General features: G+C 47.1%; 5 protein-coding genes across 5 annotated transcripts in view; all 5 read left to right on the top strand.

Annotated features, from left to right (window-relative positions):
- LOC136647577 (proto-oncogene Mas-like) overlaps positions 1–255 on the top strand; it is a 987-nt gene extending 732 nt beyond the window's left edge. The window contains exon 1 of the mRNA XM_066623199.1: positions 1–255. This exon is cut by the window's left edge and continues 732 nt beyond it. Within this exon, the coding sequence (XP_066479296.1) occupies positions 1–255 (255 nt within the window).
- Positions 256–11,309: 11,054 nt separating this feature from the next.
- On the top strand, positions 11,310–12,413 carry LOC136647578 (mas-related G-protein coupled receptor member D-like). The gene has a single exon (XM_066623200.1). The coding sequence runs from the start codon at positions 11,310–11,312 to the stop codon at positions 12,411–12,413; it is 1,104 nt and encodes a 367-aa protein (XP_066479297.1).
- Positions 12,414–27,012: 14,599 nt separating this feature from the next.
- Positions 27,013–28,005, top strand: LOC136647582 (mas-related G-protein coupled receptor member D-like). Its single transcript, XM_066623205.1, has one exon. It carries the CDS (start codon positions 27,013–27,015, stop codon positions 28,003–28,005), a length of 993 nt encoding a protein of 330 aa, XP_066479302.1.
- A 20,388-nt stretch (positions 28,006–48,393) lies between these two features.
- LOC136647583 (mas-related G-protein coupled receptor member H-like) lies at positions 48,394–49,296 on the top strand. The gene has a single exon (XM_066623206.1). It carries the CDS (start codon positions 48,394–48,396, stop codon positions 49,294–49,296), a length of 903 nt encoding a protein of 300 aa, XP_066479303.1.
- Positions 49,297–61,544: 12,248 nt separating this feature from the next.
- Positions 61,545–62,447, top strand: LOC136647584 (mas-related G-protein coupled receptor member H-like). The gene is given in 3 exon segments (XM_066623207.1): positions 61,545–61,715; positions 61,772–61,827; positions 61,829–62,447. Coding segments are annotated over 3 exon segments (846 nt in total).
- The last annotated feature ends 8,877 nt before the right edge of the window (positions 62,448–71,324 follow it).

Genomic DNA, 71,324 nt, shown 5'->3' on the forward strand with positions numbered 1-71,324 from the left:
AATGTGATGTACCTAATGAAACTTCATTCTCTTGATAGCCATTCTCCTATAAATGTTCATAGTATCAGTGTTGGATATTTATGTGCATCTCTAAATAGCTGTGTTAACCCAATCGTTTATTTCCTGGTGGGGAGAACAAAGAAGGGTCTGTGTGCAGAGAACCTGAGGCTCACCCTCCAGAGAGTTTTCAAACAGGAGGAGAATGTCCATGGAGAAGAACTGCAACTCTCAGTACAAACTCAGGTGCCTGCATAACTGCATATAATTGAATTAGTGCCTTCCCAAATTGTAACATGTGGGCAACTCAATTCTACGTAGGTCCCCAGGCAGCAGTGTGGCAGAGAAATTTATTGTATGCAACATTAAAAGGGAGCCATTACAAACCAAGCAAAGAGATGGACAGTCAGAGACTGAAGAATACAGGATATGTGAGAATAAATATCTGCACACACCCCATTGACACAGCTGCATCAGTGCTGGAAAGTTGGATTGGATTGGGTCTTAGTGTATCACTTTAAAATAATTAAGATATTCAAAACCATGTATCTCTTGAACTTTAGAAAAGAGTGTTTCAATAATTGAACTGAAAAGAAAGTTAAACCCAAAACAAAGAGTCTTCTCAGAGTCTCTTCCAGGAGAACATGTATATCTCCCGATATAGTGTTGGGTTAGAAGGAATGCACCATTTCTTCCTTGACTTCCTTGTCGGTCTAGGCCTGTGTAATATCCATACAGGGTGGGGGCCTGGTAGTTGTGGACTGCTTACCCAGGCTGATGACATGCGGATTTGATGGACAGAAGAGCAAAAACACAAGAAGGGCACTTTGCAGAGCCGGTTTAATTGGGTCGGTCTTTTCAAATTCTTGGGGACCCTGTTATGTCACAAAGGTCCCCTTAACAAGAACAGCACCAGCCCTGCCTCCCTGGCAAGGCTCTGGCATGATGCCACGCCCCAAAGACAATGTAGCGATGGCCCTGTCCACAGCTGGGCTGAGAGATACTGCTGAGGTGGGTGCCTTGCTGTGCTGGTCCGGTCCCTCTTGGGGGACTGCTGGTACTGCATGAGACTCCCAAAAGGGAGAACTGGCAGGGCCAGGGCACACCTGGGTTGCCTAAGGGATGGTCGTACGGGTCTGGGTCAGAATGGTTCCCTTTTCCTGGCTGGCCAGCCCAGGCCCAAAGGAAGCCCCAGTTAGGAGATCTCCCAAGCCCAGTTCCTGTAGCCCAGGGCTGGGGTCCCTGGGGCCCCTTTCAGGTCAGGGACAGGCTGGGGAGAGATGGGGCTGTTGCCCCAAATGGCCACTCCAGCAGTACTGCAGCCACCAGGAGAAAAGCCACCTCTCCCGATGGCTGCCTGGCGCATTATGAGACCGACAGTCATTGGCTGACCCTGCCCCTTCCGGGTCCTGTGCTGGCCTGAGATCTTGTGAGAACTTGTTAGCTCCTGAGCTGGCTTTTAGTCCAACTGGGCAGGGCAGTGCGGGGCTGCTCTTTCTTGCCACTCCTTCTGCTGGCCCAGGCAGCAAGGTTTTGCTCACTTGCTCAGGTGTCCCTGGGTGAGCTGGGTGCCTGGCTCCATGTGGCTTCCTGCAGCTGCCATCCGGGGACTGGGATGACTGTGGGTTGCGCCGTTCTCCTCTTTGCCCCTCCAGCCTCCCGCAGGCAGTGGGGGGGGCTCCAGTAAGTCCCCCGGTCTTGCCAGAGTGGGCTGCGCTCATCCCTGGGACAGTCATTAGCAGTCCCAGGGAACCTAAGGATCCAGGCAGAAGCCCCGTACCAGCCTTCAGCAACCAAAAGGCTAATCAGCAACCTCACTGTTTTAGTTACCTGATGCCAGAGTGCTTCACCCACCAGGCAGAAACAACATTACCCAGACATGGTTCTATGCAGCTCAGGTGCAGGTCAGTTGCCCAGAGGGGGCAAGTCCCTTGCATCCGAGGCATGTTTGAGGCACATCTGTCCCCTATCCTAGGCCCCGGCAATGATCTTGTCCTCCTGGATGTCAGAACTTCCACTCTTTCCCAGCACATGTGTGCCCATAATTCAGTTTTGATTTCTGGACTGGCATTTCTGAGAGCCAGAAAGGATTTTGCTCTGCAAAGGCTGATGTCGGGCTGAACTCTCAGGCGATGCTGTGTTAATTCAGGACCATTAAGGTCCATTAAGAGGAAGGAAGGAAGGCTGTGACACTGAGAGGCATCTGTAGGCCTCCTTTTCCTGAGCTCCTGCATTTCTGAGGGCTCCTGTCCAAATGGCCACAAGCACAAGTCCTGCTGAATTTTAAATGGCGTTTCAGTTGTCCAAGGGCCAGGCCACCTGCTCATTCTTCTCAGATTCCTCTGCCAAAATGTCTCCCATCAAGGATCGGTGCTTGGGTGCAACCTCTCAAATTGAGAAGCAATTAAGCCTTCAGTGTGCTCTGGGAAGGACAGGAAACTAATGCTACATATCTCAAGAGAAGCTAAAAACTCCTTTGGCTGCCTAGGAATGCTTTGTTTCTTTTATGCAAAGTTCTACCCTCCTCTAAAAGCAGAATATTGTCATCTTTTTCCCGAGTGGAGATGTTCATGCTGTGCATTGAGGTTTCTTTCCCACCGGAGCCCTCTCCATTTGGGGTCACTTCTAAACCCTCTGGGAGTGTCCATGCTGTGTTTTGAGACTTCTTTCTCCATTTGAGGTCATCTCTTTCTCCAGTTCAGGTGTCAACGCTGAGCCTTTTCCCTCACATTGCCACTTGCCAAGATGCCCATCCTATGGGACATTTTGCAGGTCTCTTTCCCCATTGAGACCCCCCCCCCCATTTTTCTCCCCTGGAGGAATTGAGCAGCCCTGTCATTGCTGCTTAGTAATGTATTCAAAACCTGCCCAACAGAGTAGGATAGGTCAGTATTTCTCAAACTGTGGGTTGGGACCCACTAGGTGGTCGCAAACCAATTTCAGGTGGGTCCCCATTCATTTCAGTACAGTAGAACCTCCAAAGTTGACCACCTCTCTATAATGACCACCTCCTTAAGTTGACCTAATTTTCACAGTATGGACAGACACTGCATATACACTATGGAGACTAACCTTTCTATATTGACCACCTCCATAAGTTGTATCTTGACCACTTCAACCACTGCACTTCGACCATTGCACAGAGTATTAATTCACCCTCCGTAAGTTGCCCACTGAACATGATACTGTGGGCCTGTGTTTTGTATGGTTTGTCCCATCTTGGAAAAGCAAGAAGCCACACGACAATCCCTCCCCTATGCCTGCTAGCGTGTGTGCGAAAGGGTTTATACAGGTGGGCACACTGCACATAGCCAACAGACCTGTGCCGGCTGTCGATTGTACCTGGCATAGTGAAGCCACTGTCCTTTCACTTTGGTTCCCATCACCAGTGCATTACTTTACACTTATATTGAAACACAACTGCTATTTTGCTGCCTCTTCTCCCAGTTTGGAGAGATCCTTCTGGAGCACTTCACAATCCCTTCTGGTCTTCACCACTCAGAAAAGTTTAGTGTCATCCACAAACTTGTCCACCTCCCTGCTCATCCCTATTTCCAGGTCATTTATGAAGATGTTGTAAAGCACCGGTCCCAGGACAGATCCTTGAGGCACTCCACTTTCCACCTCTCTCCACCTTTTTGGTCAATTGCCCATTGACACCCACTCTCTGTTTCCTGATCTTCAACCAGTTCCCAATCCATCGGAGGACCTGTCCTCTTATTCCCTGACTGTGGAGTTTTCTCAACAGCTTTTAGTGAGGGACCGTATCAAACAACTTCTGGCATTTAGTGAATCTGAGGAGACCCAGTGGAGGTCAGGCAGCCTAAGTAAAAAAGTGTGGGTTTTTTTTTTTGTTGTTTTTTTTTTAGCTGTTGGGGCTATGTAACATGCTACATGCTATGGGCTAGCAAGGGTCTGCCTGGCTGCTATGAAACCAAGTTTTTTTTTTTAACTTTCAATTTTTTTTAAGCTTATGAATTTTCAGGGTTTGTTTTTTTTAAACACTGATTGTGGGCTGTTTATTCTGTCTCTTGATATAGATATAGATGATATAAATATTTGCAATAAGACTTTTTAAAAATCCAGTCTAAATAATAACTTGGTCTTGCATTTGTTGTCCTGGGAGCTAAACATGATAATATTTAAATGCCTTTTTTCCCATATGTTGACCACCTCCCTATGTTGACCAATTTCCTCCAGTCCCTTGGGTGGTCAACTTAAAGAGGTTCTACTGTATTTTATTTTTAATATATTAGACTTGATGCCACCATGGCATGTGACTGCATTTGGGGAAATTACATACCTGTACTTTTAACAAGCTGCTATGTATATGCTTTTAACAATGACAGTAAATGGAACTTACTCCTTGGTAAGTGTGTGTAGGCTTGCAGCCTAGGATTGTGAAAAATTTTCCTGTTCAATGATGTCACTTCCGGTCATGACATCACTTCCAGTGGGTCCTGACAGATTCTCTTTCTAAAATGTGAGTCCTGGTGCTAAATGTGTGAGAACCACTGGGATAGGCTATCTCCCCCCCCCCACCCAATCCTCATAACAGCTCCCTCCCTCCCTCCCATGGAAGCATTTCTTCTACTTATAAACATTTAAATCACTGTAATTGATCTCCTAAGCAAAGTAATTGGAAATAAATGTGCTTTTTCGCCTTGTTTGCCTATAAATAAACCATCTTCTTTCTGTGAAGTTAGGTCTTGTGGTTACTGGTAGCCTAATTCTGAGGCACTTTGAGGTTCTTTTGTATCACTTACCCAGGTCAATGATACCCAAACTGTCAGACACTGCTGAATTTTGAAGATTGGTAATTCCCTCAATTCAGTTCAATTTATTGCGTGTATGCATAACATGTCAAGAACACACGTGTGTATGTCAATAAGCAGTGTTGGCAACACCAGGAAAAAATCACTATGGATACAGCCAGGGATGGGAACTTGAGTCAGGTGACTCGAGTCCGAATAGCAAAAATCAACATTTTTTGCTAACGTGTACACTCGAGTCAGCTGTGCCGATGACTCAGGAATTGACTCGAGTCTGAGGCCACTGACTCAGCACTCAGTCCCCGCACATGCAGACTTGAGTCTGTCTGTGTCTGTGCGTGCTTACTTACTTTTTTTTGCAGCATGAAAGACCCCGTGGGGCCATCATGCAGACATTTAAATTTATTTATTTATTTATTTATTTATTTATTTATTTATTTATTTAAAGCCTCAAGTACAGCATTTTGTAATTGGAACAAAAGGAATCTATATAAGGTGACCATATAAATAGGTTCTTCAGTTTCCACAATACTCTTTTTTCCAAGTTCAGAAGACATTGGCGGTCCAGCAAAAAACACTAACCACTGACTGAAGATCCATTTTTCCCATAAACCCATAAGACTTCCCAAAACAATAAGGAGAACAGGAGGTTTAGTATATATTAACAGATCTGATAACCCAAGTTCAAAGTGAAAGGAAATGCCTTGATCTCCCGTGGCAACAATTTTGTATACAATATCATTACCTAAAAAATTAAAGACCAACATTCCAGACCACTTTCCACATTGTTCTTCCTATCCAACTCAGCACTATATGTTAACAAATGCTGCCATATTTTCATAAATTGATCATTTATTTCTCCTCTATATATTCTGGTCTTATATATTGGTCAATTTTGCCATAGTAACTATTTGCCAGGTCCTATTCGGAAATCTCTTTAATATAAGATCTTGGGCATTTCTTCAGCGTTTTGCAGTATCACACCTTGTTAGTAAAATAAGATTTGCAATTAATTCTTTATTAGTCAGTTCTACACAGGTGCTGATTCAGGGTTTCTGCAATAATTTTCAAAGTATATTACAGATCTTTCAAAATATAAATGTGCAAAATTATGTTCAGGCTCAAATGTTATCAGGCAATTTCCTTTGCACTTAGGGGACTGCAGAGGCACCCAAGTTCAGGAACTCAACTTCTCCTGTGGCCAGTAGAAGATCAGATAATGCATTTGCAGGTGATGTCATCAGTAGATGAAGCCTGAGCCCCACCAATACAAAACTATATATATATAAAGCATTTCTAAGACATTCAGAGTTGTTCAGGGTTGTTCACTGAACTGGCTGTTCTGTGTGGGAGAAACAGATTCTTCTGAATCCAGAATCCTAACTGTGAATTAGACCTTCACATTCTGAGAAATCATCTCCAGTCTATTGGCTCCCAGTTGTGGGGACTGGAGGAAGATAGGGCATTCTCTGCATGGAATCTTTCATGGAGCTGATTTCTCCTTTATGGTACCAATTCCTCTCTTTCTTCAAACTCCTCAACAAAGGCAACACCTTTTAGCCCTCATCCTAACCCCAATGAAGCCTTTTTATCCCACTGTTGTGTTTTCAGCTCTGAAAACTTATGCCCCAATCCTAGTTGGGGACGTTTGGGAATCCTTTTGGGGACATTGCAAAAACACACCACTGGGACCACAGTGGTGCAAATGGCTGGAAGCCTGGAATATCATGCTGGAAGCCTCATGCACTTGCCAGTGGCTCCTGAACACCCTTTCTGGAGCAGGTAACGTGATGACAAGGTGGACTCACAAAGCTCTACAACTGTAGGACCATGGAGATCTGTTGGCAGCCAGACAGCTTACAGGGAAGTAAGTACAAAATAAATTTTACTTACATCTCCTGGGCTGTCTGATTGCCTCCCCCTACCGCTGGATGCAACCATGGCGATCACTTTGTGCTGGAAGGGATAAGATTGGGTTGCAGGTTTGTATACACCTGGAGTCAGGAATCTATTCATTTTGCTTATATTTCCCTGTAAAGTTTGTTATATAATGATAGCTGCAAATAGCAGACATTGCAATCTGCCTGTAGAAGTGGCTGATAGGATGAATTATATTCCCTTCTGTGCAGCTGGTTGGGCACGTCTGCTTTATCACCTGAATCCACATTAAAGGCCCTTCTGCTACCGGCAGCGCTTTTTAAAACAAGTGGAACGTGTGCACTTGAGGAGGAAAAAGACTCATTTGCAGGGAAGGGGTGAGGAGGAAAGGTGCAACAAGGTACAACTGAAAGAAAGAAAGAAAGAAAGAAAGAAAGAAAGAAAGAAAGAAAGAAAGAAAGAAAGAAAGAAAGAAAGAAAGAAAGAAAGAAAGAAAGATTGTTACTCTTATGACTGGGCAAGGGAAAACTGTTCTTTATCATTCACATATGCCTGAGCCTGAGTTGTATGTTGTTAGGGGTAAGAAAAGTGAGAGAAGAAAGGAGAAAGGAAGCCCTTCACTTTTTTTCTGGTTCAGTGGCTGGATGGGGAAAAAATGTAGGTATATCTCCAGACTGTTCTATTGAGTGAGTGGGCAGGGCAGTTCCTCAGTAAGAACTACCCTGAGCAGCCAACTACACGCCAGCTGCAATGGCTGCCTCAATGCCTCCTCTGGAACCCCATGAGTCCATTCCCTGGCCCCATTTTCCCACCTTGCATGCTAAGAGAGGGGAGGGCAAAGACCACAAGACAAGACACAACCTGCGTCCTGGTGCCCTCCCCTGCATTTAGCAATCTGAGGTAGCCTACTTCTAAAATCAGGAGCTTGCTCATACCTACCATGACTTGTAACCCGTGATGGACTTTTCCGTGATGGACAGAAATTTGTCTAATCTCCTCTTAAAGGCATATAGGTAAGATGTCATCTCCACTTCCTGTGGCAGGAAGTTCCACAGATTAATTACACACTGGGTAAAGAAATATTTTCTTTTGTCTGTCTTAACTCTCCCTGAAGCACTTGGTGGGCCACTGTGAGATACAAGAAGTTGGACTAGATGGACCTTTGGCCTGATCCAGTGGGCTCTTCTTTGGGCAGAGTGGTCATAAGAACATAAGATGCCTTTGGGGAATGAGAATGTTCTTCAACAGCCCTTCTGTCTCCGCTGGATGGAGCTTCCACTTTTCAGGCCTATTCCTGCTAATGTCAGGCTCTTGATACCGAGCTAAACGAACGCATCAGTAAAGCAGCTACCACATTTTCCAAACTCACAAAGAGAGTCTGGTTCAACAAGAAGCTGACAGAACATACCAAGATCCAGGTTTACAGAGCTTGCGTCTTGAGTACACTTCTGTACTGCAGCGACTCAAGGACTCTTCGCTCACAACAGGAGAGGAAACTGAACGCTTTCCACATGCGCTGCCGCTGCCTCCGATGCATCCTCGGCATCACCTGGCAGGACAAAGTTCCAAACAACACAGTCCTGGAAGGGGCTGGAATCCCTAGCATGTAAGCACTGCTGAAACAGAGACGCCTGCGTTGGCTCGGTCATGTTGTGAGAATGGAAGATGGCCGGATCTCAAAGGATCTCCTCTATGGAGAACTTGTGCAGGGAAAGTGCCCTACAGGTAGACCACAGCTGCGATACAAGGACATCTGCAAGAGGGATCTGAAGGCCTTAGGAGTGGACCTCAACAAGTGAGAAACCCTGGCCTCTGTGCAGCATGGCCTCTTCCAGTTTGAAGAGACACTTGGCCAACAGTCTGAGGCAAAGAGGCAAAGAAGGAAGGCCCATAGCCAGGGAGACACACTAGGGACAGACTACACTTGCTCCCAGTGTGGAAGGGATTGTCACTCCCAAATTGGCCTTTTCAGTCACACTAAATGCTCCAGAACCACTTTTCAGAGCACGATACCATAGTCTCCCGAGACTGAAGGATGCCAGGCTCTTGCATAGGCATGGGATGCCCTGAGACATATATACACTTCATGTTTATACTAGAATGTGCATTTTTCCCTGGGACCATGAACTGGTGGACACAGCATACCCACCAACAATTGTCACAATGAAATAAGGTTACCCCAAAAGAGGAAAGGTTCAAAATACATAATGTACCATTTGATAAGGAACAGAATACAAAATAGGGAAAGCAAATTTAAAAAAAAAAATAGGGGAAAAAGAGCATTGTGAACAAAGCGATGCAAAATAAATCAAAGATAATCTTGCACAACATATTCTCTGCACTAAGAAATGAGGGATTAAGTGGGGTTCCAAGTTCATAATGGAGAATTAAAACATGCAGGTCACAGTCAGGCTGGATTCATTTTGGACATGGACAAGGGATTTTTCCAAAGTGTGAAAGGGCCCCATCCTCCCTTATCAGGGTCATATCAGAATCATATCAGGGTCAATCTTACGGCAATTGACCAATTAGGCCAAACTGAGCTCTGCACTTGGTGGGGTCCTGCATTGGCGAGGTAAGCGAAGCCGGTACCTCACTCTGTAACTAATAATCTTCTGCTCACCTTCCTCCCTCTGACCCCTGGGTCCAATTGACTTGGAGTCCTCCCCCCCCCCCAGCAGTTGGGTGCTTCGCCACTGCTGCTCATCCTTGTGAGTAGAGAGACCCTTGATCATATATAACCTCACCGTCTCCGAAATTATGCTAAGTATGCCATCCAGAGAGGTTTGGCATGTTGGGGACCAGCTGAAGGTCCCTGTGTCCCAGAGGGTTGAGGCAGCCAGGTAGACGTCTAGAATCTCAATACTGGTCAGTCAACACAAAATTCTCAATTTGCCAATGGGGGGGGGGAAATGGGAGAAGCAGTAATTCTCTCAAAACAATTTCTCTAGCTGTTGATCTTTAAGGAAAGCATGACCCACATATTTGCAAACACAGCTTCGCAACCACAGTGGCTCCTGAGCCCTGGCAGCCTGATGGAGCCCATCAAGGGCCACTTAAGATGCTGAGATAAGCAGCTCCTTTGGCAATAACATCATCACTATGAGCCAGGGAACCAAGACAGCAATCTCAGGAAGGTGTTGCTCATCAGCAGTGGATTGGGGGAAGAAAGAAAGGGGGAGAGAGGGAGAGAAACTCCTCAGGAGGAGAATAGCCTGAAGGGGGGGAGAGAGATTGAGAGAGAGCCTCGAGAGGAAAGAGAAGAAGGAGAACACTCAGAAAGGGGAGGAGAAGGAAGAAAGTCAGCAGGAGCAGTGCTGAAGACAGGGAGACTCCCCATTGCCCAATTAAAGGGGGATCAAAGTTTGTTTAGCCTGGCCTGGAACACAAGAGTCTCCTCCCAGTGGGGGAGTGGAAGAGGGCTGGAGTTGGCGGCTATGGGGGCCTTTTAAAGGGCACAATACCCAGCCCTCTTCCTCCTTTGCACATGGGCGCCGTGGGAACACCCATCCACCCGCCCTAAAGGCAGTCTGAGTTTTACTGGTCCCCGTTTGGGGCCAGGTAGGAAATTTTTGCTGCCTGCCAAGATTGGCCAAGGGGCAGGCAGTTTTTTCACCTACCCCAGACTGTCATGGGCCGGGGGTTGCTCCCTTTGCAAGCTGCCATTGGTCACTTTAAGAAGGCAGGTGGTGCGGGTTAGGAGGCGTGAAATGGACTTCGGACATGCACCTTCAGGCGGCATAGGCAGGGCAGAACCCAATTTCAGTCCTCAGGGGCTCGGCGGCATGAGGACGTAGACGGGGCCCTGGCCGGGACCTCAGGGGCCACCTCAGAGGCTCAGCGGCTCGAGGTGGCACAGCCCATGGTCCAACTGCCTTCCCCTTAAGGGGCAGACCTGGAGGAGCTGCGCCGCCTAACAACGGGGTGTGGCTTGGAGTTGGGTGCATGCCCGCCTGGGGGCAGATGTGTTCTGGTACCACCCAGAGGTCCCGTCTCCGCACCACAGGGGGCTTTGCTGCCTCGGATGCTGCAGGTCTCAGCCTCCTCTTCTATTGTAACTGCTAAATAAAGTGGCCCTTTCTCCCATATCTGTTGTCTCGAGTGTTCGTTGGACGGTGCAAAAACAAAGGGAGGGAAAAAGAGAAACAAAGGCATGGCTGGAATAAATTCCTCCCTTAAGAAGCAGTTCACATTTTTCATTTGGAGGCTTCTCCTGGTGGGGGGCATGTTGGACCCTGACTCTACCGTACTAACCTGTGCTCTTGCAATCGCTCCAGAGGGTCAGGGGTTGTGACAATGACAAGAATGGTTATGAGCATTTGGAATAAATTTTAATGTGAAAGATCAGGTGTGAATATCTGTGTAATATTAGAATATTAGTCCTCACACACATCTGTTTGTCAGCAAATACGAACTGAACGTTCAATCAGTGTTTAGCAACACTGAAAGCTGAACTGGCAATCCCCATTTTCGGTTTGAAGCTCCATTGATACGGTTCACTCATTGAGGCCAGTAGTACCAGACAGAAAACGATTCCTCTTAGGACTACATGTTCACCAGGATGGCACCAATTGAATCCACATGTCTCTTGCTCTTTATTTTTTTCTTTCTCCAAACAGGGGCATTGATCCGAGAAGAGGAGTCAAGAGCCACAAAAGAGTGATGACCGATTTCAGTCTCATACCTTCATCACCTTTGAGTGCTGAACTGGAAATGTATCCAATATATGGTGACACCCTTGACTACTATGAACAGGACTACAATGTCACCCCTTACTTAATTTTCACCACGGATTTAACTGGCCTTCTTTCTGACATTGACCTCACTGATGACAGTTCATGGTTTTATGTAACAGATTCAGTTCTGGTTGTTGTCAATGTCATCATTATTCTTGTCTGCATGTTTGGACTCATGGGAAACAGAGTGGTCATCTGGCTTCCGGGCTTCCGCATGAAGAGAACTCCCTTCACCACCTACGTCCTGAACTTGGCTGTTGCTGACTTTGGGGTCCTCACATCTATAATTCCTATAGCTCTTATGTGTTTTTTACAAAGTGATACTGACAGCTCATTTCACAGTCATCTTTTTATGGGGAGTTGGTTGCTTTTCCATTTTTTTTTCAGCATCAGTCAATTTCTCCTGACCATCATCAGCGTGGACAGGTGTATGTCTGTCCTCTTCCCAATTTGGTATCGATGCCACTGGCCAGAAAGGTTGTCCACCATTTTGTGTATTCTCTTATGGATCTTATGTTTCCTGGTGCATGGAATTTGTGCCACTTTAGATATCCTTAAATCGACAGCCAGATACGTCAGTCGAAACAGTATTCTTGCACGTGTGTTTTCAGTGGATGCCATAGTCTGCCTTCCACTCATCACTATCTCCACACTGATTCTGTTCATTCGATTCTGTTTGAAATCACAACAGCACCGGAGGAAGAAACTTTTACTGGCCATTTTAGTTGCTCTCTTCTTTTTCCTTTTCCTTGCTTTCCCATTGAATGTTATGTACCTAATGATTCTTTTTCCTCTGCCATTTCTTCCTTTCAATGTTGATTTCACTGACATTATTCTCAACGTTGGATATTTATGTGCATCTCTAAATAGCTTTGTTAACCCACTGATTTATTTCCTGGTTGGGAGAAAGAACAAGGGTCTGTTTGCAGAGAACCTGAAGCTCATCCTCCAGAGAGTTTTCAAACAGGAGGAGAAAGTCGTCTGTGGAGAAAAACTGCAACCCTCAGCACAAACTCAGGTGCCTGCATAACTTCATATAATGGCTTGAGCGTCCTCCCAAATTATATCATTTGAGCAACCCTATCTTACCCAAATTCCCTAGGGGTGATGCAGCTGAGCCAGCAAGGCATGTGCTATATCCCATGGGGGAATTTCAGGACCCAGAGGGCTCTTCTGGGTAAGGAAACATTTGTTCTATTGCCTGGGGTGTAAGCCTTTGCCTCTTGAATGGGTCTACTTGGACCTGCAGCAGCTATAGATAGAGGGTGCAAGTCTGAGTAGACCCAGGAAGGTGGATTGAGGCTTGGAAGGGGAATGCATATTGGTGGGACAACTGCTGCACCCATGCAGAATTGCACACCATACTTTGTGACAGCTGCAAAGGACTTTATGCTACTAGAGTGCTAGTTCCTGCATCAGAAGGACCTGTTAGGATTGGTCCATCCATTGAGATAATATCCTGCAGATTATTTTAGTTGTTTGATTTAGAGCAGCAATTTTCAACCTTTTTCACTTCACAGCACACTGACAAGGTGTTAAAATCGTCAAGGTACACCTTCCGTTTTGGGACAATTGACAAGGCACACTGTGTTGCTGGCATGGTCACATCCTCCAATGGCCCTATTAGTAAATGACATTCCCCCAAACTCCCACAACACATCTGTGAACTATTTGCGGCACACCAGTGTGCCACGGATCACTGGTTGAAAATCGCTGATTTAGAGTTTAAGCTGATGGAGGCTTATGATGAATGGACTGAGATGTTTTATCATTCTCTGTAAATATAGGGAGAACATAAAGCCCAACCTTCAGAGAATGTTCAAGAACAAGTATGTCTCTCATGACAAAATGCAATCCTCCAAACAAATTTTAGCTTTCTCAATCTAGCAATGGTCCAATCACATCTGGTATATGTCTGAACTGGTAAGGAGGTGAGCCAAAACAAGAGGGATAGGGTTCTGCAAGTGCATTTGCCAAGCAGAGTGTCCTCTCCAGCGTGCGAAGCCTGGGTAAGGTAGATATGGAGGATAGACCCATGCAGCAAATCCACTCTCTCCATGTTGCTGAAATGTTCCAATGGAAAGGCAGAAGCCAATACGGTTGGTTCCAGCGGTGTCGCAGGAGTTGCCAGGACGTGACTGTGTTCAGCCATGAACTGCCTCAGGGACTCCGGCTCCGGATTTTGCCTCGAGTTTGACTCCTGAAGCCTTTTCCGTAACTGGATGTAGCCACAAGGCAGTGGAGGTTTGGGATCAGAGTTTTCCTTCTCTCAGATGAGCTGCCTTTCCAGGCCGACAAGTCCCATCTACCCGGTGGCTGTTTAGTCGCCTCTTAGAACAAGTGCGGCCAAACTGAGGGCCTATTCTTATCCCCAGCCCCCAGGGGATATGGCTATGATACTGCTGCCGCTTTATAGTGGCAACCTGGACTCGCCAGGCAATGGCATTGTCTGTGTGCCATTGGTGGGCCTTTTAGGACAGTGGAAAATTGCCCCCTGTTGTAGGGTTGGGCCATAAGAGGGGGAGGAAGAAAAGGAGAGGGGGAAATGGTGTTACCTAGAAAGAGTAAGGGCAGAGCTAAGAAGCAGAAAATGTGGGGAGAGAAGGGACACAGGGAGATTAGGTGGGTTTCCCAAGGAATATATGAGGAAGATTTTGGTGTATAGGAAAAGAGGATATGCAAAAGGGAAAGGAACAAGGTACACACAGCTCAGCTTGTGGGAAAATGCTGCGGGCCAGACTGGGGGCCACAGGCAAGTGTAAAGTTTGAGGACAGACCGTAAAGCTTTCCGCCCACTCACTTGTGGTGGGGAAACAAATCTCTCCCACCGAACAAGCACTTTTGACTTATGTCACAGGCCCATCAGAGAATCTGCTGGTCCGTCAAGGGAATGTTTGGGAAGGGCCTGAGCCTAATTTTAGGCCTCTAACTCGAAACAAAGGCAAGGAAAGATAGTGGGGATCTGGAGCGTCCTTGACGAGGCTGCACCATGCACCCAGGTTACCATCCCAGTTCTCCCAATTTGAGAGTGTTGTGTTGCAGGGTTCATGGTGGAAAAGGGCTGACCATAGCAATCTCCCAGGAACAAAAGGGGGGCCCAAGAACAAGAAAAGAGCTATGTAGCAAGCCCTAGTCATGCAAGGGAGGTAGGACCCTTGAAGGGAGCTACTTTAGGTGGGAGAGCGCAGATACGGGGAGTTAGGGCCCAGTCCTGTCCAACTTCCTAGTGCCGATGCAGCAACGATGCAGTAAGGGAACAAGTGTTCCCTTACCTTGAGGAGGTCTCTATGATGCCCCCTTCACTGCAGGATGCAGCACAATCCCCATTGGCACAGCTGCATTAGTGCTAGAAAGTTGGATAGGATTGGGCCCTTAGAGAAGTGGCCCAAGAAGACTGGCTGACCAACCCACTTTGACTTCAGAAGTGTGGCAGTGCTTGGAAAGAAAAGGAGGAAGCTAGAGAGGAAAGAGCGTTGTTGGTTGTGAATGATTTTGGGTGCTGAGAATGTGGTAACTTCCTCGATAGTCGATAGTGGTTGACTTGGTGGAGGTGTGAAACTTGTGCTTTGTGTTTCAAAAGTTTTTTTTTGACCCAAACTCAGGAGTCCAGGGAAATGGCTGAGGTCATAAGCCATTAGAAGGGCTGTTCCAGCAGGATTTAAAACTGGAAGTCTTCTTCACCATTTTAGAGGCCCAAACACTGCAGTGACCTTTAGGTAGTAAATGAGCTACACATCAACTTGCAGCATTCAAGTCAAAAGATCAGCTAAGGAATGGGAAAGGGTTAGAACCAGGTCCAAATGAGAGTTCAGAAAAGTGGCCTTCCTGGCCTGTCAACCTGTGACCTCTTGCCCATAGTCACGGTCTTGGTCTGGCTCTTTGTTCTGCCAACAGGTGCTCAGCACCATGTACATATGTTTAAATGCATGTCATCAGCACACCTTCAACGGTAATGAAATTTTGACCCTGTAACATTCAGGGCCCACTTATGTGAATGAACAGATATAGTCCACTGCAATTTCCTCTTCCATTGCATTGTTGTATTATTATCCCTGCAATAAATACTTTATTATCTCCACCATAAAAGTTCTTGATTATTGCCCCCTTATTCTCATCTGCTAATGAGTTGTGCCTTTGTTCATTGCACTGAAACCCTGCACACGTGAAATATTTCCCCCATGTGTCTGAAAAGTGCGCCCATAAAAACTTGGTAGTCTCTTATGTTGCCTTTAAAATGTCAGGTAATGCTGGTGTGTGTAGGCTGTGCTGCATTTATCCATTGCTGTTGCTGGCTCATGAATTTCTAAGGGACCTTCTGGTTCTGTATCAAGCAGTCCCACCGCCCCCAAGAATCTCTGTGTCAGTTGGCCCTCAAAATAGGGATCACACTTCTTCCTCCAGCCTTTCTCCCTTCTTTCCTTCACCTTTCCTCTGAACACTGCTACAAAGCTTGGTTCAGGTGCCCACTGAGCCACATTCCCAGAATACTCCACTTGGGGAAGAACCTCAGCTCCCTTGCTTTGCTTCCCTCTCGGAAACGAGTGGAGGCTTTGCCCATGAAACCTGCTTCCGCCTCCCCCCCCCCCACCTTTGGATCAGGAAATTGATATGCTTTGGCAAAATAGCCCCCCAATCCCTGCAACAATAACAGTCTATGCTGTGCTGTGCTTCCAGTGCTATGGAAGGGTAACTTCGGCCTTTGGAACCTCTGATTTGGAGTTGGTCCCCAAATCTCACTGAGTCTGCTGTGCAACCAAATTCTACAATCATATACATGCTCATCTGGGAGCAAATCCCACCAAACTCAGTGGAACTTGCTTCGAAATGCACACAGGATTGGGCTGTTTTTCTGACTCTTGTTCTTTTGGTGTGAGGGTTGTGACTGTGTTCAGTTGTAGAACTACTCCGTGCAGTTAAGGGGAGGAGTACCTAGAGATTGACTGAAGGCAGGGCCCACAAGAGGGGGGTGTAGAGGATTATTTGTACCCAGACCCAGGGTTAAAAAAGGGCCTGGGAGCCAAAGAAGGGGGCCCAGAAATATCCTGGGATCTTACACTTTCCAATCTCACCCAGGCTCGCTGCCCAAGCAGGATGCTGAGGGCACTGCCACACATGTGTTGTGATGGCAGCTGCCACAAGCCATATGGGCCAGGCCAAGGAATCCATACATGACACTACTTAACACAGTGTCAAATCTGGGAGGAAGCTGGCCTGCTAGAATAGCTCTTTGGCTTGTGAATCCACTGAGCATGAAGGAGTGTATCGGAGCTCAGGGACACAGCTACAGGACTACTGCTGATGCAATGGTGGTTTTGGTACACACTGGACACTTTCCATTCCAATGTGAGCCTAAATATGTGTGATTCTACTGTAATTTTCTGCTACAATTTTCTATATTTAAAAGATGTTGGAGAGACGGAGTGTATTTGGCTTTACCCCCACACCCGCAATAAAGACACCAGACTTCGGCTTGGATGAAAATGGGCCACTTTATTAAGTTTCAACTGCAGCTAGGCAATAAACACTGAACATCAAACGTGCGGGGCTATATGGGGGAAACGGTTCTAGCCGTCTGCCTCCCCCTGCGATCTCATTGGGCGTACCACCTGGCTCGAGGCCCCAGCCGTCAATTGCCAGCTTAGGTCTTTCAACGCCACCCCCAAAGGGGGCAAGGCAGCCGGACTTCAGGTCAGTCGGCAGAGCCGCACCATCCTGCCAGTCCAGGCAAGGGGTTCACCTGCCTGCCTCCTGGAGCCGGTCAGGCATCATGGGAGCGGTTCAGGCTTACCCCTCACCCTGCTGCCTTGGATAGACACCGAGCCAAGTACCTACCTACCCAGCCCCGCACGTATCCTGCCCTCAACTGGGAGTGACCAAACCCACCTCAGGCCTAAGAACCGCACCACCCTTTGCCAGTCTGAGGTAGGCGAAAAAATAGCCATCCTAGGTCCAAACAAGATGACTGCAAAAAATTCCTACCTGGCCCTTAAAAAGCGACCAGCTAATCCCAGACTGGTTACAGGGCGGGCGGGCAGGGTTGCCAGCCAGGAACAAACTGAGCCCAGCTGGAGCGCATGCTCCAAGCTGGTGCTCTGGTCCTGCCTCCCTCAGCCACGACAGCCAATCGTGGCCCCAGCCTCAGCCTGAGTGCACGAGTTGGGGAAGGGGCAATCGGCTGCTAGCGCCTTATTGGCGCAAACGGCTGTTCCGTATTGCTGAATCTAGACCTGGGTTCCAAAGGCTTTTCAGACTGTCATCACCCTCCCCCACTTTGTTTTGCTCCATCCCAATACCCATTCTGCCTGCCCTGTTGCCATCCTCCCACTTTGTACCCCCTGTGTAATTTCTCTTGGGGGCCCTGGCTGAAGGCCTCCAAACACGATTCAACTGAACTGACCTCTCAAGCTCTCTGAGAACAAGGAAGGCCCCCACTTCCTTCTTGGCGACTTGGGGCATTCAGTTGGAGTTAAGGCCAGCTCCCCCACCACAGAGTGGAGAGTTTTATAGCCCACTAAGGATGATCACACTACTGTTGCGCCACAGGCAGCTGTCCCACAGGTGAATACATGATACAGACCCCAATGAAAGTTGCCAGCCCACCTTCAGCAACCACAAAGTGCCCAGTTGCCTTTCTGCAGGGTTGCTGACATACTCATTCATCGTTAGGCCCCTATGGCTTTGCAACCTCCATGACAGGCAGTGAACCAACCAGTACTGGCAGGTTTTGCAGGCACTTGGTTTTTGGCTGGAAAGAGATGGTTGGCAAACCTACAAATATGTGTTTCCGTTTCAGCTGCTGCTATATCTCTAATACTGTTCAATGAATTGAATATGTTGTCTCTCTATTAGCATATTAGGAACCTCCCCATAGACCACCACCTCAACCAGTTCTAGAGAGGGATTCAGTGGGAGGAGGGGCCTGCAGGACTCAAGCACCCCCGCCATACCAGGTTGCCACAGAGAGAAGGCTCCACATGTGTCACGAACCTCCTGTTCCCAGTTGTTGGGAAGCCCAAGGAAAAGATGCAGTGCGGACATGGAGGGCAGCACACTCATGGCCTGCTGCGAAACCTCCAAGAGAATGCCAGAGGGAAGGTGTGGGTGGATGGATCCAGGGGAGGGGGTGACCAATGACCTCTCATACATGGACACAAATGGACAGGCAGGCTGTTGGAGCAGATGCCATTGGATTGGCCCATGCAGAGTCCATCCCAAGAGGTCAGTGAGACTGTCCTGCCCAAGGGAGACATGGATGCGATGGCAGCTGTCTGACAACCCCAAGTGAAACTCAAGGGCAGGCCAGGGGAAACCTGCACCAGGCACAGGGGAGGTTAGAGGGGTGAAGGGAAATTTAGAGTACCTGATGGAGTCCAAATTGACCAAAGAAACACCCCGTGAGAAATTTATTCTATGCCACATAAAGGCAGCCACTACTAACCAAACAAAGAGGGTTAGTCAGAGACTGAGGAATCCAGGAAGATTCATGAGATTAAATACCTCATTGCACTTTCATTGATTAATACATCCAAACTGTTCTTGAATGTCCTTTCTAGAACACCCAGCTGACATCTCTTCCATCTTGTCTGGATTCTGTTTCAGTCTGTTCTCCCCCACCCAGTCTCACACAGTCTACAGTCAGGGATTCCGGGTCTCCTCAATATTCAGCTTTCAAATAGCATTGCACGTTTTTCAATGTATACAGTGCAAATTTCTCTGATGTTTTCAGAGATGAGGAGCAATTTTCTACAGAAACACTCAAGTTTAGGAACTACGGATTTCCTGTGGCCAACAGAAGAACAGATACTGTGTTTATAGGTGATGCAATCATTCTGTGAAGCCCGAGTCCCACCAATACCAGAGCCATAAAAAGCACTTCTCAGACATTCCGTGTGCAAGGTTGGTTGATCAGTGTAGAAGGAACAGATTCTTCTGAATCAAGAAGTGAATTTGATTGAGATCTTCCTCCTCTGAAAAAACATCTCCAGCCTATTTTCCTGCTCCCAAGTGTGAAAAGCATGGATTGAAAGAAGTAAGACAATCTCTGCATGAAGTTTTTTGTAGAACTGAATACACCCTTGTGGTACCAATTCCTCTCTTCCCCCAAACTCCTCCACAGAAGCAACACCTCTTAATTTCATCCAAATCACCATAAAGCCTTTCATTCCCATTACTGGGGCTCCCACACCTAAAATTCATGGAGGGACTCCTTGAGGACTTATGGCAGCAGCTCTCATGATCTTGCTGTCATTTGCTGTGGAACCATTGGCACAAATGCCTGGAAGCCTCCCATGTGCATGCTAGAAATTGCCCAACTATTCCACCAGAGCAGGTAAAGTGTCAGCAGGGAGCAATTTGAGAGCAATTCAGGGGAGGACTGAAGCAGGAAGTGAACCTTCCTTTCTCTCTGTCTCACCTACCTCACAGGGTTGTTGTGAGGACAAAAGGAGAAGAGCAGCTGTGTACAGCACCCTGAGTTCCTTGGAGGAAGGGCGGTATAAAAATGTGGAAAAAATAAAAAAATAAATGTAAGCCCAAAAGCAATGTATGCATATATCTACCTGTATCCCTCTGTGACTCCATGTGACCAATCAAAGTGTATGAAAGATGCTGAGTTATAGTAACAAAGTACCTATAATAGAAGTGAATGTAAAGATATGGCTGGTGCATAATGGGAGATGCTGTTATCAGTCATGAGATGATGAGGTAATGCTATGATGTCATCTCCACTGTGATTGGTGCACAGCACCATATAAGCAAGGCAGGTGGAGCACACCTGCGAGGGTTGTTGTATGGAGTCGGAGAGAGCAGGAGTCTATTTTGGAGAGTTGGAGATTCTGGCAGTGAATACTTATGCTGTTTTGCTGCAAAGGAACTGCTTATCTGTAAATATTTTGTCAATACAGACCGATGGTGGACATCTGCCTTGTCTGTGTTGTCTTCTTTTTCGGACATCCTTGGAGCTAGCACTCTGCTGCACTCTGCTGAGAACTGGCACTGCACGAAATTCCTCAACACACCAGGGTCTTCCTTTTTATGAACAGAAACCATGATAGCATTAGCGCAGGCCTCTGACATTAAGCCAGTACCGTCAACCACAGTATGCAGGGGAAGGGCCCACCAATCTGGATCTACTTTTCGATTACCCTGTGGGATTGCATCTGGAGCAGGGGCTGAATTTTACACTAGGTTTCCGTTGTCCAAGGACCAGGCCACCAGACCATTCTTTTCAGATTTGTCTGCCAAAATGTCTCCCATCAATTACAGGTGCCTGGGTGCAACTTCGCAAATTGAGAAGCTCTCAAGCCTTCTAAATGCTTCTGAAAAGACAGGAATCTTATGCTGCATATCTAAAGAGAAGTTAAAAACTCCTTTGCCTACCTAGGAATGCTTTATTTCTTTTATGCAAAGTCCTATAACTACCCCTGCTCTGGAATCAGAATTTTGTCATCTTTTCCTCCAGCAGAGATGTTCATGCTGTGCTTTGAGGTTTCTTTCCCACTGAACCCCCCTCAACTTGGGGTCACTTCTAACTCTCTGGGAGTGTCCATGCTGCATTTTGAGACTACTTTCTCCACTTAGGGTCATCTCTTTCCCCAGTGCAGGTGTCCATGCTGACCAAATGCATCATCCTTCACCTTGCAGTTTGGCAAGGTGCACACCCTGCTGTGCATTTTGAGGGTCTCTTCCCCATAGCGACCTCCCTATTCTTCTCCCCTGGAACCAGGAATCATGCAGCCTTGTCCTTACAACCATTTAAATATCTGTAATTGATCCCCTAAGCAATGTAATTAAATGAAAATGTGCCTTTTCTTCATGTTTGTCTATATTCTTCAGTAAACAATTTCTTTTTGATAAACCAAATCTCATGGTTACTGTTAGCCTAATTCTGAGGCACTTAGAGGTTGTATCACTCTAAGTTGTATCACTCACCCAGGTCGTTGATCCCAAAAACTGTCAGACACTGCTGAATTTGAGTATTGCTAATTGATTCAATTTGCGTTCTTGTGTGTATTCATGACATAGGTGTGTGAATGAGAAGTGTTGGTAGTACCACTGAAAAATAGCTACAGGGACTGGCAGCCAAAAGTATTGGATTCTGGTCAGGACAGGAGGGGAGAGACCTCATCTATCAACCTTGATCGGGGGCACAACAGTGCCCAACCAATCTGCAAGGGCTGAGCCATATGTGCCCCTGGGGCTCTCCACCACAGCACCACACTCCCTTCCCTGTACACACAGAAGTTCTGGTTCTGGGAGCAGCGAGGGCCGACAACCTTCTGACAACCTACCGACAACCTACCTACCATGCAGGTAGACAATTTCAGGGCAGTAGTGTACAAAGGTCATTTGGCATCCGGAGCCCATAAATTTTTGGCAACCCACCATTATGATACTTACACTGAAATCCTATCCACACTTACCTGAAAGTAAGCCCCATTGACTATAATGAAACTTACTTCTGAGTGGACATGCAAGAAATTGGGCTGTTACTTGGGAGAAAGTTCCATTGAACTCAGTGGGACTTACTTCTGAGCGGACATGAGTAGGCTTGCACTGCAAGTCCTTTGGGCTTTACCACGTATCTAGTTTAGCAGCATGGCTGTTTCAAAAGGTCAATAAAGAGAACAATGGGCCATGCTAAAAAACCTAAAGGAAAGAAACTTCCTTGCACACTGCCTCCTCCCCCACACACTTAATTTGTTTCAAGTTACTTTGAGAACCCCATTTGACAGTTTCTCTTCGGTTGGACCACATTTCTTAGCTAGGACATGTTAAAGGTTTTAGAGCCTAATCCTATGCATGTCTACTCAGAAATAAGTCCCATTATAGTCAATGGGGCTTACTCCCAGGTAGCTCAGGATAGGTTTCCAGCCATAAAGCCCAATCCTGAGCTCTTAGAGCTGGTCCACCACCAGCGCTGAGTGTCACAAACGTGTCATAGACATGTCTGCAGCTCTCAGTGCTGGTCCAGTGTTGGTGCTAGCTCAATGCCAGTGGACTGCTGCTGCTCTGTGGTCACCCGAACCACCAGGCAGCGGTAGGTGGGGAGTGGGGGGAGGCGGGGAGGAAGTGTTCCGGGGTGGCGGCAGGGCAGGGAGGAGGCATGCCGGGGGAAGGGAGTAGGGCGGAAGGGAGGCAGGACCAGAGGAGCTCTGCGGGTCCGACACAGAGACTCTTGATTCTATGGCAGCCACAGAATTGAGTAGCCCCATTGCTGGGCTATTTGCCTTACCCAGGGGAAAGGGAACTGTACGTCCATGGCTGTGTCCAGCCCTTCCTCCTGGGGTCCCAAGTGGGATTGATGGGAAATTCGCGAGACTGCTGACCTATCCATCTTGCGAAGGACCACAAGGAGCCTTGACTGGCTTGGCAAAGTCAGTTTATTCTTGTGAGATTTTTAACACACATCAGAGCTTCCTGTTACGTCACTGGGACCCTTGTCCTCAGGGCAGTCTCCCTGGTGCATATAAAGTCCACAGTACATACAGCTTCCCCAGGCTGGGCTAAGTAAGACTCCAGCATTGGGAGCAACATTTGAAGAGTCCTTCTGGCAACCCAGTCTACAGGAACTGTGGCACTGCAGGAAGGGTCACCACTGGGGCTTCGACACAGCAAGCATGCAGGGGTTGAGGCTAGTGCCCCTGCTTCCTCTCCCTGGAGGTGCTTGGTGTGGCTCCCTGGAGGGTGCTTTCCACCCTTGGGCATGGGTCCCTTCAGGCTCCAATAGCGGATAAGGCCCCTGCCAGACCACCTTCCTCCTTCCCCATGGAAAGGGGCTATCCCTCCTGTCCGGGGTTAGGGGCGTCTCTGGTCCCGAGATCAACTGCCCTTTGGCCCCTGCTGGTGTTGGTAGTCTTGCCCTGGATGGAGGGATGATTCCCGCCCCTCCCAGGCAAGAGTCAGGCAAGGGGCCTGCCTGAGCAATTCCTGGCTATCCTCCAGGAGCCTGAGCCCCAGGAAGAATGACCTCTCCCTCTGGCTGCAGGCTCCTTATGAACCCAGCAGCTGGCCCCAATGGCTCCACCCCTTCCGGCCATGTGATCAACGTCAGGTTTTGAGGGCTCTCAGGCCCTACTCCCAGGGTGACCCCCTGCCTGGGGGCTGGATCCAGGCAGTACTTTTCCCATACTCCTGAGGAGCACTTTGCACCCAAGGAGCCCCCTTGCTTCTAAGGCACCTGTGTTGCTGGGCTCGGTCCGTGGTGACACAGATGAAAGTCCCCTACAACTGAGAAGCCGCCAGCAGTTGCCTTGTTGCGTGCAGGATGCTGTGCAGTCCCAGTGCAATGGGCAGCTCAGGATTGGGCTGCCCAACTCTGTCACAGTTGGAGAACTAGGGAGCAGTTTGTGCTAACACTATTGAAATGGTGTGCATTGTGCAGTTAAAGTTCCTGATCATTACTCAGGCTTTTGAAAGATGTAAACAGAGACATTATGTTCCATGCCTGCTATACTCCCAACATGCTCATTGTTTATGCAACATTTAAATTTATTTAAATGTTTTCTTTGAAACTCATATACTACTAATTTGTTTCAACATTTTATATTCATTTTAGCATTCACTGTTGATTATGACTAAGAGACAGTGATACTAATCGGGACTTTCCCCAGTTTGAATCTTGCCTCTTCCTGTCTTATGATTAGCGTTGCTGTAACTAACCAGATCTACCAAAACATGAAGTGCAATAATAGCACCGCTGTCAGGATCGCTGCTTTAAAATATGAGCAGGAAAGGGGAAGGGGTTGTAGTAATGCAGGGAAGGGAGGAGAGAAGGAAGAGAATTTAGTGGGGCAAAGTTACATGGGGTAAGGGGGAAAATCCTGAGACTCCATCCTGCTCCTAATCTGTGCTGGATATAGTGTAGGCCACACTCTGCTGCCTTTCACTCCCGAATCGGCATTTTCAGCCACACTAGACACTGTGCCAGAACCACCATCCAGAGCGCAATACCAGAGTCTTCCAAGACTGAAGGTTGCCAACAACCAACAATCTACTGCACCAGTGCAGGTTAGGATAGGACTGTAAATTGGATAATTAGTATCACTCCAGAGACAATGACACAGTAAGATTAGAAACAGCTTTTATTAAGACCTCTTTGAAAGTTCTGCTTTGGACATCATTCAGTATGGAATTTCATCAAGAAAGAAACATCTCTATTGTTAAAAGTTTGTTAGTGACTTGGAATAAATGTATAAGATACCTTTTCCAAGGGAAATCCTCTCTGCTTCAGTTCTGATTGATGAGGATTTTAACCAATACACGGATCTGAGTATTTTCTCTGGTTGGGTTAAAATTCAAAAAGAACTGTGTCAAGGCTGGATTGTTCATAATAAAATGACCCCCTTTAATCACTGTTAAAAGATAGCAATGAGTTTCCCCCCACCTTTTAACGAATATTTACAGGGACTCCACTATTTCCATGATCTAATTAGTTGAACTGAAGGTTTTACAAGGCCACTGACATTGTTATGACTGACATTATTATAACCTAGCCAGTGCTGGGTTAGTGCCAGTGGAAAGCCGGTGTTCTAATGTCACCCAAACCACTGGGCAGCGGTGAGGTAGGTGGGGGTGTGGGAGGAGGGGGGAGGCAGGGAAGAGGTGTTCCGGGATGGAGGGAGGTGGGGGAGGGCAGGGAGAGGGCAGGGAGGAGGTGTTCTGGGGGTTAGGGAGAAGGGCAGGAGGAGGGTGAGACTAGGGTGGCTATGTGCCACTGGATCCTGAGCTCCATGTCGAACCGTGCAGCCCAACATGGAACTTTTTGATTCTGTGGCAGCCCCAGAGCTCCCCCATTGCAGGGCTACTTTCCTTATCCAGGGAAAAGAGATGAACATCCCTGATAGAGAGATTTCTGGGACTTGGTCTCTGGGTCAAATGCTAAGCAGACACAGACTCCTTTACAAGCATATAGAAAGTTTATTTACAATGCTGTTTACAGATTAGGAATAGATTAGGATGGATACAGGTTCGAAGTTACCCCATGGTGGATCTTTGATTTTCTCAGAGAACCACACCCAAAACTCCTTTACTTGTACTCTGTCACAAACAATTGACCCATGTGATATTGCATGTCATTTCCCTCTCCTTATTTGGCATACTGGTGCATGGTTCCAGCCCTAACTGGGAAGTCCGTCAGCCACATATGGAGAAGTTTTTGGCCTGCAACTTTGATTACATAAGACCCTGGAATGTTCCTTTTGGGAAAGCTATGACGCACATGTTTTTCTCTCTCTGCAGGTCATCTTGACATAATGACTTTTCCTATCCTGGTTTTAACAGAAAACTAGTCAGCTCTTCCCCTGAGGAGCCACCAGTGACTGCCCAGTTGCACATAGGATGCTGTGGCAGCCATTTTTGGCACTGTGGCAGCCCTGTGTGCCGGGCAGCTTAGGATTGAACTGTCAGTCCCTACCATGAAAAGCTGTGGCTAGAGAATGAGCCACAACTGATAAAAGGGGCTCCTGCTCACTGAGATGTCCTGTCTCGGGAAAACGCCTTTGACCTCTCAGAGTAGTTGAATACCCAGGTAAATGTTTCTAGAACATGTAGCTAACGGCATCTCCATTTTAGCTTCTCCTCCAGCCAGCCCCGCACGGCTGCCAGATACTTATTCGGGGTTTCTGTACTACTCAATTTTCAAATTACGTGCAGGTTGTTCAAAATATAAAGTGAAAAGTTCTCTTCAAACTTAAATGTTGTGAAGCAATTTCCTCTGCACTTCAGGGACTGCAGAAACACCCAAGTTCAGGAACTCAACTTCTCCTGTGGTTAAGAGAATGGATACTGCATGTATAGGTGATGTCATGATTCTGTTGAACCTGAGCCCCACCTATGCCCATGCAATATAAAGCTCTTCGCAGATGTTGCTTGTTCAGTGTTAGCTGTTCACTGTGAGATGAACAGGTTCTTCTGAATTCAGAAGAGGATTTGACTGAGACTTTCCTAATCTGAAAAAGAAACACCTCCAGTCCTTCCTAGGCTGAAAGCAAATCTCCCGCCTATTTGCTCCCAGTTGTGAGAAGTGTGGATCGGAAGAAGGTAAGGCATTCTCTGCATGACATCTTTTATGGAGCTGAATTCTCCTTTACGGTACCAATTCTAACCACAGTGAGGCCTTCTTATCCCCATTGTTGCATTTCCCACTGTGAAAACTTATGCCCCAATCCTATTTGGGGACTTTGGGGGATCCTGACAGAGAATTGTAACTGTGATCACACAATCTGCTGCCTAAGTTCCAGTGCGGAGCTGCAAAAGGCACAAATGACTGGAGTCCACATGCACATGCTAATAATTCCCAGACATGCTGCTGGAACAGATAAGGTGACAATGGGAGTGCTTCAAGGTTGCTTCAGGGGTATTTAGGGAAGCACTGGGGTAGAGAGTGGGTGGGGTGGGGATGGTTTAATGCAGAATACCTCAGAATGCCAGATGCAAGGGAGGCACCAGGATGCAGGTTTCACTCCTTGAGGCAGCTGGTGGGCCGCTATGAGATACATCCAGGAAGCTGGACTAGATGGGCCTATGGCCTGATCCAGCGGCACTCTTCTTATCTCTCTCTCTCTCTCTCTCTCTCCCCCCCAAACAGAGGCATTTGTCCACACAGTGGAGTCCAGCACCACAAGTGTGTGATGACCAATTTCAGTCTCACACCCCCATTACCTGTGAGTGCTAAACAGGAAAACCAGACAAAGGATAATGGCACTCTGAACTCATGTAGTATAGGGTATTATACAGATATAGAATGGCTTGTCTATATCTTGAACTGTGTTGCCTGCATATTTGGACTTCCGGGGAATGGAGCAGTCATCTGGCTTCTTGGCTTCCACATGAAGAGGAATCCCTTCACCACCTACATCCTGAACTTGGCTGTGGCTGATTTTGGAGTCCTCACGTTAGGAATTCTTTCAGCTATTCGAGTTTTTTTAGTAACTAATTGCAGAAGTTTAATGCTGATTTCAGTTGTCCGTCTACTGCTTTTTCATTTGATGTTCAGCATCAGTCAATTTCTACTGACACTCATCAGCATGGACAGGTGTGTGGCTGTCCTCTTCCCAATTTGGTATCGATGCCACCGGCCCGAAAAATTGTCCACCATTTTGTGTGGCAGCGTTTGGATCTTCTGTTTTCTGATACATGGAATTTGTTGCACTTTAATTGTTTTTAAGGTATTTCATGGATTCACAATACTGTTCTTTGTGTTTCTGGTGAATGCCGTGGTCTCCCTGCCGCTCATCACTATCTCAGCATTGATCCTGTTCATCAGATTCTGTTTTAAATCACAACAGCACCGGCGGAGGAAACTTTTAAAGGCCATCTTACTGACTCTCTTCTTTTATCTCTTCCTTGCCTGCCCGCTGAATGTTATGTACATAATGTTTTTTCATCCTCTGTCTCCTTATGATCGCAACTCTCCTACAAATATTAACTTATTCTATGTTGGATATTTATGTGCATCTGTAAATAGCTTTGTTAACCCACTGATCTATTTCCTGGTAGGTAGAAAGAAGAAGGGTCTGTGTGCAGAGAACCTGAGGCTCATCCTCCAGAGAGTTTTCAAACAGGAGGAGGAGGTCTATGGAGAAGAACTGCAACTCTCCGTACAAACCCAGCTTCCTGCATAACTGTATATAATGGCACTAGTGCCTTCCCGAATTATAATGTTTGAGCAACATGATCCTATGTAAGCCCCCAGGCAGCAATGCAGCTGAGAGGCATGCTGTATCTCATGGAGGAGGTTCAGAGCCCAATCCTGAGCTCTTGGGGAATGCGGCTGAGGCATCTGCCACATCCTGTGCACCCAAGGCAGCCACGAGTGGCACCTTGGGAGAAGGGGACTTTTGTCCCCTTCCCCCAGGTAAAGGGAGTAGCCCTCAATAACGGTGAGGGAAGAGCCTTTGTATCAGGTGCAAAGGCTCAGGATCCAGTGGAGCGAAGGTCCACCAGTACTGCCTCCCTCCCTCAGCATGCCTCTTCCCCACTCTCTCCCTGCCCTCTTCCCTCTGCCTTCCCCTCCCCGGAACGCCTCCTCCCCACCTCCCCTATGCCCCCGCTTTCCTCTCCACTGCTCAGCGGCTTGTGTGACTGCCGAGTGGCGGAGCCTGGGGGCCCACCTGGCACTACCCCAGCGCCAGCCAGTGCTGGGCTAGCACGGGAGCTTACCCAGCATTAGGGCTCGTAAACGTAAGCTGGCGTGCAGAGCTTGGGATTGGGCTCTCAGGCTCTTCTGGGTAAGGGAACGTTTGCCTCCTGAATGGGTTTACTCTGACCTGTGGTAGCTAAATAGAGCTGATGCATGCCTGAGTGGACACAGGAAGGTGAACTGAGGCTGGGAAGGCAGATACACATAGGCCTCTCTGATGCTGCTGATACCACCCCTTTTCCAGCCTCTATCCATCCTACACCTGACCCCAATCTCAGCCCTGTTCTTCTTCCCCTTTCCTGCCTCCCTTCCACTCCATTCTGACTTACTAGTGACTGGATGGACTGGCATGAGAATCTGGCCGCTCATTGCTTGCAGCAGAGACAGGTCGCGCTTCCTGAGAGCTGTACGTTTCCAGAGTGCTAGTTCCAGCAGCATAAGGCCCTGTTCGGTTTGGGCAATGAATTTAGTTAATATGCTGCAGATTATTTTAGACCTCTGATTTAGAGTTTAAGCTGATGGAAGCTTAAGAGAAATGGATTCAGACGCTCCGTCATTCTCTGGAAAAATAGGGAGAACGTGCAGCCCATCCTTAAGAGCAGTAGCAGAGCCGGGGCGGGGGCAGAGCTATAAGTGCTGCATGGCTTCAAAGCTCGCTGTGTAAGCTGCCCATCACTCTCAGAGGTGCTCTCGGGAGTGAAGGCAGTGTGGAGGCGCAAGGGACAAGGGGGATGGGCAGTTTACATGACGAGTTTTGGAGCCCTGGGGCACTTATATCTCTGCCCCCCCACTCTCTGCCACTGCTTCAGAGAGTGTTCAAGGAGACATACATCTCACAAGAAATCAGTGCCTCTTTATTAAACACAGTGACCAAGTTTTACTGCATGAAACCCCCTGAATATACCTTCCCTCCCTTGCCAGTCTGGGGTAAGTGAAAAAATTCCTGCCTATCCCTCATGATGAGCAACCAGCTAATCTCAGACTGTAAGACAACCAGAGGTAAGTAAAAACCATTGGTACTTACTTCTGGGTAGTCATACTGGTTGCTGTGGGCTTCCTTGGACCCGTGTCAGCTACGTAGCTGGCTAAGTTTGAGGAAACGAAGAGGCAGAGGATAGGATCTGGCACGCACCTTTGCTGCTGAGAGCCACCCTCTCCAGCCCATGTGACAGAAAAGTGAATCAACAACCAGGTAACATCTGAACAAGGAAAGTTGCTGCTTGTAGCCAGGTCGTTAGGCCCAAGTACAAGGCCCCAGCTGTAACCAACTTCTGATTAGTGCACACCAGGTCTGAGAGAACTGTGGAGGAGGCTGCTTCACAGGGCCCTCAGATACCCTACCAAACTACCAAGTGGGCTCCAAGGCCAACTTGATTAACAACAGGGTAGAGCTGTGAACTTCTCAGGTTGGGAGCGGATTCCACCATGAGTAAGAAGGCTTGTGGCACGTCCACCCCTAGAATGTTCTGCTGGAACCGAGTTCTGATTGGTGAATGGGTCAGGAGAACTATAAAGGTGAGGGAAAAGAGTTTTTTTGTGTGTGTTCTAGCTTTGCCTCTGGCTAAGCGGGCCTGAGATCTTTGACCATTCTGGCAAGAGTGACCCAACTTGACTGCAGCGAGATGGCTTAGACTGGACTATGAAAAGCTCAGACTTTGGTGAGTGATAGTTAGAGTTATCTCTTTATTGTTTTATTAGTGCTGAGTGTTGTACTGTATTGGTGTGCTCTATTTAAATTCCTAAAACCTTGACTGATGCAGTTCTGTCTGTATAACTATTCTTTAAACCTATATTCAATAAATCCTATCTATTACAACTGACTGGATTACTGGGACTGTCCTGGGACAAGGATCTGTCCTGGGACCGGTGCTCTTCAACCTTTTCATTAATTGACCTGGAGACAGGGTTGAGCAGTGAGGTGGCAAAGTTTGCAGACGACACCAATCTTTTCTGAGTGGTGAAGACCAGAAGTGATTGCGAGGAGTTCCAGAAGGATCTGTCCAGACTGGCAGAATGGGCAGCAAAATGGCAGATGCGCTTCAATGTCAGTAAGTATAAGGTCATGCACATTGGGGCAAAAAATCAAAACTTCACATATAGGCTAATGGGTTCTGAGCTGTCCGTGACAGATCAGGAGAGAGATCTTGGGGTGGTGGTGGACAGCTTGATGAAAGTGTCGACCCAATGTGCGGAGGCAGTGAAGAAGGCCAATTCTATACTTGGGATCATTAGAAAAGGTATTGAGAACAAAACGGCTAATATTATAATGCCGTTGTACAAATCAATGGTAAGGCCACACCTGGACTATTGTGTCCAGTTCTGGTCCCACATCTCAAAAAAGACATAGTGGAAATGGAAAAGGTGCAAAAGAGAGCAACTAAGATGATTACGGGGCTGGGGCACCTTCCTTATGAGGAAAGACTACGGTGTTTGGGCCTCTTCAGCCTAGAAAAGAGGTGCCTGAGGGGGACATGATTGAGACATACAAAATTATGCACAGGAAGGAAAGAGTGGATAGAGAGATGCTCTTTACACTCTCACATAACACCAGAACCAGGGGACATCCACTAAAATTGAATGTTGGGAGAGTTAGAACAGACAAAAGAAAATATTTCTTTACTCAGCGTGTGGTTGGTCTGTGGAACTCCTTGCCACAGGATGTGGTGATGGCATCTAGCCTGGACACCTTTAAAAGGAGATTGGACAAGTTTCTGGAGGAAAAATCCATTACGGGGTACAAGCCATGATGTGTATGTGCAACCTCCTGATTTTAGAAATGGGTTATGTCAGAATGCCAGATGCAAGGGAGGGCACCAGGATGAGGTCTCTTGTTATCTGGTGTGCTCCCTGGGGCATTTGGTGGGCTGCTGTGAGATACAGGAAGCTGGACTAGATGGGCCTATGGCCTGATCCAGTGGGGCTGTTCTTATGTTCTTATGACTGGAGAAGTTGAGGGGGCTGGTTGTGGGAGGCAATCCAGTGTGTCTGGGGTGGACCCTGGAGACCCAGTATTGGGGGCCTGCTCCAAGATTCAAGCCGAACCCAAGGGTACTCAGGCTGGAGCACGGCCCAGGGGAGGGTTCCCCAAATTTGGCCTGGCTACCAGGACTGGAAGCTCTACGGTTAAAGAGCAATTGGTAACTGCCGTTGGAAAGGCCTGTGGGGTGTCAAGTGGTTATAGGGGTTTATGGCCTCTTGATTATCCGAAAGACAATAAACAGATTACACGGCCCATAAGGGAGTGTTGTCTTGCTTGTCACACCTGCCCCCTGTCTTCCCCCTTCCTTGCCCTAGAACACCCTGGAACGTCCCATTCTCTGCCACTGGTGCAGCCTCTGGGACCTGCTGGTGTGCAGGCCTCATGTCTGGCTGTTTGTGCCAGCAGCCTCAAAGCAGTCCCTTTTTGTAATGTCACTGGAATATGACAAGTGATGGAAAGGTTACTTATGTCATCACAGTCTGTATTAATTGCTTTTTGAGATAATCATATAACAAAGAAGTCCATGAAGAAGACTTATCTGGTGTGCTCCCTGGGGCATTTGGTGGGCCGCTGTGAGATACAGGAAGCTGGACTAGATGGGCCTATGGCCTGATCCAGTGGGGCTGTTCTTATGTTCTTATGTTCTTAAGACTCTGGAAGACCAATACATTTATTTTTAAAGATGAAATTCAAAGACAAAGAGAGAAAGCAGATTATCATGTGTGAATGAAATTAATGAAAATCATAGCCCAAACCTAAGGGCCCAATCCTATGGGCTTTTAGCACCAGCGTGCTAAGCCTAGCACCTAGTTCAAAGCTCCAGGGCTGGCACTAGGAGTCGTAAATGTGTTGTCAAGCACGCTTACAGCACCATGGGAGGAGGGGGGGCTGGGCCCGATGTAGGGAGGAGGACTCTGCATAGCTGCCCAGAGGTTAGTGAGAGTGATTGGTGGTGATGCAGGCTTTCAGGGTGGGGAGAGGAGTTACAGAGAGGGGGAAGGGTAGGGTGGGGAGGAACCAACTCAGGGGAGGTGGGACAGGTAGGGCAGGGCTGCACCAGATCCTAACGTCCGTGTTGGCAGCCCAACATGGAGGTTCTCTTGTCTGTGCTGGCGAAATAGCCAGCACAGAGTTGAGAAGCCCCATTGCGGGGCCTGGAGCTTTCCCTAGGGGAAGGGGACTGGTTGCTTCCTGGGCGCCTGCGGGATACAGTGGTCACCATTTTGGCACCGCTGTTCCTCCAGGAGATGAGAAGCATAAGATTGTGCTGGGCTGCCTATCGCCTTGTTGATGCAGCTGTGCCATTGGAGCATGCACTTCATCCTGCAGAGGGGCAGACCTGAAAGACTTATTTAATTAAGGGAGCCTTTCTTCTCCTGTCTGGTGTTAAGCCTCTGGGGACACAGTGATTTTGCTGGTGCAAGTCCAAGATGACCTGGGCAGGTGGACTGAGGCTGGAAGGAGAGATAAGATTTGGCAGTGCTACTGCCAGTGGTGTCACTAGAGGGCTGCGGGGGGTGCGAACCACATCGGGTGACGCACACCGGGGGGGGTGATGCACACAGGGGGGTGACACGCTAAAATCGTGGTGGTTAGAAGTAACCCCATCAAATTATATACTGTTGGATGTGGAATTTTGAGCAGAATGCAATGCAGAAAACCAGAGTGAAATATCTCCTTTCTATCAAAAGTTATGACAAAAAAACCTGGAGAACAAAAAGTGCATGGATCTCTATGGAAAGTGAAAAGTGAGCCGTATCTCATGTTTATTCGTGAGTAGGTGACCTTGCCTTAGTCCATCGGAAAGGGCAGGCTGAGAGGAATCCAATGACAAGAGAATGGTCCTGATCCAATGAATGCAGCCCCCCCAAAAACACCTGAGAAGGAAGTCCTTCCCTCCAAGCAGATGAATGTATTGAGCCCTATCTAAAGCGAAACTAAGCCTCAAGGTTGTGTTTACTCATGAGTAAGCAAATGAGCATTGGCTGGTGTGAAAGATCAGGTGAAGGAGAGTGCAAGGCTACCAGAATGGTCCTGATCCTCTGCACCTGCAGTTAAACAAGTGCCCCAGAAGGCAGCCCCCCCCCCACTAAAAAGGATCAAAACAGGCTTCAGCTGATAAGGTGAACCTTTTGGAGACTTGCAGAGCCAGGTGGATCTTGACAGTGATCTGGTTAAATTGAACTGGGCACTGGGTAGGGCTGAAAACCTTACTGGTTTTGGAGGGGGGGGGGTGTTATTGCAGGCAGGCTACAGAGGATTTAGGCTGCCTAAATCCTTCTAGAGATTTAGAGATTCCCATGCAGGGGATGAACAGAGTGGATAGAGAGACGCTCTTTTCCCTCTCACATAATACCAGAACCAGGGGACATCCACTAAAGTTGAGTGTTGGGAGAGTTAGGACAGACAGAAGAAAATATTTCTTTACACAGCATGTAATTAGTCTGTGGAACTCTTTGCCACAGGAAGTAGTGATGGCATCTTGCCTGGATGCCTTTAAGAGGGGATTGAACAAATATCTGGAGGAAAAGTTCATTATGGGTTACAAGTCATAGTAGGTATGTGCAAGATCTTGGTTTCAGAGGTAGGCTGCCTCTGATTGCCAGATGAAGGGGAGGGCACCAGGATGCAGGTTGTGTCTGTTGTTTTGTGTGCTCCCTAAAGCATTTGGTGGGCCAGGAAGATACAGGAAGCTGGACTAGATGGGCCTTTGACCTGATCCAGCGGGGTTCTTCTTACGTTTTTATGTTAGAGCAGTAGAACATGCAGCAAGAGCTGGTCCATCTTGTCTGGATTTTGTTTCAGCTTCTTCTCTCCCATCTAGTCCCACTCAATTGCCAGGCACTGATTCAGGGTTTCTGGGGCACTGATTCAGAAGCACTCAGTTTTCAAACTACATTGAAGGTTTTTCAAAATATAAAGTGCAAATTTCTCTTTGGACTTCAATGTTGTGGAGCAATTTCCTCTGCACTTAGGGGACTGCAGAAGCACCCAAGTTCAGGAACTCAGCTTCTCCTGTGGGCAACAGAAGAACAGATAATGGTAGGTGATGTCATTCTATGAAGCCTGTGTCCCACTGATGCCCAAGCAATATAAAGCACTTCTCAGATACTCCTTATTCAGGGGTGACTGTACAGTGTAGGAAGCACTGGTTCTTCTGAATCCAGAAGAGACTGTGAATTAGACCATCCTGTTCAGAGAAAGGAACATATCCAGCCTATTAGCTCTCAGATGTGAGAAGTGTGGAGTGGAAAAAAGGTAGGACCTTTTCTGCATGGAATCTTTTATGGAACTGAATTTTCTGTTATGGCATCAGTTCCCTTCTTCATTCACAAAAGCAACACCTGAGCACTGCCACAAAGCCTGGTTCAAGTGCCTGCTGAGTCACATTCCCAGAATCCTCCTCTTGGGGAAGACAGGTCAGCTCCCTTGCCTTGCTTCCCTCTTGGAAAGGAGTGGAGGCTTTGCCCATGAAACCTGCTTCTGCCTCCGCCCCCCACCTTTGGATCAGGAAATTGCTGTGCTTTGGCAAAATAGCCCCACAATCCCTGCAATAATGTCAGTCTCATATTAGCTACTATGGAAGGATAACTTTGGCCTTGGGCAGCCCTGATTTGGAGTTGGTTCCCAAAGCTCACTTCTGAGTTTGCTGTGCAACCAAACTGATGACATGCTTAAGCTGCAATTATATATATGCTTACCCGGGAGTAAGTCTCACTGAACTCAGTGGAACTTACTTCCACACATGCGCACCTACAAGTTGACCCCACAGATAAGTTGAGGGCAGGTTTTGAGCCAAAAATCATGGAATTTTCTATGACCCTCGGATAAGTTGGGGGTTAAACTTAGGGGGGTGTCTGACTATAGTTTTGTCTGATTTTACCCGAGGCCAGATCCTGAAAAATAACTGACCTAAGAATTGTTACCTAAGAATTGTTACCTAATAATTGTTACCTAAGAATGGTACAGTCTCTAATTTATTAAAAACATAGTAAAAGATCATAAGATACATTTTTATTCTTTTTAAATTCTGGTCTTCACCACCTTTTTGTAAACACTATCAGAGTAAGTGCACTGTAAACAACATACCAGTAAATCAGTGGTTCCCAACCTGGTATTCATGTACTCCCAGGGACACTCAACAGGACCTTTAGGGGTACTTGAAAAAGAATGGAATAATGGCAGAAAAAGGTAGGTTGTGCTCCAGAATGCCTTGCAAGGACCAGCAAGGCAGGAAGGGAGGTAGCTAGTTGACTGTGAAAACCCCACCAATAGCTAGTTTTGGGTCATCAATTCATGTATGAAACAGTGATTGAAAACCAGCACAGTACAAAAGCTGAAACATAATATGGAAAGTGATCAATCACCCAGAATTTCTCAGCACACTTCTGGTGCAAAACAGTGCAAAAGTAGAGTCTTCTGTTCTTCAAACAGATGAAAAGAGAAAATATGTGATGAGTACATGAAGTCTGAGAGGAGACATTGAAAACTTCAAGGTTGAAAAAGGTTGGGAACCACTGCAGGAGAACCATGAATCAAATCCACCTTTCAGGTGTCTGGTGTTCTACATACAGCATACAACCCATAACACATAACTGGGAGTATGCAATTCAATTCACAGCAGAGAGATGGAGCTGCATATATTTGCAACCCTTTTTACTCAGAAGCAGACCCACTGCTTTCCATGGGTGTTATTCTTAAGTAAGTGACTTTGTTTCAAATGGAAAGGAGGATCCCATCATGGTGTTAAAAAAAACAGGCCTGCTTTGCAAGCATTTGCAAAGCAAAACCAGGCTGCAGCAGCATTTGTAAAAGGGAAAGAAGGAAGGAGACTAAAAGGTTAACTTTAGCTGGAATTTCCCAGTGAAGTTGCTGTAGAAACAATGATCTCTGCATCTCTTCTATGAGCTGTGCCTGCCTGATGCTTGAGAAAGAAACAGAACTTTTCAGAGTTGAAAGGCTCTGTTCTCTGATTGATCCGGAGATAAGGCGAAGTGATAATTGGAGCTTGATTATTTGGCAAAAATTTTACATACTATAGGCGAGTATCTACAGTAAGTAAGTAAGGGCCCAATCCTATCCAACTTTCCAGCACCGGTGTAGCCGCAATGCAGTCCCAGGGTAAGGAAACAAATGTTCCCATACCTTGAGGATGCTTCTGTGACTGCCTCCCCACCACAGGATGCAGCACACGCCCCTTTGGCACAGCAGCACTGGCATTGGAAAATTGGATAGGATTTGACCCTAAGTAAGTAATGCTACGGCAGTGCTTTTAAAATCAGGTAGAACATATGCATCTGAGAGAGAGTCCGAGGAGAGTGGAACTCCTCCCTCCTGCCTCCTCCCTGCCCTCCCCAGAGCCTTGCTTCAGCCGAGCTTGGCCGACGCAACACTGCTCCATGAAGTTGGTGCAGAGGCTGAATTCAGACTCCACAGGCCAGCACCTGTTCCTGTGAGGCCCAGCCAACTCCCTAGAGGGAACAAATGTGCTTTACAGTACATTTGTGACTCTCCAGACCAAGGGCATCTTAGTATTGCACACTTACTTAGTATAGCGCTGCCTGACCACTACCATCTTGCTAGAACAAATATTTGAAAAAACTAATCCCTCCATTTATATTGTCAAATGAATTCATCTATTAAACACTTCCAGTCCTTTCTTGATAGCAAGTTATTACACCAGGAATGCTCTGAAGGAAGAAATTAAGTTTTGATAACATAACAACTTTTTGCAGCAACAATTTTCTCCAAAAACATAAGCACAAAATGATCCTTGTTATTTAAAAGTTATTTGACTTTTTAAAATAATGTCATATAATTAAGTTTATAGAGATCTAAATTTGGATTGGAGAAAATAATTGCTAGCACCTTATTTCACTAATCTTTATGTTAAATTTAGTCCTGGTCCTTATATTCTCCATCTCCTCTTGGGTAATCTTGAATGGCATTATCTCTTTTAAGATAATTAATCCTATACCCCGACACCCTAGTACAATACCCCCAATTTTTCAGAAAAAAAGAATATTCAGGATCCAAATTTCTTAATGCTCAGTATTTTGCCTATTCCAGAATTTGATATTCATATACAGTGTATTGCAATCTTCAAATGCTAAACAATTTCACAGTTTCTCACCTTAGCTAGCCAGGTTCCAGATCAAGATTAGAAACATGTGGAGATAAAGGAGAAGCTTGCCTAGAACCCCAAGAGGAAAGGTATCAAGGCTAACAGAACCATGAACTAATACTTTAGCCCTAAGTGATGAATAAATTGTAATAACATAATCTCTAAACCCAAATGTTTGAAGGACAGGAAATTAAAAAAATCCATTCCAATCAGCATTTATTTATTTGGAAACATGCTTAGCCCATCCTTTTTGCCACAGGGCAACCCAAAGCAGCTTAGAATAAAACCACAAGAAAATCCAAGAAAAAATAACTAGGATGACTGTGGGAGAACAAGATTTGCAGACCGTAGGCCATTCTAGTAAAGCCACCACCCTACAAATTTCACCCCATCAAGAATCAAGAGAAGAACAAAGAAGCCAGGTGTTAACAAAGTTTTAATCCATCTCCATAAGAAATGCAGGGTACTGCTCAATGAAATTTAGGGCGCAATGCTAACTTGTGCTGGAATAGGCAAGCCAGAAGGCTTGCACTGTATCCAGCACAGGATTGTGGCCAGAAGCGGCTCAGCCAGAGGTAACTTTTCCCCCTACTCCTGGGTAAGGACTGCTGGCCACAATGGGTCTCCTTGGACTTGCGCGACCTCCGGAGGTGGCACAAGTTTGAGGAGAGCGGAGCGGCTTGAAGCCACTCCATTCTCTCCAGGAACGGGGGTTGGGATCCAGCACAACTGCAGGATCCCAGCCCTGCCTCCCACTCCCAGGGTCGCCCATCACCCACTCTCCCTCCGCCCAGGAATGCCTCCCTTCCTCCTCCCCGCGCCCCCATGCCTACCTTTTCCATGTGTGTCGGCGCAAGCGGGCCAACACAAGCGGCTGAGGGGAAGCCAGCATGGAGGCTTATCTCAGCTTCCACAGGCCGGCGCTTCTCAGAGCACCGACCTGGTTTCCCCTCGAGGGGGCGCAAATGTGCTTTATGGCCCCTAGGAACTTGGGTCAGCATAGGGCGCAGTTTGGATTGCACCCTTAGGGCATTGTTTAGGGTCAGCAAATGGAAATGATACAGCCCTGGAGACATCTGTGTTCTGAACCATGTAGGGCTTTGAAGGCCATAGCCAGCACCATTAACTCAGCCCAGAAGTACATTGGCAACCAGTGCAAATAATCAGGGTGATGTGCTCTCACTAAGAAGTCACAGGGCCCAATCCTATCCAATTTTCCAGTGCTGGTGCAGTTCTGCCAGTGGGGTATGTGCTCTTTCCTGTGGTGGAGGGGCAGTCACTGGGACCTTCTTAAGATATGGGAACATGTGATTCCTTACCACAGAGCAGCACTGTGGCTACACCGGAACTGGAAAGGATTGGTCCCTCAGTCAACAATCCGGCTGGTGCATTTTGTGTCAGTGCAATTTTCCAACTGTTTCTTCATGGGCAGCCCCACATCGAGTGCATTAGAATAGTCTGACACCAAGGGGACCAGATCATGGATGACTGCAGCTGGATCAGTCCTTGCCAGAAAAGGCTGTAGCTGGTGCATAAGCCAGAATGATCAAAGGCCCTCCTTGTCTCTAAGGAATCTTGCCTCAAGGAGAAGCTCTGGTTACAGGACAACCTGCAGGCTCTGAACCTGCTCTTTAAGGGAATGCACCCTATCATGGAACAGCTTGAACAGCATCCCTCAGACCAACAGAACAGCCAGCTGACAGCTCGTCCATCTTGTCCGGATTCAATTTCAGTCTGTTCTCCCCGTCAAGACTCACACAACAGACAGATCTATGGATTCTGGGCTTCCTCAATACTCTGCTCTTGCAAGTTTTTCAAAGTATACTGTGCAAAGTATACTGTGCAAAGGCATCTATCTCCGGACCAGATCAGACGGAAAGCTCTTCAACCTCTCCAGACTGAGAGCAAAATCCAAAGTCCAGTTGAAATGTCTGCGTGACTTCCTCTTTGCCGACGATGCAGCTGTCACTACCCACTCTGCCAAAGATCTCCAGCAGCTCATGGATCGTTTTAGCAAGGCCTGCCAAGATTTTGGACTGACAATCAGCCTGAAGAAAACACAGGTCATGGTTCAGGATGTGGACTCACCTCCCTGCATTACAATCTCTGAGCATGAACTGGAGGTTGTCCATGACTTTGTGTACCTTGGCTCAACGATCTCCGACACTCTTTCTCTCGATACCGAGCTAAACAAGCGCATCGGTAAAGCAGCTACCACGTTTTCCAGACTCACAAAGAGAGTCTGGTCCAACAAGAAGCTGATGGAACATACCAAGATCCAGGTCTACAGAGCTTGCGTCCTGAGTACGCTTCTGTACTGCAGCGAGTCATGGACTCTTCGCTCACAACAGGAGAGGAAACTGAGCGCTTTCCACATGCGCTGCCTCCGATGCATCCTCGGCATCACCTGGCAGGACAAAGTTCCAAACAACACAATCCTGGAACGTGCTGGAATCCCTAGCATGTATTCACTGCTGAAACAGAGACGCCTGCGTTGGCTTGGTCATGTCATGAGAATGGATGATGGCCGGATCCCAAAGGATCTCCTCTATGGAAAACTCGTGCAAGGAAAGCGCCCTACAGGTAGACCACAGCTGCGATACAAGGACATCTGCAAGAGGGATCTGAAGGCCTTAGGGATGGACCTCAACAAGTGGGAAACCCTGGCCTCTGAGCGGCCCGCTTGGAGGCAGGCTGTGCAGCATGGCCTTTCCCAGTTTGAAGAGACACTTTGCCAACAGTCAGAGGCTAAGAGGCAAAGAAGGAAGGCCCATAGCCAGGGAGACAGACCAGGGACAGACTGCACTTGCTCCCGGTGTGGAAGGGATTGTCACTCCCGGATTGGCCTTTTCAGCCACACTAGACGCTGTGCCAGAACCACCTTTCAGAGCGCGATACCATAGTCTTTCGAGACTGAAGGTTGCCAATACCAATACTGTGCAAATTTATCTGATGCTATGGAGAGATTTGTTCCAAAAGCACTTAGGTTTAGGAACTACACATTTCCTGTGGCTAACAGAAGAACAGATAATGCATTTAGAGATGATGCAATCATTCTTTGAACCCTGTGGACTCCCCCCCTCCCGCCCCAATGCCCAAGCAAAAAAAAGACTTCTCAGACATTCCTTGCTCTGGGTTGGCTGCTCATTATGGGAGGAACAGATCCTTTTTGAATCCAGAAGAAGATTTGACTGAGATTTTTCCCATCTTTCAAAGAAATATCTCCAGCCTCTATGCTCCAAGGCGTGAAAAGCGTGGATTGAAAGAAGGTAGGCCATTCTCTGCATGGAATCTTTTATGGAGCTGAATTCTCCTTTGTGGTATCAATTCCTCTCTTCCTTCCTACTCTACAAGCAACCCTACAAGCAACTCTACAAGCAACCAAAGCAACTCCTCTTAGCTTCATTTAAATAGCAGTTTTGTTCTCATTGTTGTGTTTCCCACTCCTGTGATTTATGGGAGACTCTTTGGCAGTGGCGTAACTGGCGGGGGACGGGGGGCGGTCCGCCCTGGGTACCACCCTGGGGGGGTGACCACAAATGCCCCAACATCGCTAACACCACGAAGGTTCAGAGTAATCCCATCATGCCATATACCGTTGGATGCAGAATGTCCAGTGGAATGCAATGCAAAACACTGGATTGAAATATCTCCTTTCCATCAAAGGTTATGGCTAAAAAAAAGGAAACCAAAAATGCATTGAACCCTATGGAAAATGAAACAGAACCATATTGTGTGTTTACTTGTGAGTAGGCAAACTTGCCATAGAAAGGGCAGGCTGAGAGGAATCCAATGACACCAAAATGGTTCCTATCCAATGAAAGCAGCCCCCAAAAAACACCCAAGAAGAAAGTCCCTCCCTCCCAGCTGCGAATGTATTGACATGGGGGGGGTGACATCCTAGTGACCAAAATTCTGGAAATCATGGCTTTTATAGGAATACAGGTACAACCTATTTATCCACAGATTTGTCTCATCTTGAATTGGGTGGGGGGAACTGAAAGTCAAACACACCTTTGCCCTGGGCTGGCTTCTCATCAGTTTCAAGGCAGCCCAAAACACTGCAAAAAGGCTCCACTGCCTCACCCAGGCAAGGAAATAGCCCTGGAGCCATGGAAGAGGTTCCCCTTGCTAAGGAACAGTAAGACTCCTGGAGCCCCTGAACCACACACACACACACACACACACACACACACACACACAGAGGTGTGGTAGCAACAGAGGGGTTTGCTTTAAAAAACCCAGGGAGTGTTTGCCGAATTTCCCCCCCCCCAGGCTCTCCTGCTCCAGCCTATGGAAATAAAACAGCTCAGCAAGCAAGCCTTTCCAGCAAGCAAAGCAGGAGATTTAGGCTACAATTCGATCCACACTTTCCTGGGAGTAAGCCCCGTTGACTAGAATGGGACTTACTTCTGTGTAGGCAGGCATAGGACTGGGCTCTCAGGCTACAATCTTATCCACACTTTCCTGGATGTAAGTCCCATTGACTAGAATGGGACTTACTTCTGAGTAGGCAGGCATAGGACTGGGCTCTCAGGCTACAAACTTATCCACACTTTCCTGGGAGTAAGCCTCATTGACTACAATGGGGCTTTCTTCTGAGTAGTGATGAACACTTGTGATGAACAGTTTATTCACAGATACAAAAGACTGACCCTATGTACAAAATACCTATTTGGTACAAAAGATCACACACATGCATGCACACATTCCACCAGAAATGAAGGTGTTTTTACCTGCTTCACAACAGTCACAGTTCCAGGGGCCATAGCGACCACAGAGGCAACAGCAGCTGCACTATGGGGCTCTGAACCCAGCTCTAGGATTTGCTGCAGGATGTTCACCGCTGTGGGGTCTAGTTGTTCTCCTTATCAGGCAGAATCAAAGAGAATGACATTATTAAAACCATACCAGCTCTAAGATGACACAAACTGACACGTGCCCTTTGTGCAAGCTGTTTTCCTTAGTTCCCATTGTCATCTTTGCACCTTCTGCCATGGTGTCAATGAGACTTACGTTCAAGTAAGGGATCAAGGGATCAGGGACAAAAACAACAAATAATCTTCTAGTACCTTAAAGACGGCCACATTTATTAAGTCTCCACAGCCCAGAGCCAACTTTGGTAGCTGCAAAGTGCCATTAGGATTGTAAGCCCTATAAGCAAGGACCAGGGAGCTTAATACTCCCTGGATGTAAAATGATTATTAGCATAACCTTATACTGTATTTTCTTCACCAACATCATTGCCACTTGTAAAACTACTTGGCAGCCCTACTCAGAAGTAGTTCCACTGCAACCAGTCATTCAATGAGGCTTCTTCTAATGCCCATCCTTTGTCCAATGATCATCCTATAGGAAGGATGTCCCTTCCTTCCTATCTGAGATGAGAGAAGACAGCCCAGCCCCACCTCCCCTCTCCTGCATTAACCCTTCCCTGCCTCATGGCTGGGACTCCCTGCTGCTCACCGGTTTGGAACACTGGCCCCACGAGGTTTTTTTATGCTGCGAAAACAGTAGGCAAACACTCCCAGATACAGGCAGACTCGAGTCAGTATGCATAGGGACAAGTCACGAGTCAGGGGGCCCCTGACTTGATTGTCTTTCAGAGTCTTCCATGCATGTAACTCACAAGTTGCTGAGTAACCCAGAATCGCACATTTTTGCAACTCGAGTCCATGTGGCGACCTGCATCCTGGTGCCCTCCCCTGCATCTGGCATTCTGAGATAGTCTACTTCTAAAATCAGGAGGCTGCACATATCTATTGTGGTGATGGACTTTTCCTCCAGAAATCTGTCCAATCCCCTTTTAAAAGCATCCAGGCCAGATGCCATCACCACATCCTGTGGCAAGGAGTTCCACAGGGTAAAGAAATATTTTCTTTTGTCTTTTCTAACTCTCCCAGCACTCAGTTTTAGTGAAATGGTAGAGGAATGGTAGGGGAAGAAGGACAGAGGGGATTAGGGCAGCAGCATAGCTAAGGGGGTGCAGGGGGTAGCAAATGCACTGGGCTACAGCTCCTGAGAGGGCAACATCAGGGGCTGGGGGCAAGACCAGGGGCAACAATGCCTGCACGCGACTTGGACTATAGGGGGGCAAAAGTCATCCACTGCTTTCGCAGTAGAGTAATTCACACACACGGCAACGAGCTACACTCTTACCCCCCCCCCCAGCAGCAGCCTCTAGCTGCTGGGAGAGAGTGGGGAAGCCCCTCGGAGGGAAGTTGAGGAAGCCCCGCCATGGCTGCCCTTGCTTGGGAGGGAAGGAGAGGTGAGGGCAGCGCAGGGCAGGTTGCCTGCCCACCTGCTCACCCTTGGTGGCACTAGGAAGAGGGTTGAGGCAGTGGAAGAGCCGACTCCTCTCCGCCCAAAATCTTGGCGGGGCTCGGGGAAGCCTCTGCAGGATGCCTTAGTGTTGGGAGGGCACCGCAGTCCCCTGCCCGAAAACCAACAGCCAACCCATCAAGGCCTGTGGGTGCTGAGGCAAGGGAACTTCCCCGGCGGGGCTGCCAACCACCCCCATCTTGCTCAGAGATGCAGCAGCGGGAGGGAAGGAGGGGAGGCGCGTTGCCACTTCCCGCACTAAGAGCCAATCCTAGGCATGTCTACTCAGAAGTAAGCCCCATTATAGTCAATGGGGCTTACTCCCAGGGAAGTGTGGATTGCAGCCTCAGTCAAGCACGACTTCCTCTCACCTGCCCGCTCCAAGTCCTCCCCCTCCACCAGCTGCTGCCAGCGAAGCTTCACTCAGAGCCAACCTTAGGCACCTCTACTCAGAAGTAAGTCCCATTTTAGTCAATGGGGCTTACTCCCAGGAAAGTCTGGAGAGGACTGCAGCCTCAGAGCCCAAGGCTAGGCATATCTACTCAAAAGTAAACCCCATTATAGCCAATGGAGCTTACTCCCAGGTAAAGGCGGATGAGATTGGATCTTCAGTCAGGAGTAGCTTCCTCCTGTCTGCCTGCCCTGAGTTCTCCTTCCTGCGCAGCCACTGGGAGCGAGCAAGAGGGCTTCTCCACAGCTTCCTCTCCCCGCCCCCCCCTTGCGAGGCAGCTGCGGGACGGAGCTCTGCCCGCCAAACAGAACGGCCACCTGGCAGGGGACATGCCCCGACCTTCCCTCACAAGGGCGCAGGGCTGGCCTCAATGTAGCCCACTGCCCTCGGTAGTCCAATGTGCCTGGTTGGTGGGGCGCATGCCAAAGGTGCCGGAGAAGTGGCAGCAGCTTAGGGGTGAGTAGGAGGGAGCTGGTGCTGGGAGGTGGCAGCAAGCAGCTTGGGGGATGTGGCAGATTTGGTATTTTTCAGTTTTTTAAAAAAGTGGGCATGAAAGCAAAACCCGGGAGTGACGTCACTTCCGGATGTGAGGTCACTTCTGGGGCATCATCTTGAGCTCTGCACCGGGCAGCAGGATCTTTAGCTACGCCACTGGATTAGGGTTTCCCAGAGGAACCTATGAGTGAAAAAGTAGGATTTGGGTGAGGAGAGCTGATGGAGAAAGTCAAAAAAGCTTAGGAAGGATCCCAAGGTGAAAGACCATAAGAACATAAGAACAGCCCCACTGGATCAGGCCATAGGCCCATCTAGTCCAGCTTCCTGTATCTCACAGCGGCCCACCAAATGCCCCAGGGAGCACACCAGATAACAAGAGGCCTGCAAGGCCTCCTGGGAATTGTAGTTTAAGAACATAAGAACAGCCCCACTGGATCAGGCCATAGGCCCATCTAGTCCAGCTTCCTGTATCTCACAGTGGCCCACCAAATGCCCCAGGGAGCACAGCAGATAACAAGAGACCTCATCCTGGTGCCCTCCCTTGCATCTGGCATTCTGACATAACCCATTTCTAAAATCAGGAGGTTGCGCATACACATCATGGCTTGTACCCCATAATGGATTTTTCCTCCAGAAACTTGTCCAATCCCCTTTTAAAGGCGTCTAAGCTAGACGCCAGCACCACATCCTGTGGCAAGGAGTTCCACAGACCAACCACACGCTGAGTAAAGAAATATTTTCTTTTGTCTGTCCTAACCCGCCCAACACTCAATTTTAGTGGATGTCCCCTGGTTCTGGTATTATGTGAGAGTGTAAAGAGCATCTCCCTATCCACTCTGTCCATCCCCTGCATAATTTTGTATGTCTCAATCATGTCCCCCCTCAGGCGTCTCTTTTCTAGGCTGAAGAGGCCCAAACACCGCAGCCTTTCCTCGTAAGGAAAGTGCCCCAGCCCAGTAATCATCTTAGTCGCTCTCTTTTGCACCTTTTCCATTTCCACTATATCTTTTTTGAGATGCGGCAACCAGAACTGGACACAATACTCCAGGTGTGGCCTTACCATAGATTTGTACAACGGCATTATAATACTAGCCCTTTTGTTCTCAATACCCTTCCTAATGATCCCAAGCATAGAATTGGCCTTCTTCACTGCCGCCGCACATTGGGTTGACACTTTCATCGACCTGTCCACCACCACCCCAAGATCTGATCTGTCACAGACAGCTCAGAACCCATCAGCCTATATCTAAAGTTTTGATTTTTTGCCCCAATGTGCATGACTTTACACTTACTGACATTGAAGTGCATCTGCCATTTTGCTGCCCATTCTGCCAGTCTGGAGAGATCCTTCTGGAGCTCCTCACAATCACTTCTGGTCTTCACCACTCGGAAAAGTTTTGTGTCGTCTGCAAACTTAGCCACTTCACTGCTCAACCCTGTCTCCAGGTCATTTATGAAGAGGTTGAAAAGCACCAGTCCCAGGACAGATCCTTGGCGCACACCACTTTTCACCTCTCTCCATTGTGAAAATTGCCCATTGACACTCTCTGCTTCCTGGCCTCCAACCAGTTCTCAATCCATGAGAGGTTGAATTGTTGAATTGAATTCACCATGGTTGAATTGTGGGTCTCTGAAGACTGAGGGCTAAGGGCAAGGTTGAGCTCCTGGGCAGGATGTAAAATTGTGTCTCTCACTTGTGGGGAGAAGGCTAGTCTCACCACTTTAGCAGTTCTAAACTGATGTCCCAAGCCTCCAAGTGAGAATCTCAAGGCGGTGGGTTGTCTCCACTCATCTGCAGAGGTTGGAGTTAGGTTAGTTAAGTGGAATCATTTGCCTCTCCTGGAAGAGTTTAAAAACAATCTAAAATTTCTAAACATAAACACACAAAACACAAACCAATGGGGGGAAATTGATGGAGGCATTAAGGGTTCAATCTTTTCTAGGCTTTAACCAGTGAGTGGAGGGGTTTAGAAGAGAGGAACACAGTTCTTCCATTATAAAATACTTTTGGGTGGCTTGTGCAGCACTTCACTTGCGACCTTTTAAAGAGCACTATTGTGTGTGGTGACAGTGCAAGAGGACCCCTACTGGATCTAGAAAGGTAAGTCTGACAGCAGTGAGGGCAGGGGAGGGAGGAACGGGGAGGGAAAGGGGAAGACTGAAGCTGGAGAGCTCAGAGAACTTACCCCCCAGTCAAGGGAACAAATGGCCCCTTTCCTGGAGATGACATCCAGGGCCAGAATTTCTCCCATGGCATGCAGCATGCCATGGGAGTGCTGTTGGCCTAGCGGCATTGGAGCAGGTGGAATTAGGTAGGATTGGGCTGTACATGTCTCAGTTATTTGACTGCACAGGAAACAAGGACAGAGAGGTGGAGTGTCCAGGACAGTGGTGAAGCTGTGCCAAGGACCAAGCTTGTGTATCTGTGTGCAACTATGGTGCAATCCTAACCCCTTATGTCAGTGCTTTCCAGCACTGACATAAGGGCAATGCAGCTCTGAGGTAAGGGAACGAACATTCCCTTACTTTGAGGAGGCCTCCATGAGTGACACCCAACTGCAGGGTGCAGCACATGTCCCATTGGCACCGCTATGCCTGTGCTGGAAAGTACTGACATAAAGGGTTAGGATTGCGCCCTATGTTACAGAAGTATCAGAGCAAGGTTGTCAAGACTTGCAGCCTTCTGGGTTGAAAGTGGAGTGCAAAAGGTGGATAGGACTTTAAAAAGCAAACCCAGGGCAAGGCTGTAGCTATTCCTGATTCAGTGGCATCACTAAGGTGGTGGAAGGAGTGCAGGCCACAGCGGGTGATGTGCCCAGGGGACGGGGGGGGGCACCACTAGAGGCCAAAAAATTTTAATATCTTGATATTTTTGAATAATACCATCATGTTATGTATCAATCAACACATAATGTCATGTGCAGTGCAATTAAACAAACCACATTGAAATAGCTCCCTTGCAATGACACTGGAACCAATTCCCTTGCGATGTCAATGGAGGGGCAGGGGGTGTGAAAATGACAAGAAGGATAGTTAGGAATAAATCTTGCTGTGAAACATCCGGTGGGAAAGTCTGTGAAATATTATGACACATCTGTCCTGCTTCAACTCTCCATGTGTCAGACAACAAGAACTGAATGTTTGATCAAGATTTGAAACTGAAGCAACAAATAGCCATTTTCAGTCTGAAGGTCCATTGATGCAACTCATTCATTGAGTGTATGAGGCCAGCACTACCAGACTGGAAACAATTCCTCTATCGCTATTTGTTTACCAGTACAGCACCAATTGAAACCATGTTTCTCTCTCTCTCTCTCTCTCTCTCTTCCCAAACAGGGGCATTTATCCTTGAAGAGGAGTCAAGAACCGCCAACAGATTATGTTCAATTTCAGTTTCACGTCCCCATCACCTTCCAGTGCTAAACAAGAAAATCATTCAATGGAGAGTGACGCTCTGGACCCATGTAGAGGTTTAAGGCCTATTAGGTTATATATCGAAATGTATGTCATCAGTGTCATTGGTGTGGTCTGCATATTTGGACTTGTGGGGAACGGAGCAGTCATCTATCTTCTGGGCTTCTGCATGAAGAGGACTCCCTTCACCATCTACATCCTGAACTTGGCTGTCGCTGACTCTGGGGTCCTTGTAGCCACAATTTTTGAAGTTGTCCTACACATCGTAAAAATGCATCTTCTTGACAGTTTGCTTTATTTTCATGTTGTGAGTAGAAGCCTTTTCCGTTTTGCTTACAGCACGAGTCAGTTTCTACTAACAGCCATCAGCATTGACCGGTGCGTGTCTGTCCTCTTCCCACTTTGGTATCAATGTCGCCGCCCAGAAAAGTTGTCCTCTGTACTGTGTGCCCTGATATGGCTTCTCTCTTTCCCGGTTCATGCAACATGCTTTGCTTTTGAGATTACTTCGCGACCTGAGACTTTCCCCTCAGTATTCTATGCATTTTTGGTGAATGCCGTGGTCTGCCTCCCACTCATTGTGGTCTCCACACTGATCCTGTCTGTCAGATTCTGCTTTAAATCACAACAGCGCCAGCGGGGGAAACTATTAACAGCCATCTTGCTAACTCTCTTTTTTTTTCTCTTCCTTGCCTTCCCATTTAATATTGTATTTTTATTTTTTTCAAATCCTCTATCTTCTCATGAGTATCGTTTAAATGTAAAATGTTACAATCTCACCGAATATGGCTTGTTATGCGCATCTCTAAACAGCTTTGTTAACCCCCTGCTGTATTTCCTCATTGGGAGAATGAAGAAGGGTTTGTGTAGGGAGAACCTAAAGCTCATTCTCCAAAGAGTTTTCATAGAGAAGGAGGAAGACTGTAGAGAAGAACAGAAACCCAGTAATGAGATCTGCGGAAGTCCCCTCTCCCAAGAAACGTTCTAGCTTTGTCAATTTCTCATGCAGATTCCTTTAGATTTGTGATTAAGCGTTTTGGCTCATGTAAATACAGGCATCGCCCCCTATCCACTGGAGAGACATTCCCAGCCACCCCTACAGATATGGAAACCATGGATAAGATGGACACCCAGCACCAATTTCCTTCATTTTCTTTCTTGCCAGTGTCACCAAGCAAGTGTGTCTCTTCCTTTTACACAATGCTATAAGCATGCAAGTGTATAGAAAGAAACTGCAAACAAAGCGACTGTATCACACGAAAAAGGAAGGAAGACCTCGCATTGATACCAGCAAGACCCGGGATCAGAGAAAAGTGGAGGAATTTGCACAAGCGCTTGAGGAATCTCTTCCAGGCCCGGCCGACGCAAACGCATCCAACAGATGGGAACATTTCAAGAATACCGTTTACAACACCGCCTTGTCCATATTCGGCAAGAAGACCAACAAGGCGGCAGACTGGTTTGAAGCCCACTCTGAGGAGTTGACACCAGTCATTGAGGAAAAGAGGAGAGCTCAAGCAGCATACAAGGCCTGTCCCAGTGAGCGCAACCTGCAGGTCCTCCGAACTGCTCGCAGCAAAGTCCAACAGACTGCCAGGAGATGTGCTAACAACTACTGGCTCCAGCTCTGTTCCGAGATACAGATAGCAACTGACACGGGCAACATCAAGGGGATGTATGACGGTATCAAGCAGGCCCTAGGTCCAACACAGAGGAAAATTGCCCCTCTGAAGTCTGCCACAGGCGAGGTCATCCAGGATCGGGCGCAGCAGATGGAACGCTGGGTGCAGCACTACTATGAGCTATATTCCAGAGAAAATGTAGTCACCGAAGAAGCACTGAACAACATTGAGTGCCTGCCTGTGCTGGAAGAGCTTGACAGTGAACCAACCCTAGAAGAACTTCACGTGGCCCTGGACTCCCTTGCCTTTGGCAAGGCACCTGGAAAAGACAGCATCCCTGCTGAAGTCCTAAAATGCTGCAAAGAGATCATCGTCACTGAGCTGCATGAAATCCTCTGTCTCTGCTGGAGAGAAGGTGGAGTACCTCAAGACATGAGGGATGCAAACATCATCACGCTGTACAAGAACAAAGGTGACAGGGGTGACTGCAACAACTACCGCGGCATCTCTCTCCTTAGCGTTGTAGGAAAGCTGTTTGCCCGAGTTGCACTAAAGAGGCTCCAGGTACTTGCAGAGAGCGTCTATCCAGAATCGCAGTGTGGATTCCGAGCCAACAGGTCCACCACTGATATGGTATTCTCCCTTAGACAACTGGAGGAGAAATGCAGGGAACAACGACAGCCACTCTTTATAGCCTTCATAGATCTCACAAAGGCTTTCGACCTGGTCAGCAGAGACGGCCTCTTCAAGATTCTCCCCAAGATTGGATGTCCACCCAGGCTCCTCAGCATCATCAGATCTTTCCACAAGGACATGAAGGGCACTGTTGTCTTCGATGGCTCCACATCAGACCCTTTTGACATCCAAAGCGGCGTGAAGCAGGGCTGTGTTCTTGCACCAACCTTGTTTGGGATTTTCTTCGCTGTCCTGCTGAAGCAGGCCTTTGGAACTGCAACAGAAGGCATCTATCTCCGGACCAGATCAGACGGAAAGCTCTTCAACCTCTCCAGACTGAGAGCAAAATCCAAAGTCCAGCTGAAATGTCTGCGTGACTTCCTCTTTGCCGACGATGCAGCTGTCACTACCCACTCTGCCAAAGATCTCCAGCAGCTCATGGATCGTTTTAGCAAGGCCTGCCAAGATTTTGGACTGACAATCAGCCTGAAGAAAACACAGGTCATGGTTCAGGATGTGGACTCACCTCCCTGCATTACAATCTCTGAGCACGAACTGGAGGTTGTCCATGACTTTGTGTACCTTGGCTCAACGATCTCCGACACTCTTTCTCTCGATACCGAGCTAAACAAGCGCATCGGTAAAGCAGCTACCACGTTTTCCAGACTCACAAAGAGAGTCTGGTCCAACAAGAAGCTGATGGAACATACCAAGATCCAGGTCTACAGAGCTTGCGTCCTGAGTACACTTCTGTACTGCAGCGAGTCATGGACTCTTCGCTCACAACAGGAGAGGAAACTGAGCGCTTTCCACATGCGCTGCCTCCGACGCATCCTCGGCATCACCTGGAAGGACAAATTTCCAAACAACACAGTCCTGGAACGTGCTGGAATCCCTAGCATGTATTCACTGCTGAAACAGAGACGCCTGCGTTGGCTTGGTCATGTCGTGAGAATGGATGATGGCCGGATTCCAAAGGATCTCCTCTATGGAGAACTCGTGCAAGGAAAGCGCCCTACAGGTAGACCACAGCTGCGATACAAGGACATCTGCAAGAGGGATCTGAAGGCCTTAGGGATGGACCTCAACAAGTGGGAAACCCTGGCCTCTGAGCAGCCCGCTTGGAGGTAGGCTGTGCAGCATGGCCTTTCCCAGTTTGAAGAGACACTTTGCCAACAGTCTGAGGCTAAGAGGCAAAGAAGGAAGGCCCATAGCCAGGGAGACAGACCAGGGACAGACTGCACTTGCTCCCGGTGTGGAAGGGATTGTCACTCCCGGATTGGCCTTTTCAGCCACACTAGACGCTGTGCCAGAACCACCTTTCAGAGCGCGATACCATAGTCTTTCGAGACTGAAGGTTGCCAATATATAATATTTGTATAGAAAGATAAGCAGGTAGGCAGGCTGGATGCTAGCCAAACCGTTAACAGGAAGAGGCATGCATGCTTGGTGCCATCAGAAAGAACAAAACGTTAATGGGTGTGGGGCAGCAGGGGTGCAGAGAATTGAGAATAACTGAATCCATGGGGTGAACGCTCCTCTCTCTCTCTCTCTCTCTCTCTCTCTCTCTGTGTGTGTGTGTGTGTGTGTGTGTGTGTGTGTGTGTGATTAAATAGCAGTAACGCCACTAAACATAACAAAAGATCAAAGAGGTGAAAGAGAAGCAGTTATCATATCAAAGTCTGTATTTATAGCTTTGATGGGCCTATCTTGAAGTTCAGGAAATAATCTTGTGTTTCCCTTAAAGAGAAACACGTGGTGTCATCCACATTGCAAGATTAGATTACAAGATTGACAGTGAAATCCTTTGTGTGACAATTTACAAGTAGCAGTTCTAGCCAATCCTATCCTATCCCTTCCACCTCCAATCATATCCCTTCCACCTACCGTTGATGCAGTGGTACCAAAATGGTGACGACTGCATCCTATAGTGGGGGGGGGGGTGAGTTTCAAAGTCTCCAGAAGTAAGCCTCTGTGATGCAGACAGGTCTAACTCAGACAGCAATTTTTGGTCGCAAGTCATCATTGACCGCTGTCGAATTGGGCTCTTTAAGGGGATTAGGATATTAACAGTGACATCACAACTGATCCTGCCCCCTCCAAGGTGCTGTCCCCCCACCCTCCCCTGTCCTGTTTCTCTCTTCCTACCCATTCCATCCTCTCCCCACCACTCCTTCCTATCCAGAACCCTTGCCTAAGGTTTCAGATGTTCCATGAGGTTTCCATGAATGCTCTCAGATGGTTTTTGGTGAGAGATGTGTTGGAATTCACTTCAAACATCACTTTGTGTGAAACTTGGAAGGTAGCCCTAGATGGCTCGATCGCCTGATTTGACATGCTGAGTAGGGCAAAGGAAGGAACAAATTTTTCTCCTCCATCTAAACTCCAGCATCTCAGTGGGCTTCCATAATACTCCCATCTCCTGCTTTCAAGTGTACCATTGGTGCATGTAACACACCTAGGAGGCTGGTCTCATTTTATTGTCTATTCCTTCTCTGCAGTTTTATTCTCAGATGAGAGGAAAGCTTTTATTTTCGTCAAAAGGTCCTCCAGATAAAGTTAGGCTATATGAATTTAGTGCAACAGTGGTCCCATAATGTCCCTCTTAAAACCCACCTTCACCATGCAGCCTTGGGCTGATTTTACAGCATGACTGAGGGTGTAATAATTTCAGCAATGCTTGCAGATGTGACCATCTGTCACTGACCACCCTCACCATTGGCATGATCGAAGTTGATCTTTATTCCCAGTCTGCACCACGAGGAGGTGGTGATGGGAGTTTCAGGTTATTAGGTTGCTGTTATTATGGGATACCTAGATGGATATTGCGTACTTTGGCCCCCCAGATCATCCCTCCTTTTTTCCAGAGACATGCCTGAAAGTAACTGAGCAGCATGTTGTTTTTTTTCTATGAATCTGTGGCAGGCTTTTTAAAGGGAAGGACTCAAGACTTGAGTCTTTTTGAGTCACAGAAACACTCTGGGTGGCTTGGAAAGTACACCCGTTATGAATCATTTTCAAGTCGAGTTGTGGGGGCGGAGACTCGCGAATTAACTTGGGTCATGCTGCGCCTGACTCACCCATCCCTGCTGTATCTTATCCCCCTTCCTAGATCTGAACCACTGACACAGATCAATGTGGACTTTGGCAGCAATATTGCTTATGCAGGTCCGTGTTGATTAGGACTTACCCTGTTACCCGTAACAATTTCACAGTTTCTGACTTAGGGTCCAATCCTATCCAACTTTTCAGCACCGGTGCAACCACAGTGCAGCCTTGCAGTAAGGGAACAAATGTTCCCATACTTTGAGGAGACCTCTGTGACTGCCTCCCCAACACAGGAAGCAGTCCATACCCCAATGGCACAGCAGCACAGGCACTGGAAAATAGGATAGGATTGGGCCCTTAGCTAGAAAGGGGTCTAGATCAAGATTAAAAACATATGGTCATAGACCTTTTTATTTAGGAAGGCCTTTTATGCTGACAACAGGGGGCATGGCGCTTTTTAAATGTATTTTAATTTGGGATCCAGGTTTTATTAAGTTTTAATGTCTTAAATATATATATTTTATGTTTTTAATTGTGAGCCACCTTAAGTGTCCTTCATTGGATAGAAAGGCAGGATATAAATTTCTAGGATAAATAAATAAATATGGAGATAAAGGACAAGCCTGCCTAGTGCTGCGAGAGGAAAGGTCAGGGCGAACAGAACCATGAACTGATTGTAAGAACATTCTCACCAAACTCAAATGCTTGAAGGACAGCAAATTAAACAAATTTCTCCCAATCAGCCTTTATTTATTCAGTTGAAATCATGTTTCTCTCACCATTCCTGCCACAGGGTAACCCAAAACATCTTAGAATAATCCACTATAAAATAAAATAAAAATAACTATGGCGGCAGTAGGAAAACAGGAAATCCAGACTACAGGCCATTCTGCTAAAGCCACCACCCTTCAAATTTCACCCCAACAAGTGACGAACATGTTGGGCCTTGAGCCCACTCAGGCCAAGATTGTTAAAAGCCAGGATGAGGTGGACGCCAATAAATAAGGTGGTTGCTTCAATCACTGGGTGTGGGTTGTTCATTGTGCATGTTGAGGGGAAGTGCTGCTGGAGTCATTGCTGATTTCGTTGCTTGTTGTTATTCTGTCTTGCCATGTACCTGACCTTGGAACCATTTGATGACCATTCTTCTGCCTTCTCCTTTACAATACAAGCCTCTTTGCTCAAAGAACCTGCCGTGTCTGGGGCTTCTTTTGGGACTGCTTGCTTCCTGTGCTGCCTCACTACACTGCTGTTCTGCTGGGCTGCCAGGGAAGCACATACCATCCTCTCCTACCAGCCCAACAGAACAAAAAAGCCAGGTGTGAACCAAGTTTTAATTCATCTTCAAAAGGAATGTAGGGCACGGCTCAATGAAATAGGGCATTGTTTAGGGTCAGTGAATTGAAAAAAAAAAATGGATACAGCCCTGAAGACATCTGAGTTCTGAACTGTGTAGGGCTTCAGAGGCCATAACCAGTACCATGAGCTCAGCTCAGAAACAAATTGGTGACCAATGTAAAAAATCAGGGGGTGATGTGGTCACATTGAGCAGCCTCAGTCAACAACCTGGCTGGTGCATTTTGTGCCAGTGGAAATTTCTGACTGCTTCTTCATGGGCAACCCCATGTAGAATGCATTGCAGTAGTCTATCTAGGAGGAGACCAGATCACGGATGAGTGCAGCTGGGTCACCTCTTGCCATGAAAGACTGCAGCTGGTGAATGAGCCAGAACTGATCAAAGGCCTCCCTGTCATTAAGGAATTTTGTCTCAAGAAGAAGCTCTGGAAACAGGACAACATGCGGACTGTGAACCTGCTCTTTAAGGAGATGCAACCCCATCATGGGACAGCTTGAACAGCATCCTTCAGAGCAGTAGAACACCCAGCTGACAGCTCTTCCATTTTGTCTGGATTCAGTTTCAGTCTGTTCTCCCCATCAAGACTCACACCACGAACAGTCCCATGAATTCTGGGTTTCCTCAATACTCTGCTTCAAATGTCATTGCAAGTTTTTCAAAGTATTCCATGCAAATTTATCTGATGTTGTGGAGCTTTTTCCTCAGAAGCACTCACACTACGCATTTCCTGAGACTAAGAGAGGAAGAGATAATGCAATTGGAGATGATACAATCATTCTATGAACCCTGTGCCCCCGCCCCTGCCCAAGCAAAATAAAACCCTTCTCAGACATTCCTTGTTCAGCACTGGCTGCTCAGTGCGGGAGGAACAGATTGTTTTGAATCCAGAGGAGGATTTGACTGAGATCTTCCTCACCAGAAAAAGGAACATCTCCAACCTCTTTGCTCCCAAGTGTGGATTGGAAGAAGGTAGGACATTCTCTGTATGGAATCTTTTCTGGAGCTGAATTCTCCTTTGTGGTGTCAATTCCTCTCTTCCTTCCAACTCCTCCAAAGGGAACCCCTCTTAACTTCATCCAAATCACAATGAAGCCTTTTTATTCTCAGTTTTGTGTTTCCCACTCCTGTAATTTATGGGATACTCTTTGGGGAACCTTTCGGGGACCTATGTCAGTGGATCTCATGATCTTGCTGTTGTTCGCTGTCTGCCCACATCCTTCACTACTTTGTCACCAAGGTTGCAGGTGACAGGTCAGACTTATGTTAACTTCCCAGCTGCCACATGAACCCCAGTGGACTCCTAAGTGCAGTACTAGCTCTGTTGCTGACATAACTCTAAGGAGCCTGCTGGAGGTGTCTGGCCCTGGATGGGAGTTCAGTGTCTGATGGCCATGAAGTTCATCTCATCACCATCCCACCCCAGTCCCTGCTCTTTTCCCACCTCTCTGCTTGCAGAGGTGTGGTGTTCATGGCAGCAGCTCCCAGAAGCTTCACCGGACTCGGTATGTTGGTGGTGGGTACAGGGATGGGGAGGGCAGGGGGAGTTGTGGGGCAGTGATGGGAGAAGTAGGGGCAATTGAGGGAAAGCAGGAGACAGATCCTAGCAGCATTGACTTGTGCCAATTCCTATACCAGTAACACTGCCATAGAACACCCCTGGCTCTCCTTGAACCAGCTCCGTAGCTGGCATGAGTTCAATGAGACCCATAGGTGGCCAGAAGGCCTATGGGGAGGACAATAAAAAAAACTTTTCTAACTTAGGTCGACTTTGCTTTCTGGTTGCCCTCCCCCATTGGATGCAGTACAGCCTCCATTGGCACAGCTGCAAACTATCACACTGTGGGGGGTAGGAGTGGGGCCTAGGCTGCAATCCCATATGCATTTACTTGAGAGTAAGTTCTACTAAGTAGGACTTACTTCTGAGTAGATATGCATAAGATTGTGCTGTAATTAAGACTTAAGAATGGCTTAAGAATGGCTTAAGAATGACTCCCTCTCTTGAGACTTTTCGGCCAGGCCTGAAGACCCTTCTGTTTAAACAAGACTTCTGAGTTCTCGGCCTTTTTAACATCTTTTCAACATCTTTTCACTTTTTACAGGCCTGATTCTTTTATGACTTGCTGCTCTTTTTACTACTTTTTATCTGACTACTGTTTTTTTTGATATGTGTTAATATGCTTTTAGCTGTTTTTAAATTAAGTTTTTAATCTGTTTTAACCTGTTGTAAGCTGCCTTGAGTCCCTTCGGGGAGAAAGGCGGAGTAAAAATAAAGTTATTATTATTATTATTATTATTATTATTTTAATTAAAAGACTAAGGGCCAATCATCAGGACCCAGCACCGGCCCTCGGCCAGCGCTGAGTGTCACAAATACCAACGAAGGCATGCCTGCAAGACTCACTGCTGGGTCAGCACTGGTCCTGGCCCAGTGCCAGTCCACATTGAGCCAGCGTTGGCCAGAGGCACATCGCACACTGCCTCTCCATCCCTTGCTCCAGGCAGTGGAGAGGTGAGTGGGGGCAGAGGGGGGCATTCCGGTATGGGGGAGGGCTGCGGGAAGGCAGGATGGGCAGAGGGACTGGGGAGGGAGGGGAGAGGAAAGGCAGACCTCTGCCTTGCCAGATCCAGAACCCGTCAGGCCTCCCAGTCCAACACAGGACCACTCAACTCTGCACAGGCTAAATAGCTGGCACAGACTTGAGTAGTCCCATTGCAGGGCCTGCTTCCTTACCAGGAGAAAGGGAACAAATGTACCCTTCCCCCAAGGAGCTACCAGTAGCTACTGAGAGCATTGGATGCAGCTGCAGCCATTTCGGTAGTGCTGCTCCTCTGGGCAATGGGCAGCTTAGGATGTAGGGCTGCAATCCTGTCCTATCCCAATCTCCTAATCTTGCCAACTATGCCAATTTGTCCCGTCCAAATATCCCAACTCCCTTCTAATGCCCGCTTTTTGGCTAATTAACACCCTCTTTATCTCTAGAAACAGCAGCTGTGGTGTGCAAAGGAATGAACACATAACTCCTTATCTATAGCAACTACCCAAATTTATTGCTATGAACACAGACACTCCCTGCAAGTCCTCTTGTCCAGAGGCTTTCCCTCCCCTAAACTCCACTTAACTCAGTGGGTAAAGGTCTGAAGCCTCCACAGTTCAAGTCCAGTCTTCCCAGCCTTCTGTGTCCTCCAGCAGAGTCCTGGCAGTCCCCTTCTCCTGTAAGTCTGGGTCAAGTAGCCCTCTTGGTCTGGTTCCCTCTCGGTCCGGGTCAGCATTTTCTCTCTGGGTCAGTGTCCGGCTTCTTTGGTCCTGCTGAAGCTGCCTTTTATCCTTTGTGTCCCATTAAGTGCAAACGCAGCTCAGCTGTGAGCTACCTCCTTAGCTCATTCAAAGTCCCATCAAGGTCAAATGAAGCTCAGGCATCCAGCCATTGGCCTTGATTGATTACAACTGTGGAGCCAGCCCTGACCTTCCCAGAGCTGTCAACCAGCTGTCAAAACATGGAATCGCTGTCAACACCACATCATCCACCTGATGATCTTCTGATCTTCCATTACAAATCCTATGCACACTTACCTGGGAGTAAGCCCCATTAACTATAATGGAACTTACTTCATTACTTAGATCAAGAAAAAAGAATATGGCCTTCCTCCGGTTCCACATGAAAGTCCTAGTTCTCCCCTGGTCATCTCTTGCCCTCACTGCTGTCACCTTCCCCACTCTGGCCTTCCATTCTCTCACCTCCAGCCAACATCCTGGGCTAGGTTTTTGCTCAGTTCATTCTGCAAGCTCTTCTCTTGTTCCAGGAATTGTGGCCTTGGACACTTAATGTGATAAGAGGGTGTGCCTTCCATGAACAAACAGCTGGTTCCGATGGCAGACCTGGCAAAACAAATCCCTTGTGATGAGCACAGGACCTTACAACACCGACAGTGCAATCCTAACTTGTGCTAGAACAGGCTGGCCAGGAGGCCTGCGCTGTGCCCAGCGCAAGTTTGGCTGAGGTGCCTGGAATGGCTCCAAAAGTGGGGTGGGGGAGGGCAGGTCGTGGGCAGGTCCAAGGGCAGGCAGGCGGGGAGTGGGAGGCAGAACCAGAATCCATCACTTATGGCTGATCCTAGTCCTGTTCCTGGGCAGCCTGGACCAGTCCCGGGCTGCTCCGATTTGAGCCACCGAGATGGTGCAGATCCAAGTAGCCCCATTGGGGCTGCTGTGGCTCTCCCTGAGGTAAGGGGAATTTTTTCCCCTTGCCTAGGGCCGAGCCTCAGCCAGCCCCAAACTTGCACTGGATCCAGAGCAGGCCTTCTGGCATGCCTGGTCCAGCACAAGTTAGGATTGTGATGTAGGTGTTACAAGGTCCTGTGCACATCACAAGGGATTTGTTTTGCCAGCTCCTCCCTGGGTACCAGCTACTTGTTCAGGGAAAGCACCCCGTCTCGTCCCAATAAGTGCAGAAGGCCAGAATTCCTTGTTCCAGGAATCTCTGGAACTTCCAGAATTCCTGGAACAACAGAAATAACTTGCAGAATGGACTCAGCGAAAAGTTTGCAGCAGGATGTTGGTTGGTGGTGAGAGAATGGAAGATGTGAGAGATGAGAGAATGGAAGGCCAGAGTTGGGAAGGTGGCAGTACTGAGGGCAAGAGAGGACTAGGGTAGAACTAGCACTTTCATGTGGAACAGGAGGAAGGACATCTTCTTTTCCCCCCCATTATCTATAGGTTGGTAGTTCAGATTAACTCAGGCTGCAATCCTAACCACACTTTCTTGAGAGTAAGCCCCATTGGACAGAATAGGACTTACTTCTGAGTAGACTTGCTTAGGATTGTGCCCTCAGTTATTCATCCAACATAGCCTACATATATCTAGAACCCAACCCTATGAATATCTACTCAAAAGTAAGTTCCGTTATAGTTAATGGGGCTTTCTCCCAGGTAAGTGTGCCTAGGATTGCAGCCCTATAGCCCAATCCTGAGCTGCCTGGTGCCGGGGGAAGAGAATATTCCTCACAGAAGGGGGCATTCATAAGGAAGCAGGCCCTGCAATGGGGCTACTCAAGTCTGCATCAGCTTTTTAGCTGGAGCAGAGTTGAGTGGCCCCAGGTTGGGCAAGGAGGCCCAACGCAGGGTTCTGGATCTGGCAGGGCAGAGCTCCAACTGCCCTGCCCCCTCCCTCCCCTCTCCCCATCTCACCGTTCCCCCTGCCCCCTCCCCATCCTGGAACTCCTCCCCCTGCCTCCACTCACCTCTCAGCTGCCCAGAGCAAGGAAGGAACTCTGGGCAGTATGTGACAGGTCTCCAGCTGGCGCTGGCTCAGTGTGGACTGGTGCTGATCCAGCAGCAGTGCTGACCTGGCAGTGAGTCTCATAGATGTGCTCAATGGCATGCAACCCGTAATGGATTTTTCCTCCAGAAACTTGTCCAATCCCCTTTTAAAGGCGCCCAGGCCAGACGCCATCACCACATCCTGTGGCAAGGAGTTCCACAGACCAACCACACGCTGAGTAAACAAATGTTTTCTTTTGCCTGTCCTAACTCTCCCAACACTCAATTTTAGTGGATGTCCCCTGGTTCTGGTGTTATGTGAGAGTGTAAAGAGCATCTCCCTATCCACTCTGTCCATCCCCTGCATCATTTTGTATGTCTCAATCATGTCCCCCCTCAGGCTGATTTTAGGCTGATCTGAGGACCTAGAAAGGCGGTATATAAATACCTGTACTATTATTATTATTATTATTATTATTATTATTATTATTATTATTATTATTATTATTATTATTATTATTATTATTATTATTATTAATGGAGAAGAATAACTATGAGCATTTGGAGTAAATCTTGCTGTGAAAGGTCAGGGCTGAATAACTCTCCTGTCCTGACACTCATCTGTGTGTCAGAGAATAAGAACTGAACACTTGACCAGCATTTAGCAACACTGAAAACTGAAGCAGCCATTGCCATTTTCAGTCTGATGCTCCATTAGTACTTTATTGTTGGCAACCTTCAGTCTCGAAAGACTATGTTATCGCGCTCTGAAAGGTGGTTCTGGAACAGTGTCTAGTGTGGCTGAAAAGGCCAATTCGGGTGTGACAATCCATTCCACACTGGGAGCAAGTGCAGTCTGTCCCTGGTCTGTCTCCCTGGGCCTTCCTTCTTTGCCTCTTAGCCTCAGACTGTTGGCCAAGTGTCTCTTCAAACTGGGAAAGGCCATGCTGCACAGCTTGCCTCCAAGCGGGCCACTCAGAGGCCAGGGTTTCCCACTTGTTGAGGTCCAATGGTACTAGACAAACATTAAATGCAGGAGGCCAGCAGTACCAGACTGAAAACTATTCCTTACTCCTTGTTTACCAGGATGGCCAAATTAAATCTGTGTGTCTTTCTTTCTGTTCCCCCAGACAGGGGCATTTGTCCAAGAACCACAGTCAAGAACCACAAACGAGATGATCAATTTCTGTTTCATGCCCCCATCACTTATTATGAGTTATAATCATACAGCGGACAAAGGCACTCTTGATTCTTGGCTTGATGAAACAGTTAAAAGAATGTCTCTCCTTTCTGCCTTCACCTGTGTGGTCTGCATAATTGGATTGGTGGGGAATGGAGCAGTCATCTGGCTTCTCGGCTTCCGCATGAAGAGGACTCCCTTCACCATCTACATCCTAAACTTGGCTGTCGCTGACTTCGGGGTCCTCATAGCCTCAATGTCTATGGCTGTACTAACCATTGTAGGAAATAATCTTCTTGTAGGCGTGCATTTTCTTAATTCAAGGTATCTTTATCACAGTTTGTTATTCACTTATATTGTGACTGGATTTATTTCCTTTTTTTTTTACAGCACTAGCCAATTTCTACTGACAGCCATCAGTGCTGACAGGTGTGTGTCTGTCCTCTTCCCACTTTGGTATCGATGCCGCCGCCCAGAAAAGTTGTCCACTGTTCTGAGTGCCCTGATATGGGTTCTCATTTCACTGGTTCATGTAATTTGCCTCTCGGTCCACTTTACTTGGATCTCTATTCCTTATCTCCCACTATTCCTTGGAATTTTGCTGAATGCCGTGGTCTGCCTCCCACTCACAACAGTCTCCACACTGATCCTGTTTGTCAAATTCTGCTTTAAATTACAACAGCGCCAGCGGGGGAAGCTTATAATGGCCATTTTGTTGACTCTCTTCTTCTTCCTCACCTTTGCCTTCCCGCTGAACATTATATATTTAATTCTGTTTAATCCTTGGTCTTTTCAGGATTATTTAAATGTAAAATGCTACAATCTCCCTGAATATGGTTTGTTATGTGCAACCCTGAACAGCTTTGTTAACCCCCTGCTGTATTTCCTGGTTGGGAGAACGAAGAAGGGTCTTTGTAGGGAGAACCTGAAGCTCATCCTACGGAGAGTTTTCATAGAGGAAGAGGAAGCCTGTAGAGAAGAACCAGAAACCCAATTATGAGATCTGCAGCTGCCCCCTCGCCCACGAAAACTTCTAGCTTTGTCAATTTCTCATGCAAATAACTTGTGATTCAGAGTTTTGCCTCATGTAAATAGAGGGGACCCTATCTCTGCACCCCCTTGCATTAAATACCTTTGTTTTTCTTCTTACCAGTGGTGCCAAGCAAGAGTGTCTCTTCCTTTTACACAACACTATCAGCATGCAAGCTTATAGAAAGGGAGGCAGGCAGGCTGGATGCTAGAGGAACATAGCAGACAATCAACAGGAAGAGATGTGGAGGGAGACCTCAGATGTGCAGTTCCCCACTGGAAGCATAAGATTAGATTGAAAATGCCCTTGAGTTCCAGATAAGCGTGCATAGGATTTCAGCCTGAAAGCGAAAACAGGTACCGTGTATGGGTGAGACTCATGCTCCGCTGCAGTCCTTGGTGGTCCATATAGTACAACCCTACCTGACCTCTCTGTGCTGGTGCCCAAAGAGGTTCACTGCCCTTGAACGCTTCTCATCTTTGTCATCAACCCTTCCTATGGTATTGTATCGAATCGTAGTACACTCCTTCTGTATTCCAGAACCACAATCAATGGGGGACCTGCCTGCTGTTCTTCAGTCACACACACAGATGGACAGAGTAACAGGGTTGCACAAATCACAAAACACACACCCTATATAAGAAAGTGTGGATCTATCAGATTCTGTTATAGAGATAAATTATTAAAGAAATTGCAGGAGAAAAAATGGAAAGTAAGAAAGAAAAAGAACCCTGAGGGGTAATCTGAGGGTTAAAGAAAACTGGAGGATTTATTCAACTAATAGCAATGGTCCAAATTTATTTGAAGGAAAAAAAAGAATATGTATGAAATTGATAAATATGAATTAGAATGTATTAAAAAATATAGCTGGAAATGTAAACGTGTGGAAGAACTGTTTTATATTTGGTTATTATGTCAAAGAAAAAAATGTGTAATTAGATTGGAGAATTAGATTGGAGTTGAAATAGCTGAGGTGCTAATTTTGGTAATTAGATTATTTTGTTTTAATGTTAATGAGCAACTGAAGTTAGTTTACGCTTGGTAGAAAGTGAATATTTAGAAAATATAGTATAGGGCATTAGGGAAAATTGATTGTATATGATATAAATAAATGGATAAATCAATAAGAGTAAGTAGATTGGGAGATATAGTATGATTAATTAGTAATGGTATATGGTATTTAGCACTCTTAAATGTATGTTATATGTTTGCATGTTTGTGTGTGTGTGTGTTAATAAAATAAATAAATAAATAAAAGATCTGTGCAAGGTGATTCACTGGCTGTCCTATCCTAACTTTCGAATCCTGCCGACTACGCCAATTTGTCCCGTCCAAATGTCCCAACTCCCTTCTAATGCCCGCTTTTTGGCTAATTAACACCCTCTTTATCTCTAGAACAACAGCTGTGGTGTGCAAAGGAATGAACACAGAACTAACCAAGTTTATTGCTATGAACACAGACACTCCCTGCAAGTCCTCTTGTCCAGAGGCTTTCCCTCCCCTAAACTCCACTTAACTCAGTGGGTAAAGGTCTGAAGCCTCCAGTTCAAGTCCAATCCGGTCTCCAAAGCACAGTTCAGTCTTCCCAGTCTTCTGTGTCCTCCAGCAGAGTCCTGGCAGTCCCCTTCTCCTGTAGGTCTGGGTCAGGTAGCCCTCTTGGTTGGTTCCCTCCCGGGCAGGTAGCGTCTCCCTCTGGGTCAGGGTTTTTCCTCTGGGTCAGCGTCCAGCTATTCCCTCTGGGTCAGGGTAGCATCTGTCTCCATCTGAAGTTGCCTTTTATCCTTTGTGTCCCATTAAATGCAAATGCAGCTCAGCTGTGAGCTACCTCCTTAGCTGATTCAAAGTCCCATCAAGGTCAAATGAAGCTCAGGTTCCAACCAGGTCTCCATTGTCCTTGATTGATTACAGCTGTGGAGCCAGCCCTGCCCTTCCCAGAGCTGTCAACCAGCTGTCAAAACATGGAATCTCTGTCAACACCACATCATCCACCTGATGATCTTCTGATCTACCATTACACTGGCACAGGCCTGGAAGGGAGGAAAGGTTGAGGCAGAGCCCATTGATTCTGTCTCACTCCTCAGCCTGATCTGCCCCCTAGTTCTGCACTCTCTCTGTCCCATTAACCTCCTCCCCACCAGGTAAGTTTCAAAACAAAAACTAATTTGTAATTTAATTATTTTTGAAGCAGCTGAAAGCAAGAAATAATTCCAGTTATTTAAAAACATTTCTTTGGGCATTCTTTCTGGTTCTTTTTTTCACTTACTAAAACAAATCCTTTGTTGCACCTGTCATTCACACCTGTCATTTTTCTTTCCCACTGAAGCAGATATCTGTAGCATACACAACTTCCCTGCCAACAAAGTATTTTTCCCTCTTGTGTACATGTTTCACCTGTTTTAAAAAACACTGCTGGTAGAAAAGGGCTTATAATATGAATTCATATGGTCAAGTTGATGCCCAAATAGTTGCACTAAAGGGGATATAATTCAGCCACATCTACAATCAAACTGTAGTGATTATTATTTACAACTATCACTGTACAAAGGACTTTTCAGAGGAATGCAAGTGCAATGAGTATATTTCTACCCGAAGGAACATGAAAACTCACAACCCAATTGTATCCCCTCCAGCACAGAGGAATGTAAGTGCAATGAGTATATTCCTACCCCGTGGAACATGAAAACTCACAGTCCAATTGTATCCCCTCCAGCACAGAGCATGCAGAGCTGCCAATGGAGTGCATTCAATAGTGGGTGGTCTCTGAGATAGATAAGTTAAATAGCTGTGACTTACTGTAAACTGCGTGGCCATCAACAGGTCTCCTTGCATCAACTGTTTAGGTCTCCTGGGAGCAGCTCCTCCAGCTATTTAACTGGTGCAAGTTCAGAGAGCATCAGGGGAAATGTCAGACCAAGAAACGGGGGAAGATCTAGCAGCACAACTGCTCCAAGGTCCATCCTTTCCCACCCTCAAGGTGTTCCCTGCCTACCCTGCTCCAATCCTCCCCTGAATTCCTCTGAAACTACCCCCTGCCCCACTTCACCTGTTATGGAGGAATAGTCTGGCAATTGCTGGCATAGGCATGTGGAACCCCCAGACACATGCACCAATGATCCAACAGTGAACGACAGCAAGTTCATGAGATCCGCTGCCATAGGTCCCCAGAAGGATCACCAAAAGTCCCCAGAGAGTCTCCCATAAGTTACAGGAGTGGGAAACACAACAAGAATAAATACCATAAATGAGAATTCAACTCCATAAAAGATTCCGTGCAGAGAATGTCCTGCCTTCTTCCAGTCCACGCTTTTCACACCTGGGAGCAAAGAGGCTGGAGATGTTTCTTTTTCTGATGAAGAAGATCTCAGTCAAATCCTCTTCTGGATTGAGAAAGACTCTGTTCCTCCCACATTGAACAGCCAACACTGAGCATGGAATGTCTGAACAGTGCTTTATATTGCTTGGGCATTGCGGGGAGGGCCACAGGGTTCATAGCATGATTGCATCATCTCCAAATGCATTCTCTGCTTTTCTGTTAGCCACAGGAAATGTACTTCCTAAACCTGATGCTTCTGAGAATCTTTCCACAACATCACATGAGTTTGCGCCCTATTCTTTGAAAAAAAAAAACTTCTAAGCGTCATCTCCAAATGCATTCTCTGTTTTTTCTGTTAGCCTCAGGAAATGCATTGCCGAAACCTGATGCTTCTGAGGAATCGTTCCACAACATCACATGAATTTGCACCCTATTCTTTGAAAAAATGTCTAAGCTGAGTATTGAGGAAGCCCAAATTCCATGCGCCTGTCAGTTATGTGAGTCTCAATGGACAGAAGAGACTGAAACTGAATCCAGACAAGATGGAAGAGCTGTCAGCTGGTTGTTCTGTTGGTCTGAGGGATGCTGTCCAAGATGTCCCGTGATGGGGTTGCATCTCCTTATACAACAGTTTCACGGTCCGCAGGTTGTCCTGGATCCAAAACTTCTTCTTGAGACAAGATATCTTAGTGACAAGGAGGGCCTTTGATATGCTCTGGTTCATTCACCAGCTACAGTCTTTCCTGGCACAGGTTGACCCAGCTGTAGACATCCATGATCTGGTCTCCTCTGAATCAGACTATTTTAATACAATCTACATGGGGCTGCCCATGAAGAAGCAGCTGGAAACTTCCACTGACATAAAATGCACCAGCCAGGATGTTGACTGAGGTTGCTCAGTGTGTCCATGTTACCCCCAATTCTTTGCATTGGTTGCCAGTTTGTTTCTGGGCTGAGTTCATGGCCTTTACAGCCCTACATGGTTCAGAACCTAGAAGTCTTCAGGGCTGTATCTTTTCCATTCAGTGGCCCTAAACAATGCCCTATGTTTCATTGAGCCATATCCTACATTTCTTATGGAGATGGATTAAAACTTGGTTCACACCTGGTTTTTTTTATTTATTTATCTCCTGATGGGGTTAAATTTGAAGGGTGGTGACTTTACTACAATGGCCTACAGTCTGAATTTCCTGTTCTCCTACTGCCATCGTAGTTGATTTTTTTCTTTGATTTTACTGTGGTCTTATTCTAAGCTGCTTTGGGTTGCCCTGTGGCAAGAATGGTGGGATAAATATGTTTTTGAATAAATAAAGGTTTATTGGAGCAGATTTTAAAATTTGCTGTCCTTCAAATATTTGTGTGATAAAATAACATCGTTATTACAATTTATTAATCACTTAGGATTATCTGGATCCTTTTCAATCTAGTTTCAGACCGGGCTTTGGGATGGAAACTGCCTTGGTCGCCTTGGTGGATGACCTATGCCAGGGACTGGACAGGGGGAGTGCGTCCCTGTTGGTCCTGCTGGAACTCTCGGCGGCTTTCGATACCATCGACCATGGTATCCTTCTGGGCCGATTGGCCGAGTTGGGAGTTGGAGGCACTGTTTTGCGGTGGTTCCGCTCCTACTTGGAGGGTCGGTCCCAGATGGTGGTGCTGGGGGATGCCTGTTCGACACCCTGGCCCTTGAGGTGCGGGGTGCCGCAGGGTTCAATTCTGTCCCCCATGCTATTTAATATCTACATGAAACCGCTGGGAGAGGTCATCCGGGGGTTTGGAGTGAGGTGTCATCAATATGCTGATGACACCCAGCTCTATCTCTCCTTTCCTCCAGACTCCAGGGTGGCGGTTGAGGGCCTGAAGCGCTGTCTGGAAGCAGTGAGGATCTGGATGGGGGCTAACAAGCTGAAATTAAATCCGGATAAGACAGAGGCTCTCCTGGTTCGGAAATCCTTGATGCAGGTGCTGGATTATCGACTTGCTCTGAATGGGGTTGCACTCCCTCTGAAGGAGCAGGTCCGCAGCTTGGGGGTCCTCCTGGACTCGCAGCTGCTCCTGGATTCCCAGGTGGTGGCTGTGGCTAGGGGGGCCTTTGCTCAGCTTCGGCTGGTGCGCCAGCTGCGGACGTACTTGGATCGTGCAGACCTGGCCACGGGGATCCATGCCATGGTGACATCAAGGTTAGATTACTGTAACGCGCTCTATGTGGGGCTGCCCCTGAAGACGGTTCAGAAACTACAATTAGTACAGAATGTGGCGGCCCGTGTGGTCACCGGAGCTAGGCGGTTTGACTCTGTCAGCCCGCTTCTCCGAGGGCTACATTGGCTGCCCATTCGTTTTTGGGCCCAATTCAAGGTGCTGGTTTTGACCTTTAAAGCCCTATACTGCTCTGGGTCAGGATATCTTAGAGACCACCTACTCCCGTACAATCCGGCCCGCCCTCTCAGGTCATCAGAGAAGGCCTTTTTGCAAGTGCCACCACCCAAGGAAGTCCGGGGGGCGGCTACAAGAAATAGGGCCTTCTCGGTAGTGGCACCAACATTATAGAACTCCCTTCCCCTTGACTTGAGAATGGCTCCCTCTCTTGAGAGTTTTCGGCGAGGCCTGAAAACACTGTTGTTTAAACAAGCCTTCTGATTTCTGGCCTTTTTAACATTTTTATACATCTTTTAGTTTTTTACAGGCTTGATTCCTCGGTGACTTGCTCTTTTATGCTGTCTTTTAATCTGACTACTGTTTTTATGGCCCTGTAATGTGTTTTTAAATGTTTTTATCTGCTATGTATCAATGTTTTTAAAATCTGTTGTTTTTTTTAAATATGTTGTTAGCCGCCCTGGGTCCCGTTAGGGAGAAGGCGGGATAAAAATAAAGTTTTATTATTATTATTATTATTATTATTATTATTATTATTATTATTATTATTATTATTAAAGTATTAGTTCATGGTTCTGTTTGCCTTGATACCTTTCGTCTTGGTGAACTAGGTGTTGGAGGAATTTGCTGAGACTGGTTTCCTCCTTTAGGGGGGGAAGCAGAGTAGCTTCAGCAGCAGACCCCCCCTCTTGCTGGGAATCAACCCAGGGAGCCTCCCACACCTGGCTGACTGCTAATCAATAAAGACAGACAACAATGGCTGGTTGAAGTTTCAAAGGAGATTCATTTACTCACGGTTCCATAGAAGCATGTGGTTACAGCATCTGAATACGTTCAGAGGTACACTAAACTCAATAGACAACAAGGCCGTAAAGCTGCCTCATTCTGCGTGTGCCATGTGGTCAAGATGGCGTCGCCAGCAGAGCCCTGCTATGCGACATCCCAAAGGGTCAGTGGTCAGCGAGGAAGAAGGAAGAAGAAGAAGAAGGTGCCCCGGAGGAAGGGAAGGTTATATAGGGTCTGGGACACACCCCCACATAGGTCATCCAAAAAGGGACAGGTAAAGTGTTGTGTCACTGGGTCATCACTTAACCCTTTCAATGCATAGTATCCTGCCACCTCTTGGAAGCAGACGGAGTTGTACCAACTCCAACACTAGGCAGGTTTGTCCTTTATCACCACATTACAATTTATTCTTAATTGAGAGTTAAAGTATTACTTTATGGTTCTGTTTGCCTTGATACTTTTCCACTCAGGGTATTACGCAGGCTTGTCCTTTATCTCCACAGGTTTTTAGTCTTGATCTGGAACCCCAGCTAGCTAAGGTTAGAAACGGTGAAATTGTTAAGGGTAACAGTAAGTTCTAACAGGTGCAAAGGGGTCAACTTGCATCTGTGTCAGTAATACTGCTGGCAAAAGTCCATGTTGGTCTGTGTCAGTGGATCAGACCCAGGAAGGGGGATAGGATACAGCCTGCCCCAGTGCTGCCAAAACCACCCCACCTGCACCCACTGTACAGAGCCCCACCCCTGCAGCCACCTTCCCCTTCCGTGTTCCACCCACTCCCAACACTTCCCACCCCTGCGTTGGACTTCCTGGCTCTTGTGGGCATCCGTGCAGCGACCGGTGCCAATGGGAAGACTCTGGCCCTGAGCAGACCCTGGAGGCCTCGAGAAGCTAGCAGCATTTCAAAGAAGCCCCAGGGAGGCTGGACACCCAGCTTTTTTGTTTGGTTCCTGATGGTGTGAAATTTGTAGGGGAGTGACTTTACTTGAATGCCCTGCAGTCTGAACTTTTTGTTGACATCATTTACTTTTTTCCCTTTAATTTATTATGGTTTTATTTTCTTGTGCGCTCCCTTGGATTGCTCTGTGGCAAGGATGATGGGATAGAAATGTTTTGAAATAACTGGAATTATTTCTTGCTTTTAGCAACTTCAAAAATAATTAAATTACCAATAATTCATTTTTGTTTTCAAACTTACCTGGTGGGGAGGAGGTTAATGGGACAGAGAGTGCAGAACTGGGGGGGGGGGCAGATCAGGCTGAGGAGTGGGGCAGAATCAGTGGGCTCTGCTTCGACCTTTCCTCCCTTCCAGGCCTGACCTGCCAGACACTGTGCCAGTGAATCACTTTGCACAGATCTTTAATTATTTATTTCCTTATTAACACACACAAACATACAAACATACAACAGACATTTAGGAGTGCTAAATACCATATATCATTACTAATTAACCATACTATATCTCCCAATCTACTTACTCATCTATTTCTACCTCTTATTGACTTATCCATTTATTTATATCATATACAATCAATTTTCCCTAATGCCCTATACTATATTTTCTAAATATTCACTTTCTACCAAGCGTAAACTAACTTCAGTTGCTCATTAATATTAAAACAAAATAATCTAATTACCAAAATTAGCACCTCAGCTATTTCAACTCCAATTTAATTCTCCAATCTAATTACACATTTTTTTCTTTGACATAATAACCAAATATAAAACAGTTCTTCCACACTTTTACATTTCCAGTTTTTTTTTTTAATATATTCTAATTCATATTTATCAATTTCATACGTATTCTTTTTTTCTTCAAATAAATTTGGACCATTGTTATTAGTTGAATAAATCCTCCACTTTTCTTTAACCCCCAAATTAGGGGGTTAAATCTCCTCAGGGTTCTTTTCTTTCTTTCCATTTTTTCTCCTGCAATATCTTTAATAATTTATCTCTATAACAGAATCTGAAAGATCCACACTTTCTTATATAGGGTGTGTTCATTCTTCCAGTTAACTGGGATATATTTTCTCCTTCTTGTTCCAACAAATTTTGTGATTTGTGCACCCCTGTTACTCTGTCCATCTTTTCTTTCTTGATCTCCATCAGTGCCTCTTCTTCATCCTGTTGATCATCCTGTTGATTTTCCTCCTTGTCCGCTTTTTCACTCCCTTGTTGATCTTCTGCTTGTTTCTTCACATCTTCCAATTGTTCCTTACAGACATCTATCTGTTGGGAAAGAGTCTCCAGAATGGCTAGAATCTGCAAGGACCAATTCAGCTGTTGTCACTCCATAACAAGCAATCTCTCTGTATTAATCAAGATTTTCTGTATCCACATTTCTGGAACAGAGTCCATTTTGCAATTTCTCTCTA

Source organism: Tiliqua scincoides, chromosome 4 (assembly GCF_035046505.1).
Source record: "Tiliqua scincoides isolate rTilSci1 chromosome 4, rTilSci1.hap2, whole genome shotgun sequence".
Taxonomy (NCBI): Eukaryota; Metazoa; Chordata; class Lepidosauria; order Squamata; family Scincidae; genus Tiliqua; species Tiliqua scincoides.

What these genes read in the sequence shown, in the direction of transcription:
- LOC136647578 (XM_066623200.1), top strand. Translation starts at nt 11,310, where the DNA reads ATGACCGATTTCAGTCTCATACCTTCATCACCTTTGAGTGCTGAACTG.
- LOC136647582 (XM_066623205.1), top strand. Translation starts at nt 27,013, where the DNA reads ATGACCAATTTCAGTCTCACACCCCCATTACCTGTGAGTGCTAAACAG.
- LOC136647583 (XM_066623206.1), top strand. Translation starts at nt 48,394, where the DNA reads ATGTATGTCATCAGTGTCATTGGTGTGGTCTGCATATTTGGACTTGTG.